This window comes from Heptranchias perlo, chromosome 24, assembly GCF_035084215.1.
Source record: "Heptranchias perlo isolate sHepPer1 chromosome 24, sHepPer1.hap1, whole genome shotgun sequence".
Lineage (NCBI taxonomy): Eukaryota > Metazoa > Chordata > Chondrichthyes > Hexanchiformes > Hexanchidae > Heptranchias > Heptranchias perlo.
The window spans coordinates 8517981-8590069 of record NC_090348.1 but is presented as its reverse complement, the minus strand read 5'-3'; the positions used below and the strand labels follow the sequence as shown (position 1 = coordinate 8590069).

General features: G+C 44.5%; 1 protein-coding gene across 2 annotated transcripts; it reads left to right on the top strand.

Moving 5' to 3' along the window:
* Positions 1-18125: 18125 nt before the first annotated feature.
* On the top strand, positions 18126-53392 carry cmasa (cytidine monophosphate N-acetylneuraminic acid synthetase a). 2 transcript variants are annotated; one of them, XR_010967050.1, is made up of 9 exons: positions 18126-18443; positions 27522-27664; positions 31195-31347; positions 35594-35724; positions 39523-39617; positions 42971-43121; positions 45616-45760; positions 49233-49532; positions 53025-53111. XR_010967050.1 is itself a non-coding variant. In XM_068004722.1 (8 exons), exons 1-8 carry the CDS (start codon positions 18286-18288, stop codon positions 53252-53254), a joined length of 1206 nt encoding a protein of 401 aa, XP_067860823.1. In that variant the 5' UTR covers positions 18138-18285; the 3' UTR covers positions 53255-53392. The 2 variants fall into 2 exon arrangements, 1 of the variants encoding a protein (XP_067860823.1); XM_068004722.1 differs by lacking the exon at positions 49233-49532 and having other exon boundaries at positions 18138-18443; positions 53025-53392.
* The last annotated feature ends 18697 nt before the right edge of the window (positions 53393-72089 follow it).

Here is a 72089-nt window from a genome sequence, read left to right as displayed (position 1 = left end):
CAAGGGCAGCAGGCACATGGGAACAACACCACCAGCACATTGCCCTCCAAGTCACACACCATCCCGACTTGGAAATATATCAATGTTCCTTTATTGTCGCTGGATCAAAATCCTGGAACTCCCTACCTAACAGCACTGTGGGAGAACCTTCACCACAGGGACTGCAGCAGTTCAAGAAGGCGGCTCACCACCACCTTCTCAAGGGCAAATAGGGATGGGCAATAAATGCTGGCCTTGCCAGTGACACCCATATCCCATGAATAAAAAAAAATATTCAGGGTCCTTTGGGGGCTGCACATGGAAAAACTAAGGATTTATTTACAGCAAATGAAGCCATTTGTGTATTTACTTATCCTAAACTCTGCTGCTTGTATCCTAACTCACCCCAAGTCCTGTTCACCCATCAACCCTGTGCTCGCTGACCTACATTGGCTCCCAGTCCAGCATTTTAAAATTCTCATTCTTGTGCTCAAATCCCTCCATGGCCTCACCCCTCCCTATTCCCTTCACCCCACCATTGGTGGCTGTGCCTTCAGCCATCTACGCCCTAAGCTCTGGAATTCCCTCCGTAAACCTCTCCGTCTCTTCACATCTCTCTCCTCCTTTAAGATGCTCCTTAAAAACCTGCCTCACCTTTCTTAATAGCTCCTTATGTGGCTCGGTGCCAAATTTTATTCAATAACGTTCCTTTGAAGTGCCTTGGGACATTTTACTATGTTAAAGGCGCTATTTAAATGTAAGTAATTGTTGTTGTTTACTCACCCACTGCCAGCTATCGTCTGTAGTAATAACAATCTCTGAAGCTGCTTTTTTAATGCTCTGTTTCTGTTACTTTCCTACTGTATTGTGCAAATGATTTACCAATTTGATATGATAGCAGATCTTTTACGACCAACTTATAAGATAGAACTTCAACACTTATTGAAAAAGTTAACTCATGAAGATGAAACTTCCCTGTTTGGACAAAGGTTCTTGCACCTCCACATAATGGTATATCAAAGTATCTTGAACGTAAACAGTGAAGAGCAGGCACTCTCTCCTTGGTGTCCTGGCCAATATTTATCCCTCAAACAACTCGTAAAAACAGATTATCTGGTCATTATCACATTGCTGTTTGTGGAATCTTGCTGTGCACAAAATTGGCTGACGCGTTTCCCTACACTTGAAAAGTACATCACTGGCTATAAAGTGCTTTGGGACGTCCTGAGGTCATCAAAAGTGCTATATCAATGCAAGTTCTTTCTTCTTTCTTACTATAAATACTACTTGCAAGTGAAATTGATGTAGTTATAAGGTGAGTCACGGAACTAAACTAATTGCTCTGGATGAAGAACTGGCCTGATCAGTTCTTTAAAATGCCAAAATGCATTGCCCGCCTTCATTCAGGTCAATAGATTTGCATTGAATGAAGCATCAGGATAACTTCAAGCACGCTCTTGGTAGCAGGGTTACATTAATAAATAACAAATAGCCAGTTCAAACTAAAAATGCATTACACAGAATTACACAGAATGTACAGCACAGAAACAGGCCATTCGACTCAGCACGTCCATGCCGGTGTTTATGCTCCACACGAGCCTCCTCCCACCCTTTTTCATCTAACCCCATCAAGATATCCTTTTATTCCTTTCTCCCTCGTGTGTTTATCTAGCGTCCGCTTAACATCTATGCTCAACTACTCCTTGTGGTAGCGGGTTCCACATTCTAACCACTCTGGGTAAAGACATTTCTCCTGAATTGGATTTATTAGTGACTATCTTATATTTATGGAATCGAGGGCAAATTATTGGCCTTTATATCTAGAGGACTAGAATACAAGGGAGTAGAAGTTATGCTACAGCTATACAAAGCCCTAGTTAGACCACACTTGGAGTACTGTGTTCAGCTCTGGGCACCGCACCTTAGGAAAGATATATTGGCCTTGGAGGGAATGCAGCGTAGATTTACTAGAATGATACCTGGACTCCAAGGGTTAAATTACGAGGCGAGATTACACAAGCTAGGGTTTCAGACCCTGGATTTCAGAAGATTAAGGAGTGATTTGATCAAAGTTTTCAAGATATTAAGGGGAACTGATAGGATAGATAAAGAGAAACTATTTCCGCTGGTTGAGGAGTCTAGAACTAGAGGACATAGCCTAAAAATTAGAGCCAGGATTTTCAGGAGTGAAATTAGGAAACACTTCTACACGCAAAGAGTGGTAGAAGTTTGGAACTTTCTTCCGCAAACAGCAGTTGATGCTAGCTCAATTGTTAATTTTAAATCTGAGATTGATAGATTCCTATGGCCCCAAGTTCTGGACTCTCCCGCAAGTGGAAACATCTTCTCTACATCTACCCTATCAAACCCTTTCATAATCTTAAAGACCCCAATCAGATCACACCTCACTCTTCTCTTTTCGAAAGAAAAGAGCCCCAGCCTGTTCAATCTTTCCTGATAGGTATAACCTCTCAGTTCTGGTATCATCCTAGTAAATCTTTTTTGCACCTTCTCCAGTGCCTCTATATCCTTTTTATAATATGGAGACCAGAACTGTTCTCAATATTCCAAGTGTGGTCGAACCAAGGTTCTATACAAGTTTAACATATCTTCCCTGCTTTTCAATTCTATCCCTCTAGAAATGGACCCCAATGCTTGGTTTGCTTTTTTTATGGCCCTATTAATCTGCATCGTTACATTTAGTGATTTGTGTATCTGTACCCCCAGATCCCTCTGCTCCTCTACCCCATTTAGACTCTTACCTTCTAAGGCGTATGTGACCTCCTTATTCTTCCTACTAAAATGTACCACCTCACGCTTATATATATTGAAATTCATTTGCCAATTACATGCCCATTCTGCAAGTTTATTAATGTCTTCCTGTATTTTGTCGCTGTCCTCCTCAGTATTAACAATACCCAATTTGGTGTCATCCGCAAATTTTGAAATTGTACTTCCGATTCCCGAGTCCAAATCGTTTATATAAATGGTGAACAACAGTGGTCCCAGCACAGATTCTAATGGAACACCAATTCCCACCTTCTGCCAGTCTAAGTAATTACCTTTAACCCGTACTCTCTGTTTTCTGTTTTGTAGTCAGCTTGCTATCTATTCTGCTACCCTGACTCTACATGCTCTGACCTTCTTCATGAGTATACTATGTGGTACCTTATCAAAAGCCTTTTGAAAATCCAAATATATTACATCTACTACATTACCCTTTCTGTTACTACTTTAAAGAATTAAATAAGGTTGGTCAAGCATGACTTTCCCTTTTGAAATCCATGCTGACTAATTTTCAGTTTCTAGATGTTTTTCTATTACATCTTTGAGTAAGGATTCCTTTATCTTTTATATCACTGACGTTAAGCTAATTGGTCTATAGTTCCCTGGACAGCTTCTATCTCCCTTTTTAAATATAGGAATCACTTTAGCTGTCTGCCAGTCCTCTGGCACTATTCCCTTTTCTACTAGCTCAATTGATAAATTTAAATGTGAGATAGATAGCTTTTTGGCAACCAAAAGTATTAAGGGATATGGGCCAAAGGCAGGTATATGGAACTAGATCACAGATCAGCCATGATCTTAACAAATGGCAGAGCAGGCACGAGGGGCTGAATGGCCTACTCCTGTTCCTATGTTCCTATGTTCCTAATGAATTTTTATATATATGTAATATTGCCTCTGCTATCTCTTCCCTAATTTCTTTTAATATGCACGGATGCAATCCATCCGGACCAGGGGTTTTATCCTCTCTAAGTTTGATTAGTTTATCAATTATCGCCCCCCTTTCTATCTTAAATGTCTTTATATTTTTTTAAATCTCTTTTTCTAATGTCATGCCCACCGTGTTAGTCTCCCTGGTAAATACTGAGGCAAAGTAATTATTTAATATTTCTGCCATTTCGCTGTCATTACGGGCCCGATATTAGGAGGGAGGCGTGTTGCCAGCGGGGGGTCGACTGGGCGCGTGGGTAACCCGCCCACTAAAATTGGTGGGTTCAGCACGCGATCGTAAGTAAATTGAAGCCCTTACCTTGGCTTCCTGGTTTCGCGCTGGAAAGCTGCGCAGTGGGCGGACTGCGCACCTGCATCATAGGCTGTCAGCTGGAGGAGCCCTATTTAAAGGGGCAGTCCTCCACTGACTGATGCTGCAGAAAGGAGCCAAAATTACAGCATGGATCAGCCCAGGGGGAAGGCTGCTCCCAGGTTTAATGATGCCTCACTCCAGGTCCTACTGGATGGGGTGAGGAGGAGGGGGAGGACAGAGATCTTCTCCCCGGCGGACGGGAGGAAGTGGCCTGCCTCTGCCACCAAGAAGGCCTGGCTCGAGGTGACAGAGGAGGTCACCAGCACCGCCAACATATCACGCACCTGCATACAGTGCAGGAGGCGCTTCAATGACCTAAGTCGGTCGGCCGAAGTGAGTACACTTACTCATTCCCCTGCACTCTGTCTGCCACATCACTGTCCCCACCCCACATCTCCTTCTGCACTGCAAACAATACTCTATCACATCACTCCTCACACCCACTCAAAGCTCATCCTCATCTTACCTGCACTTACTCACCTCGCCAGTACTCATCCCACCACTACCACTCAACCCAATCCTCATACAATCTCATGGCTCTATCTCATACTCACCCTCTCATGCATCTCTTTCACGGTCAGCCTCACCCCACCTACCACTACCTGTGCTGCAGCCACAGGGCATTCATCACGTATGTGCAGCTACGAATTATTGCCCCCAGTTCCCCCTTTTATGTTGGACACTGTCTACATTGCTGTACAGGCAGTTTAATCCATCTTTAATAGTTATTCCTTTTACTTTATTTTTAAGTCCTTTTATACTTCTGTTTTAGATCAGCCATGATCTTATTGAATGGCGAAGCAGGCTCGAGGGGCCGATTGGCCTACTCCTGCTCCTATTTCTTATGTTCTTATGTTCTTATGACTGTATTTGTTCTTTGACCATTTATGTTATCTTTATTCCTTACTCTGGTCTGACCTTTACACCCATCTCCTGTTTCTTTTATCTTTAGGCTTTTGTTATTGCCACCTGCTGTCAATAAAAAAAGATTTAAGTAATGATTCTGAGATCTGTATTAATAAAACTTTTGTTTTCCTGCCCAGCCCAAAGGCTTCCAGTGAACACTGTGTGGCCATGTTCCATTGTGATCCAGACACAAACCAAAAGATCCAAACCTGGACAAGCAGTCAGAAGCACCCTCCTCTGCAATCCTGCGCATCCTGGACCTGTGAAGGGAGGCCGTTAGCAGGCCCATGAGGAAGAGGTTCGCCCTGTCATCGGGTGATCAAAAATTCTAGGTGGGGGGACTGCTAAAGGAGCCCCTTTAGGTGACAGCCCTGTCTCAGTGGGTAACACTCTCACCTCTGAGTCAGAAGGTTGTGGGTTCAAGCCCCACTCCAGAGACTTAAGCACATAATCTAGTAAAACACTCCACTGCAGTACTGAGGGAGTGCTGCACTGCCGGAGGTGCCATCTTTCAGATGAGATGTTAAACCAAGGCCGCATTGGACCTCTCAGGTGGACGAAAAAAAATCCCATGGCACCAATTTAAAGAAGAGCAGGGGAGTTCTCCCCGGTGTCCTGGCCAATATTTATCTATCAACCAACAGATAATCTGATTATTATCTTGTTGCAGTTCGTGGGACTTTGCTTTGCGCAAATTGTCGGTCGAGTTTCTTACATTACAACAGTGACAACATTTCAGAAGTGCTTAATTGGCTGTGAGGAGCTTTGGGGTGTCCTGAGGTTGTGAAAGGCACTATATAAATGCAAGTTCTTTCTTTCTCTTTCATAAGTTTCTAACCTGTACTTTTGCCCCAGGAGTAGGCAGTGCCTTCATGTTCCAAGCAATCCAGTGAAGCCCAAAGCTTTGTGTTTTAAACAATAAGTTATGCTTGGCCACTTACCAATCCGCAAGAATCTCTCTCAAAACAGGTGATTCAAAAGTGATAGTTTGATCTGGAAGAGTATAACCTTGAAAAGTCCTGGGGCCGGGAGTGGGAGGGCAGTATCAGGACAGACTGGTTTGCAAGCAGAAGGGTCAGAATTTGTCAGGACCCAAATCCTCACATTTTCCGCCCCGCCAGAAATCCCGGCACTTTTAGGGGCCAGCCCATAATACACCCACCTGACGAACGTGGGGGCAGGCATATTATAAACAGAATGGAAGCGTCGTATAACCTGAACACCAGGGACGTCTTGTGAATATATATTCAAAGCAGAGGAAGGTACCGGTTGGCAAAGAGCCAGCACAGATACGATGGACCAAACGGCCTCCTTCAGTGCTACAAACATCTATGGTTTAACCACACGCAGGCACGCTGCAGTCTCATGATAAGGTGTTCCTAAACCATGAAAAGCTACGACTGACTCCAGTTTCTAAGGCTGTAGTGCCTCTGCTCCTCGGGCACCTCATTCCTAATGTAATAAGACAGAGGACAACAGCAGCAACTTCTTACATTATTAAAGGCGTAAAAAGTAAAACACTCCCAGGAGCTCCTACTTTTAAAATGGGGCATTGCACAAGGTGGGAATTCTACTGTCCACATTGTGAAGGTTGAGTGGCGTAGCAACTACCTACCAGAGTTGGTTCATAACTTCTGGGTTCAGTGCACTTGGAGAGTCAGATCACTGACTTCACTCCCAACATGTACTGCCATTTCCACTCAGGTGTGCATCTCAAACGTTTGATATGACCATAAAGGTGAATGTATAACAACAGCTGTTTTACTTTTCTATTTACTTAACAGGTGGGTTCAAGAAGCAGGATGTAACTTCTATCTGTTCTTGGTTGGCACAAGACTTGTGAATCTGACATTTCTCTTTACTTTCCCTATCCTGTTTTCTTCTGCGAAAGGGAATCGTAATCAAACTGAAGTGCAGAAATGCTCGCACCCCTTCCCAAAAAGAGCCTTTGTATGGGAGTTATTGTACTGCTAAAAGTTGTGTAATTGTTAATTAATGAAAATTTCCCTTCATCTTGTGTCTTTAGCATAAAAAACCCTCCATGGCACCTCAGAGAAGGTGTGCGAGAAAAAGACGTTGAGCCAGAAAAGGAGATTAGGAGATGAGATCAAAAGCTTGAAGATATGCATTTTGAAAAGTATTTACAGGAGGAAAGAGAGGAGGAGCGGTTTATGGAATAAATTCCAGAGAGTAGGGCCCAGGTGGCTAAAGGTTCTGCTGCCAATGGTGTGGTGATGGGAGGGGGAATGCACAAGAGGTTGACGTCAAAGGAGTGGAAAAAGCATTGCAGGATAGAGGACAAGAGGACTGCATGGAGATAGGGTGTGCCAAGGATTTAAATCTGAAGGATTGGGGCATGGGGAGCCAATGAACATCAGCGAGGACCAGGGTGATACATGAGTGGGGCTTGGTGTGATCTAGGATACAGGCAGTAGAGCTTTTGATGAGCTAAAGTTTACAGAGGGTGGTGGTTGGGAGGCTGGCTAGGAGAGCATTGTAGCAATCAGGTCCAGAGGTGAAGAAGGCAGGTATGAGCGCTTCAGGAGCAGATGGATTCAGGTAGGGGCAGAGGCAAGTGATGCTACAGAGGTGCAACTAGGCGGTCTTTGTGATGGAGACGATACGGGGTCAGAAGTTCAGCTTGAGGTCAAATGGGACAGTGAGGTCTGGTTCAGTCTGAGATAGTGGATGGGGTTAGGGAACGGTGTCAAAGTCAAAAGCTACTCCGTCAAGGGGGATAATTTTAATTTTTGGGAATAGTGTGAAACGGGCGTTATCGGATCAGCTGCCCGTTATATTCCCGCCCGGTTGGGTAAATCAGGAGCAGCATGTAATGGGTGGCTGATCCAAGAGCCCCAATATCCTGTAGTAGATCGAAACTCTTGTGCAACTCTTTGTCTCTTCTTCACCAGGTTTGTTGTCTCTTTACTGGGGAGGCAGGTATAAAAATCAAAGTCTGTGTGAGTACAAGGCTAGCGACATGTTTCACTTAAATTCCCTTTGCCAGTAAAGAACAGGGGGTTGATTTTGACTTTTGGGTGACTGGCGGTCCAAAATTGTAAAGAGATGGCCATGATTCTGAGGCACGGGCCTCATTAACATTGGGTCGGTGAGCTGTGGGGCGCCAAACGGGCGTCCCCATGCAGATTGCTAGATGGAGATGTCCCAATATCAGGCCGCCAGCAAGGGAAGTGGAGGGAGGGGGGTTGGCAATCACGGAGTTTGAGGATCCCAAGGCGGCAGCGGCCCAGATTATTTTCACAATAAACAATTCCAAACTTACCTTTGGCCGGGCCTCTTTGGCTCCATTGTCCGTGGAACTGGCGCAGGCTCCGACCAGTTCCGACGTAAAATGGCAACCCAGGACCCCCGAATTGCATATTAAAAGGGGCCTACTACCTGAAACAGGCAGGCGCTTCGGGCACCCAGCGATAGGCCCCTTTCAAAATGTCACTGGCTTCTTCATCAGTGTTAACAAGGCGGTAAGGCCACCGACTCGCCAGGTGATAGAAGTGAAAATTGACCCCGGGGTAAGAAAAAAAAAAGGCAAAAATCACACCTGCAAGTTATAAGTCAGTCAGGGATGGGTAGAATAAAAAAAGGCAGGTTTCTGAAGTTTGATTAAAATTTCCTTTTGCCTGTAAAATGTGGATTTTGAAACTGGGGCCCTTGATCCCCCCCCCCCCTTGTTGGGGGGGGTCTCCAAGGGAATCTCCGAGGTCATCAGATTTTGGTCTGTCCGTCAACATATTTCTCTGTTGTTCTGTACTTGTTGTTTAATGACCACATTATTTCTGTCCCTGTCAATATACATCTAGAGCTACTACATAAAAATAGTACATATCCGTCACACTTTCTCTGTCACACTTCTCTGCTGCGCGCAATCATAGACAAATGTAGTCTCAGTGATCTCTTATAAATAAAGCCAGTCATTTGGAATACAAACAGACCCCTCCAACAACCTCAACCACAGACATCTTAATAGCGCAGGAGTGTGAAGTCTGAAACCCAAAGCTCAAAAAAAGAGGTAAACCCAGAAAGGAATTTCATTCTGGTTCTGATTTGCAGCCTGAAGAACAATTGAATTGATTCCTCACCCTGCACAGTTCCCTCACCAAACATTTCAGGGGTGATTTTAACCCCCAAGAACGGGCGGTTTTGGGGGCGGGTGGGAGTTGAAATTAGTTGTTTCTTTGGGTCGCAACTGCAAAATTTTCAGACTTTGCATTCCCAGTGGAAAGCCTGTACTTTTCCGCGCTGACGTTAAACCCAGAAATAAAGCCGGGTTGCGGTCGCGACCCAAAAAGCAACTATTTTCAACACCCACCCGCCCCCAACCCACCCGTTCTTGGGGTTTAAAATCACCCCCTTCAACTCTGATTTGACCAAAAGTCCCTGTTTATTCAACAATAGTTACAGTGCAGTACTAAGGGAGGAATGAAATATTGTGGCCAGAGCCTCCATTAATTCCACCATTATTTCCCTAGGATGCATCCCGTCTGGACCGGGTGACTTTTCTACCTTGAGCACTGTGAAACTTTTTAGTACCTCCTCTTTATCTATTTTTATCCTATCCAATTTGTCTGCTCCTCCTCCTTTACCGTAACATTGGAATCATCCTCTTCTTTAGTGAAGACAGATGTAAAGTACTCATTTAGTACCTCAGCCATGCCCTCTGCCTCCACAAGAAGATTTCATTTATGGTCCTTAATCGGCCCCACCTTTCTTTTGACCATCCTTTTACTATTTATATGTTTATAAAAGACTTTTATGTTACCTGCAAATCTATTCTCATACATTAACTTTGCCCCTCTTAGTTCCTTTTTCAATTCTCCCCTGTACTCCCCTGTCTGTATTCAGCTTGATTCTCTACTGTATTATGAACCTGACATTTATCATAAGTCTCCTTTTTCTATTTCATTTTAATCTCAATTTCTTTGGTCATCCAGGGAGCTCTAGCTTTGGATACCCTTCCTTTCCCTCTCGTAGGAATGTGTCTAGTTTGTACCCAAACTATCTCCTCTTTGAAGGCCTCCCATTGCTCCCACTGTTTTACCTGCCAATCTGTTTTCAATCCACCTGGGCCTTCAACTCACTGAAATTAGCCCTCCTCCAGTTCACCATTTTCACCTTTGATTGCTCCTTGTTCTTTTCCATAACTACTCCAAACATAATGATATTGTGATCACTGTTTCCCAAATTCTCTCCCACTGAAACATGCTCCACTTCATTTCCCAGAAATAGACCCAGCACAGCTTCTTTCCTCATTAGGCTGAAAACATACTGACCAAGAAAGTTCTCTTGTACACATTTCAGGAATTCCTCCCCTTCTTTGTCCTGTTTTTCACCCACTCTATTTTTTTTTATTCGTTCATGGGATGTGGGTATCGCTGGCGAAGCCAGCATTTATTATCCATCCCTAATTGCCTTTGAGAAGGTGGTGGTGAGCCGCCTTCTTGAACCGCTGTAGTCTGTGTGGTGAAGGTTCTCCCACAGTGCTGTTAGGTAGGGAGTTCCAGGATTTTGACCCAGCGACGATGAAGGAACGGTGATATATTTCCAAGTCGGGATGGTGTGTGACTTGGAGGGGAACGTGCAGGTGGTGTTGTTCCCATGTGCCTGCTGCCCTTGTCCTTCTAGGTGGTAGAGGTCGCGGGTTTGGGAGGTGCTGTCGAAGAGGCCTTGACGAGTTGTTGCTGTGCATCCTGTGGATGGTACACACTGCAGCCACTGTGCGCCGGTGGTGAAGGGAGTGAATGTTTAGGGTGGTGGATGGGGTGCCAATCAAGCAGGCTGCTTTGTCTGGATGGTGTCGAGCTTCTTGAGTATTGTTGGAGCTGCACTCATCCAGGCAAGTGGAGAGTATTCCATCACACTCCTGACTTGTGCCTTGTAGATGGTGGAAAGGCTTTGGGGAGTCAGGATGTGAGTCACTTGCCGCAGAATACCCAGCCTCTGACCTGCTCTTGTAGTCACAGTATTTATATGGCTGGTCCAGTTTAGTTTCTGGTCAATGGTGACCCCCAGGATGTTGATGGTGGGGGATTCGGCGATGGTAATGCTGATGAATATCGAGGGGGGGGGTGGTTAGACTCTCTCTTGTTGGAGATGGTCATTGCCTGGCACTTGTCTGGCGGGAATGCTACTTGCCACTTATCAGCCCTTTGAATCCTCAAGCACATCTTCCCTTTCAAGGACTGTAACAGTATCTTTGATTAATACTGCTCCCCCTCTTTTTTCCCTTCCCAATTCTGCTGAATGCACTGTAGCCAGGAATATTAAGTGGCCATTCTTCCCCTTGTTTGAGCCAAGTCTCAGTTATTGCCACATACTATAATCCCATGTAGCAACTTGTGCCTGCAGCTCACCAACCTTATTCATCATGCTCTGTGTATTTACGCACATGCACTCCAAACCCACTTTAGTCTGCCTTGCTTTTCCTCCCTGTCTGATCCCTCCTATTTCTGAACTACTCTTTACTCTAATGCTGTTTGTCTCTCCCAGTTCTCTCTGCATCTTGTTTCTCCTCTCTGATGCTTCATTCTGGTTCTCTACCCCTTGCCAAATTAGTTTAAACCCTCCCCCACAGCACTCGTTAACCTCACTTTTACTATAGAGCATAACATCAAAGGTTTGTATAACAAAGTCTATAGTTCGGGAAAAGCAAGAATAGGAAGTGATGGTACGGTGTGGGGCCCCTCATCCTTGTCCAGCAATCTGTTCAAAGATCTAAGGGTCATAAAACACAAAATAGTGTTGAATCCAGCAGGATCTAGACAATAAAAGAAAATGGTATAAAAAGAGATACAACATCTCACTCAGTTGGAACTTTTTGACTACCTTCAAGACCAGGCAGCGTGAACAGGGTTGGATAAGCAATGCTCAAGATTACCTGCTAGAAGTTCCCTACACAGCTGCTTTTAGACGTAAGGCTAAATGTGTACTATTCTGTATGAAGTTTTAAGATGAATGTTTTGAAACAATAATAAATGAAGTTAAAAGCAAAATACTGGGGATGCTGGAAAACTGACATAAAAACAGAAAATGCTGGAGAAGCTCAGCAAGTGAGGCTGTCGAAAACTTAAACTTAATATTACCTATTATATACAATGCATTAACTCCCAAACACTTAATTCAGACAAGCAAGAATTTATTAAGAAACTTATACAAGTGGAAGTGTACCCCAAACAATGGTTGAGGCTACGTCTTCCCTGAGTTCAAGAAACAGCTCACGTTTATACAGTTCAGTACCGACGCCCACCTGTCATAGAATATGAGCGTACACATACATTCTTTATTGGCTCAGGTAGTTAGTCAATCAAGTAGTGAGCCTGCCCCCTCCGAACGTCCATAGCCCTTTTTTATCTTGGCACGTAGGCCTCGTAGGCCTGAGCATTTCCCTCCTCCCCACATTCCTGTCCTGGTTATCAGTGGGGCTGAAGTCAGTCTCAAAGCCACATGGCCTTTCAAGAAACTGTATTCTCATTATATTTTTGTAGTCAGCAATACCCTTATCTGCTAGGGGGGCCAGATGGTACTAAGCACCTGCTCAGCTAACTTAATTATCAACATACCAAGGCTTAAACGTAATTACACAATTGTGCTTTTCTGTGTGTGCTGTAGCTACCCCATTATGTGAGCTAACAAAGAGTTAATATGGTCAAATATCCCTTCATGCATTGCTACATTAATATGGTCAAGTATCTCTTCATGCATTTCTACATTAATATGGTCAAGTATCTCTTTATACATTTCCACATTCCCCCCTTTTGTCCTTTATAAAGGACAATATACTAGTAGAGCATTACCTTAGATAGCCGTTCAAATTCTTCCTGCACCTCGTCTCCTCCCGTCTCTACTTGTACCATTAAATTAGTGGGTGATATATTTGTACCCAAATTAGACATCATAGCACAGCAACATTTAAGTAAGTAATAAGCTATAAGAATTATAACAACGAATATGACTAACCCTTGAACTAGAGAAGTCCCAATAGAACCCAGCCATGTTTCATCAATACGCCTTAGTACTCTTATCTCTTCTCAGGAACAGACTCCTTCTAAACATTTCTCAAGTAAGCTGGGAATGTCCTTGGTCAGCTAAACCTATCCATGTTAGTTTGAAAAGGGCTAACATAGTCAAATATCCCATGGTGCTTTATATTTTGTTTCCAGCCTAACTAGACTGAATGGTACCTTTCAGACCATTTTATACCAGTGAATTGGGGCCCTCCCCTTTATATCCCTTAATCCAAATTTTATCCTTACAATATCCCCTTGGCTAAGCCCAAGATAGCCAACCTTTATCCGTCACCCATGGTTGCCCATAGGTATGCCCTGCTCAGTGTTGCCCTCTTGCAAGCACCTAGGCATCCCCTGAATTTTACATATGCAAGATGCTGTACCTCATCTTAACCAGGTTCCCTTCGTGTTGGCCACCAGTCCAGGTGGAAGAGAGGCAGAGCATCTGATAATCCTATCAAACTGATTGTCTCCCCTTTTACATGCACCTTACCCCAGCGGGTGCTGCTCCCGGTACCATTAAGATGTGTTCTTAGTTGAAATCACAGAGACAATGGGACATTCTCACCCAGGCTCTGTTTTACTACCTTTGCCAAACCCTTCATCCTCTGCTTACGACATTTATTACATGCCATGAAAATCAAGAAGCATATTACAACAAATTGCACTACGACTAATACATGTGAAATTAATCTAATCTAAGGATGGATCTGTATATTCAGTCCCCAATTCCAGAGGTCATCCCACCAAGTGGTGACTTTAATTTGGTCAATGTTATGCTTAATGTTTTTATCGTTCTGTTGCAGGTTATAATAAACCTTCTGGGAGAGCCATATCTCCATTCGCAATGCTTTCAAGTATTCAGGCAACGGGGGTATCAGATACCCAAATGTGTCCTGATATTCTTTTAAGTCCTTTTTGATATCCTCAGAAACTTGTACGGTGGTGAGGTTATGCCGGTGTATCTCTACCAGTTCCTCGGGTCCAATCCGAACCGGGACTTCAGGAATGGAGCAGAACTCTGGACTTAAAATATCACAAGTTAGATTGGCATATTTAAACGTTTTCAAATTAGTTGTAACACAGTATTCGCCCTCTCCGGCATATGCCACTTGAGTGGGTTTTAGATCCGCCCCTAGGGCCTCTATGGTACAGTTAATATCCTGATTGGTACCGGTATTGTTAAACCCACACTGTGCTTCTGGGCTGTGTCCAATACTGTGTGGACATACAGTGATAGCATGTCTAGTAACACATTCCTCTAATTTTGTTCCAGCCAAATTCCCTTTATTCTTTTTTTACAGCATATGGTAACATATTGTGATGGGATTTGTGCATTCCATCCTTCACTACCCCAATATTCTGTACTTGGTACACCTCTCGTCCCTGGGTTTCGGGTGCCATCACCAGTATTACTAGTACCAACCCTAGGAGCCCTCCTCCGTCAGGTTTACACTCCACTTGAGTGGGGTACACCCGCACCATTGCCCTGAATTGGCAAGGGGTGATGTTCTTGTTTGCTAACAGCCGCTTGGAGGTACCACCTCCATCATGCCCACAGGTCAGGTTCACCCTCAGTTTGTTGATTCGTTATTCATAAGGATACTTCCCCTGCCTGTATCTGGGCTAGGTTCTCTCGTGTCTGTTCCACAATCCAGTTACCATATGTACTGCAGATGTCATTAGCAGCCGCCTGCTAAGAGACGTTATATTCCTCTTTTATTAATTTATTAATGGTTTGGGCATGTGTTTCTAGCACTGTAGCTATCCTTTGCAAATGTATGGTCAGCATTTGATCCTCAGACAATTCCTTATCTGTATTTTCATTTATTTTTTTAATAGATCTTTAATGCGAGACCCTAAATCTCTGACCTTTTGATCTAATGTTGCCAAATCAATGGTGTTAACAACTGAGGCACCTGTATTAAAGGCAGTTGCTATATCATTTATCACAGACCTTTTACGTCTTCACATTTGTGGATTGCTTTACACTATATATTTTGCACACTATTTTTGAAATTTATTTTAATCATAGTGTTTTCTCCAATGTTTCTTATTGGCCAACTTGTTTGCTTGCAGCTCCTTTACTTTCTTTTCAGACTCTGCTTTAGCTTTGCAAACAGCCTTTTCCTTAATCTTATCTTTCAGACGACAATTGAAAGCCAATATGATCACTATCGCCGTCTTTTTTTTTTGTTTTTTTTCATCTATTCCCTCAGGGGAGGAGGGTTCAAGGATCCTCACCATGCACCCTGAAAAAAGAGGGTGTCTCCCTTCAAAATTCACAAAAAATCATTGTTTTTATCAAGAGACAATAAAACTGTTTAAACAGTACCTGCTCTTTCCACTTTCAGAATGCTGTGACTCCAAAGGTATCAGACCAACATCTTAAAAAACTAGTGCAGTCCAAATACTTAACTTCAGCAATACGGAAATAAGGGTTAGTTACTTCTTGCTTGTCAAAACCTTAAGGGGTGGGGGAGGAATCAATCACAATAGCACAAAATGCTTCGAAGAAGATCAAATTAATTTATAACCAGAGATCATCCTGCAACTGTAACTTGTAATTCTTTAAAGCTGCACTTTATCTTTTCTTTTACAATTAAACCTCATTTTGTCAATTATTTTATATAAATGCAAAGGTTGTTGCTTGGTGAATTGAAAACAGATGTCGGTGTCCTTGGAAGGGGTTAACTTTACTTTTTTGCAGAAACAAAACGACGGAGCCAGATATCAGATTCACGCAGCGTTCTCAGCATACGTCAACGTAGCTTTCACGTAAATTCTTTTTTAAAAAAAAAACATTCATACCGGGAAATAACATTTCCCATCGTACATTTTAGATTATAGTTAGTCTAGTATTTCCAGATTGTTGTGATCAACTTTTGTTTAGGTCCCCCTCAATTTCTAATTGCTTCGTAAGTTTTATAATTTGCTGTCCTCGCCATACACAACTAGAGCTTTCTAATTCTTTTTTTTTTCATACTTTTTGTGGGTATGATTGTAACCAACTCTCCGAGCTGTTCCAGCTTTCCGGCTTTTCCTATCAAGGTGATACCAGATAGCTTTTTTATCTGTCCCGTTTTTTTGGGTCATCAAGGTTGCTGTGGGAGTCGGTGGGCTTAGAATAGATATTGGTTGACAGCCTATCCCCAGAAATGGAGATAGAAAAGTAGAGGAAGGGAAGGGAAGAGTCGAAGATGGGCCATGTGAAGGCGAGGGAAGGGTGGAAATTGGAAGCAAAGTTGATGAAATTTTCCAGTTCGGGGCGAGAGCAGGACATGGCACCGATACAGTCATCAATGTACCGGAAAAAGAGGTGAGGGAGGGGACCTGAGTAGGACTGGAACAAGGAATGTTCCACGTATCCCACAAAAAGGCGGGCACAGCTGGGACCCATACGGGTTCCCATAGCGACACCTTTTATTTGAAGGAAGTGAGTGGAGTCAAAGGAGAAGTAATAAATGAAGTTAATTGTCAGACACATTACTGTCTCTAGCTTTATGAATTTGATAAAAGGATAAGGAAGGAGTTATCCAACATCACACCATCCAGACTTTTTTCACATCTCCAATATTTTTATAACCAGTAAACGAAAATGTCCAAAAAAAAAGGAAAACACACCATTTTGTTTTTAATGCCCCCTAGCTGCGAGGGTAGGTGGGTCGTTGCTGGTGTGGGTCAAAGAGAAACATTGGCTGTGAATCGGGAAAGGGGGCAGGGTGGTCAAATTGCGGACGGGAAACCCGGAAGTACGTGTTTCCCGGACGTCCTTATGATTTTGACATAAGGACGTCATTTTTTTGTCGGTTTGCCATCTGAACGAGTGACCTGATTGACAGGCTGGTCTCAGACGGACGGGCGAGCAGCCATGGAGAAGACGTGTTCAGGTAAGTCTTCAGGTAAGTCTTTGATTGTATGGATGGGAGAGGGGCATGCAGGGCATGAATGGACACAGGGGGCATGGATGGGCATGAGGACATGGGTTGGCACAGGGGCACTGGTGGGCATGAGGGTCACGGGAGGAGTCAGTCATGGGGAAGGGATTGGGGGTCAGTCACGGGGGGGGGATGTCGGGATCGGGGGTCATCGTGGGGATCCACAATCATTTGGAGGGGATCAGAGATCGGGGGGGGGTCCACGATTGTTGGGCGGTGGGGGGGGTAGTCGGTGATCAGGGGGAGTGGTACATAATCGTTGGGAGGGCGGGGATCGGAGATCGCGGGGGGGGGGGGGTCCGCGATCGTTGCGGGGGTTCCGCGGTCGTTGGGGGGGGGGGATCGGAGATGGGGGGGTCCACGATTATGGGGGGGGGGTGTCCACGATCGTTGTGGGGGGTCGGAGATCGCAGGGGGGGGGGGGGTCCGCGATCGTTGCGGGGGTTCCGCGGTCGTTGGGGGGGGGGGATCGGAGATGGGGGGGGTCCACGATTATGGGGGGGGGTGTCCACGATCGTTGTGGGGGGTCGGAGATCGCGGGGGGGGGGGTCCGCGATCGTTGTGGGGGTTCCGTGATCATTGGGGGGGGGGATCGGAGATGGGGGGGTCCACGATTATGGGGGGGGGGTCCGCGATCGTTGTTGGGGGGGGATCGGAGATGGGGGGTCCACTATTATGGGGGGGGGTCCGCGATCGTTGTTGGGGGGGGATCGGAGATGGGGGGTCCACTATTATGGGGGGGGGGGGGTCTGCGACCGTTGTTGGGGGGGGATCGGAGATGGGGGGTCGACAATTATGGGGGGGGGGTCCACGATCGTTGTGGGGGGTCGGAGATCGCGGGGGGGGGGGGGGGATCGGAGATGGGGGGGGTCCACGATTATGGGGGGGGGGGTCCGCGATCATTGTTGGGGGGGATCGGAGATGGGGGGGGTCCACGATTATGGGGGGGGGGGGGTCCGCGATCGTTGTTGGGGTGGGGGGGGGGGGTTCGCTGCAGGTAGCCTTGTTGGGCCTGGGGGAAGCACTCCTGCTCCTCCGGGCCCACCTGCATTCACCTGCAGTTTCCTCTCACGGACCCCCAGGGTTGAAATTGGAAACTCCGGGAAATCGGAGGCCCGGCGCCACCTCACCGGGTTTGAATCACCAGCCGCGCCTCCTGGGGGTGCGTGGGTCGCCTCTCCCTCGACCCGCCTCCGTCCGAAGCGGATGTGGGCGGGCAGGGGGCGGGAGTGAGTGAGTGAGTGAGAGGCCCAGGCCGAAGGTTGAGGTCCGGCCCCGCCAGTCGGTGGCGGTTCGCAGGCGGAGCAGTCGCTGTGTGGAATGCAGACTGCGATCAGGGGGAATATAAGCGATGAGCCAGCACTCAGGCCGGAGGCGGCACTTTGCGGCCCTGGTGCTGGCGAGGGGCGGCAGCAAGGGGATCCCGCTCAAGAACATCAAGCTGCTGGCCGGGATTCCGCTGATCGGCTGGGTGCTGCGGGCGGCTGTCGACACCGGGATGTTTGACAGGTAAAGGAGACGAAGCAAGGCCCGGGGGAGAGGGAGGGAGGGAGGGAGAGGGCGGAGGGGGGGTGAGAGAGAGGGAGGGAGAGAAGGAGAGGGAGAGAGAGAGAGAGAGAGGGTAGGAGGGGGGGGAGAGAGAGAGGGCGGAGGGGGGGTGAGAGAGAGAGGGTAGGAGGGGGGAGAGAGAGAGGAGGGAGAGAGAGGAGGGAGGGCAAGAGAGAGGGAGAGGAGGAGGAGGGGGAGGGAGGGATGGATGTGTGAAGAGGCTGAGCCAGGGTCCCTCCTGTCAGCATTCTGGTCTACACTTCCATCAACCCTGGCACCTTCCCAGACCAGTGCAGTAGTTGCAACACCTGCCTACCCTCCACCTCCCTACCCTCCACCTGCCTACCCTCCACCTCCCTACCCTCCACCTCCCTACCACAGTCAAGTGTGCCAAACACCCCTCCTGGGTGAGACTGCAATTTACTCATACCTCCTCCAACCTAGTTTACTGTATTCACGATGTGGTCTCCCTACATTGGGTGATCCACCTCACTTCAGTCCGCAAGTGCAACCCGGAGCTTTTTAAAAATTTGTTCATGGGCTGTGGGCGTCGCTGGCGAGGCCGGCATTTATTGCCCATCCCCAATTGCCCTTGAGAAGATGGTGGTGAGTCGCCTGCTGCAGTCTGTGTGGTGAAGGTTCTCCCACTGTGCTGTTAGGTAGGGAGTTCCAGGATTTTGACCCAGCGACGATGAAGGAACGGCGATATATTTCCAAGTCGGGATGGTGTGTGACTTGGAGGGGAACGTGCAGGTGGTGTTGCTCCCGTGTACCTGCTGCCCTTGTCCTTTTAGGTGGTAGAGGTCGCAGATTTGGGAGGTACTGTCGAAAAAGCCTTGGTGAGTTGCTGCAGTGCATCCTGTGGATGGTACACACTGCAGCTACAGTGCACCGGTGGTGAAGGGAGTGAATATTTAGGGTGGTGGATGGGGTGCCAATCAAGCGGGCTGCTTTATCCTGGATGGTGTCGAGCTTCTTGAATGTTGTTGGAGCTGCACTCATCCAGGCAAGTGGAGAGTATTCCATCACACTCCTGACTTGTGCCTTGTAGATGGTGGAAGAGCTTTCGGGAGTCAGGGGGTGTGTCACTCGCTGCAGAGTACCCAGGCTCTGATCTGCTCTTGTAGCCACAGTATTTGTGTGGCTGGTCCAGTTAAGTCTCTGGTCAATGGTGACCCCCAGGATGTTGATGGTCGGGGATTCAGCGATGGTAATGCTGTTGAATGTCAAGGGGAGGTGGTTGGACTTTCTTGTTCGAGATGGTCATCGCCTGGCACTTGTCTGGTGCGAATATTACTTGCCACTTATGAGCCCAAGCCTGGATGTTGTCCAGGTCTTGCTGCATGCGGGCACGGACTGCTTCATTATCTGAGGGGTTGCGAATGGAACTGAACACTGTGCAATCATCAGCAAACATCCCCATTTCTGACCTTATGATGGAGGGAAGGTCATTGATGCAGCAATGTCTTGGGGCTGAGATGATTGGCCTCCAACAACCACTACCATCTTCCTTTGTGCTAGGTATGACTCCAGCCGCTGGAGACTTTTCCCCCTGATTCCCATTGACTTCAGTTTTACCAGGTGCCACACTCTGTCAAATGCTGCCTTGATGTCAAGGGCAGTCACTCTCACCTAACCTCTGGAATTCTGCTCTTTTGTCCATGTTTGGACCAAGGCTGTAATGAGGTCTGGAGCCGAGTGGTCTTGGCGGAACCCAAACTGAGCATCGGTGAGCAGGTTATTGGTGAGTAAGTGCCGCTTGATAGTACTGTCGACGACACCTTCCATTACTTTGCTGATGATTGAGAATAGGCTGATGGGGCGGTAATTGGCCGGATTGGATTTGTCTTGCTTTTTGTGGTCAGGACATACCTGGGCAATTTTCCACATTGTCTGGTAGATACCAGTGTTGTAGCTGTACTGGAACAGTTTGGCTAGAGGCGCAGCTAGTTCTGGAGCACAAGTCTTCAGCACTACAGCTGGGATGTTGTCGGGGCCCATAGCCTTTGCTGTATCCAGTGCACTCAGCCGTTTCTTGATATCACGTGAAGTGAATCGAATTGGCTGAAGACTGGCTTGTGTGATGGTGGGGATATCGGGAGGAGGCCAAGATGGATCATCTACTCGGCACTTCTGGCTGAAGATGGTTGCAAACGCTTCAGCCTTGTCTTTTGCACTCACGTGCTGGACTCCGCCATCATTAAGGTTGGGGATGTTCATGGAGCCTCTTCCTCCCGTTAGTTGTTTAATTGTCCACTACCATTCATGACTGGATGTGGCAGGACTGCAGAGCTTTGATCTGATCCATTGGTTGTGAAATCGCTTAGCTCTGTCTATAGCATGTTACTTCCGCTGTTTAGCATGCATGTAGTGCTGAGTTGTAGCTTCAGGTTGGCACTTCATTTTTAGGTACGCCTGGTGCTGCTCCTGGCATGCTCTTCTACATTCCTCATTGAACCAGGGTTGATCCCTTGGCTTGTTGGTAATGGTAGAGTGAGGAATATGCCAGGCCATGAGGTTACAGATTGTGCTGGAATACAATTCTGCTGCTGCTGATGGCCCACAGCACCTCATGGATGCCCAGTTTTGAGCTGCTAGATCTGTTCTGAATCTATCCCATTTAGCACGCTGATAGTGCCACACAACAGGTTGGATGTCACTTCAGTCCTTCATCCCACTCCCACTGACCCCTCTGTCCTTCGCCTACTACACTGTTCCAGTGACACTCAAGGCAAACTCGAGGAACAGCACCTGATCTTTCTACTGGTCACTTTGTAATTCTCTGACCTTTACAATGGGCCATAGCTTGCTGTAGCAGGCAGCTAACTGCATCGGCCGTTAATTAGACTTGCCCTTACACGTTTAGGTTTTAAAATTTTCGGACTTTGCATTCCCAGTGGGAAGCCTGTACTTTTACGCGCCGACGTTAAAGCCGGGTTGTGGTCGCGACCCCAAAAAACAACTATTTTCAACTCCCACCCGCCCCCAACCTACCCGTTCTTGGGGTTTAAAATCACCCCCAGTGTGTTTTTAGCCCAACCAGGAAGGAAACAGTGCAGGATCTAGTTCTGGAGAATGAAGTGGGGGAGGTGGAGCATGTTTCAGTGGGGGAGCATTTGGAGAACAGTGATCGTGATATCATTAGTTTAGAATAGTTATGGAAAAGGACAAGGGATAATTACATTTGAAAATACTTAACTGAAGGAGAGCAAATTTCAGTGAGTTAGAAAGGCATCTTGCCCAGGTGGATTGGAATCAAAAATTGGTTGGCGAAACAGTAATTGAACAATGGGAAGCCTTCAAGGAGGAGATGGTTCGGGTACAGTGTAGACATGTTCCCACAAGGTGGAAAGGAAGGGCATCCAAAGCTAGAGCTCCCTAGATGATTAAGATAGAGATTAAAATGAAACAGAAAAAGGAGGCTCATGATAAATGTAAGGTTCCTAATACAGTAGAGAACCAAGCTGAATACAGAAAGTACAGAGGAAATCTAAAAAAGGAAATAAGAGCAGCAAAGAGACAGGCTGAGAATAGATCAGCTGCTAACATAAGAGGGAACCCAAAAATCTTTTAAATAGTGGAAGGGTGGGAATGATTCAGGACAAAAACAGGAGAGATTTTTATGGAGGCAGAGGGCATGGCTGAGGTACTAAATGAATACTTCACTTCAGTCTTCACCAGAGACGAGGATGCTGTCATTGTAGCAGTAAAGGAGGAGGTAGTAGCAATATTGAATAGGATAAAAATAGATAAAGAGGAGGTACTGAAAAGATTGGCATCACTCAAAAGTTTTTTTTAAAAAGTCACCCCGGTCCAGATGAGATACGTCCTAGGTTGCTGAGGGTGGAAATTGCGGAGGCTCTGGCCACAAACTTCCAATCCTCCTTAGTTAGGGAGACGGTGCCAGAGGACTGGAGGATTGCAAGTATTACACCCCTGTTCAAAAAAAGGGGAGAGGAATAAACTCGGCAATTACAGGCCAGTCAGTGGTGGAGAAACTTTTGGACACAATAATCCAGGACAAAAATCAGTTGGCACTTGGAAAAGTATGAGCTAATAAATGAAATTCAGCACGGATTTGTTAAAGGAAAATCGTGTTTCACTAACTTGATTGGGTTCTTTTATGAAGTAATGGAGAGGGTTGATGAGGGTTGTGCGATTGATGTGTATGTGGACTTGCAAAAGGCATTTGATAAAGTACCACATAATAGACGTGTTAGCAAAATCAAAGCCCATGGGATTAAAGGGACAGTGGCAATGTGGATACAAAATTGGCTGGGTAACAGAAAGCAGAGAGTAGTGGTGATTTTTTTTTTCAGACTGGAGGGAAGGATACTGTGGTGTTCCTCAGGGGTCAGTATTAGGACCACTACTCTTTTTGATATATATTAATGACCTGGACTTGGGTATAGAGGGTATAATTTCAAAGTTTGCAGATGACACGAAACTAGGAAATGTAGTAAACAATGTGGAGGATAGTAACAGACTTCAGGAGGACAGAGACAGACTGGTGAAATGGGCAGACACATGGCAGATGAAATTTAATGCAGAGAAGTGTGAAGTGATGCATTTTGGTAGGAAGATTGAGGAGAGGCAATATAAACTAAATGGTACAATTTTAAAGGGGGTGCAGGAACAGAGAGACCTGGGGGTGCTCATACACAAATCTCTAACGGTGGCAGGACAAATTGAGAAGATTGTTAAAAAGGCATATGGGATCCTGGACTTTATTAATAGAGGCATAGAGTTCAAAAGCAAGGAAATTATGCTAAACCTTTATAAAACACTGATTAAGCCTCAGCTGGAGTATTGTGTTCAATTTTGGGCATCACACTTTCAGAAGGATGTCAAGGCCTTAGAGAGGGTGCAGAGGAGATTTACTAGAATGGTACCAGGGATGAGGGACTTCAGTTATGTGGAGAGATTGGAAAAGCTGAGGTTGTTCTCCTTAGAACAGAGATGGTTAAGGGGAGATTTAATAGAGGTGTTCAAAATCCACGAAGGGTTTTGACAGAGTAAATAAGGAGAAACTGTTTCCAGTGGCAGGAGGGTCGGTAACCAGATTTAAGGTGATCGTCAAAAGAGCCAGAGGCGACATGAGGAAACATTTTTTTATGCAGCGAGTTGTTATGATCTGGAATGCACTGCCTGAAAGGGTGGTGGAAGCAGATTCAATAGTAACTTTCAAAAGGAAATTGGATAAATACTTGAAGGGGAGAAAATTACAGGGCTATAGGGAAAGAGCAAGGGAATAGGACTAATTGGATAGCTCTTTCAAAGAGCCGGTACTGGCCGCCTACTGTGCTGTACCATACTATGAATAAGACTCCACACTTCTAATATTTAATTTTTAGTGCCAGTGAGGTTGATTGGTAGTAATTAACAATTATCACGTCATTAAGAGGGTGTCTAGACTTGAAATGACAAGACTTAACTTTTTTTTGTTGCCAATACAAAAGAGAAGAGGTGAAAGACACACCCACTCCTTCTAGCAGTTGAACACCTCACGTAAAAATCTTTTTGGGAAGGGGTGCGAGCATTTCTGCACTTCAGTTTGATTACAGTTCCCTTTCGCGGTAGAAAACAGGATAGGGAAAGTACGGGAAATGTCAGATTCACAAGTCTTGTGCCAACCAGGAACAGATAGAAGTTACATCCTGCTTCTTCCCCCTGAAAGCACCTGTTAAGTAAATAGAAAAGTAAAACTGCTGTTATACATTCACCTTTATGGTCATATCAAACGTTTGAGATGGACACCTGAGTGGAAATGGCAGTACATGTTGGGAGTGAAGTCAGTGATCTGACTCTCCAAGTGCACTGAACCCAGAAGTTATGAACCAACTCTGGTAGGTAGTTGCTACGCCACTCAACCTTCACAATGTGGACAGTAGAATTCCCACCTTGTGCAACGCCCCATTTTAAAAGTAGGAGCTCCTGGGAGCGTTTTAGTTTTTACGTCTTTAATAATGTAAGAAGTTGCTGCTGTTGTCCTCTGTCTTATTACATTAGGAATGAGGTGCCTAGGGAGCAGAGGCACTACAGCCTTAGAAACTGGAGTCAGTTGTAGCTTTTTATAGTTTAGGTACACTTTATCAATGAGACTGCAGCGTGCCTGCATATGAATCTCCTCCAGCTCTACAACCCTCCGAGATCTCTGTCCTCCTCCAATTCTGGCCTCTTGCGCATCCCTGATTTTAATCGCTCCACCATTGGTGGCCCTGCATTCAACTGCCCAGACCCAAAGCTCTGGAACTCCCACTCTATACCTCTCTGTCTCTCTACCTCTCTCTTATCCTTTTAAAATGCTCCTATCTATTTGACCAACCTTTTGGTCATCTGTCCTAATATCTCCTTATGTGGCTCGGTGTCAAATTTTGTTTGATAACGTCCCTGTGAAGTGCCTTGGGACATTTTACTACATTAAAGGAGCTATATAAATGCAAGTTGTTGTTGATTGAACCATTGATGTTTACAGCACTGAAGGAGGCTGTTTGGTCTTCCATATCTGTGCTGGCTCTTCACCAACCTGTACCTTCCTCTGCTTCGAACAAGGCGTCTCTGGTGTCCAGGTTGTACGATGCTTAAAGTAAAGGCACTGCCTACTCTTGCATCATAAATACAGGTTAGAGGCTTGTAAAGAAAGACTTGCATTTATATAGTGTCTTTCACAACCTCGAGATGCCCCAAAGTGCTTTTCATCCAACAAAGTACTTTAGAAGTGTAGTCACTGTTGTAATGTAGGGAAATGTGGCAGCCAATTTGGACCCAGCAAGATCCCACAAACAGCAATGAGATGATGGCCAGATAATCTGTTTTAGTGATGTTGGTTGAGGGATAAATATTGGCCAGGACTCCCCTTCTATTCAAAATAATGCCATGGGATCTTTTACGTCCACCTGAGAAGTTAGATGGGGCCTCAGTTTAACGTCTCATCCGAAAGTCTCCACTTCTGACAGTGCAGCACTCCCTCAGTACTGCACTGGAGTGTCAGTCTAGATTATGCACTCAAATCCATGGAGAGGGGCTTGTACCCACGACCTTCTGACTCAGCGGCAAAAGTGCTACCACTGAGCTAAGGCTGACTTTTTTTTTATAACCAGTCAGTGTGGAGTTAAGTGTGCCCTCAAGCAGATTTCCAGGGATGCATGCATGCATGAATGAATGGTGGGTGAAGAGAGAATTGGGCCCTGATGTGATGCCCTCTATTATCATATGGCTCGCTGACAGTCACTGTTTTGGGCTTGTACATGGAGAATGGCCACCTGGGTATCATGGTAACAGAGGGCTACCGCCACTGGTGGAGAGGAAAGAGAAGTTTTTAAAAAAAAAACACGAGTGAAGAGAGAAGATTTCTTTATGCAGCGATTTGTTAGAATAGGGAATGGTTGAAGCAAAGACTATTGCGTCTTTTGAGGAAGAGTACATAAACATTTGAAATGGGAGGGTACTGGGATATGGGCAGCGAGCAGAGTAATGGGATTAGTTTTGGATTGCTCCAGCAAAGGGCTGGCGCAGGCATAATGGGCCAAATGGCGGCCTCCTGTGCTGTCAACTTCTATGTACCAGTGGGTAACACCGTAAATACAATTTTAAATTTCAGAAAATTAGGACCAAAGGGGGACTTCAAATATATCTCTTTCTACCAAAGAAGGACTTTGAAGCAAATAGTATAAATTGGTTTAAGAGATGAACAGATGTGTTACTGCAGTAAAAGAGGACTGAAGGTCATAAGGGATATTTTGCACTTCCAGTGGGGAAGCTATGCTCGAAGGGAGCATTAAAGGGGCCACAACTTTGTAGCCTCAGTTCTGTAACCCACGCTCCCTGTGGGTGCAGCTCCTTGCTGGGAGTGCAGGACCGTGATTAACCCTGTCATGAGATGATGGGCCTTTGGAGTTGAGGTCAATTTAAAAGGGGCAGGGTTATCAGGACCTATCTCTAGAAGCGGTGAGGAGCTCAGTATTACAACATCTCAAATACCCATTCTTGAAATTGACCTCGGCCATGCAACGTCGACTGCTTTTCCCATCGTGTGGCGTGGCACCTCCACCAGGTTAGACCTCCCACTGTAGAACCCACCATTGAAACCAACCGGGCAGGTTCTGCAATGGGCGGGCGATCCACTCCTTCAGGCAAAGTGGTGAAGTTGAAAATTCCGACCCCCTCCCCCATAGGCAAGAAGTGTTACAATGGAGCACATCCATAATATCAACCAGCAGCCAAAAGAGATTAGCTCTAGCGATTGGTTACTTGATCTGTTAATATCACATAAATTTGTCTTGTGATCATAATTGCACTCATAGCTGCTTCAATATTCAATGCAAATATTACTTTACAGCAGTGCTGTCCAATGGAAAATGCTGCCCAGCCACACACGTGGCTACGACAGCACCAATTTAGCCACATGCATCAATTTGAGTAGAAAACAATTTGAATATGCTCACACTTCATGTGTATATTTACTTAACAAACATCTACCACCATTCCTTAACCAAGGAAGTAAAGCATTCACAATGATCAAAAAAAAACACTCTCACACTTTGCTTTTTGTCTTACTGTTTTACCAACAAATGCACAGAGGTTAAAGTTCACATGAGATCACATGTCACAGTTTCACAATGTCTATTACTCTTTTATTTACTAATCTCACACGCAGTTAGCCGCACCTGTATTTCTAATTAGTCACACGTATTGGCTTTCCAGGCACTTTAATATTGGCACAAGATTGCAGAATGAAGTTTGGTGATTTAAGATGGAAGATGTGGTATAACTTTTCAGTCAAACTTATCTCGGTAGATTTCAGTCTTTAGGACACCCATTTCCATAAGTTATTAATCTTGGTTTCAATGCATCACTTTATAGTAAAATGAGAAAATAAGGTTTAACGTTCTGTATTGTATGAAAATGTGTACATCAAGAAGTTTTGTATGAGTACTAGAATTTCAAGTATGCTGTTTAAATATAACTGACATTGCAACATCTTGGTCCATAATGAGACTTTGCTTAGAAAACTCTGTCTTGTTTTTATTTGTCAAATAGTGTATGGGTGTCAACTGATCACGATGAGATTGAAATGGTGGCAAAAAAATATGGAGCTCAAGTGCACCGTAGAAGCCCAGAAGTGTCAAAGGATTCGTCAACTTCCTTGGACACCATTTTGGAATTTCTAAAATATCACCAAGGTACAATAGTTCACAAATACACCGGCTAACTATCACCAAGGTACAATAGTTCACAAATACACAGCCAGTCATTCAGCGTGTATAAAGTTAAAGGAGGTAGTGATTTCTCACTCTTCTTCGGAACTGAAGCCTAAGGGATGAGTAACATACAATTTGCAGCACAGAAACAGGCCATTCGGCCTAACTGGTCTATGCTGGTGTTTATGTTCCACACTTCATCTAACTCTAACCCTAACCCTATCAGCATAATCTTCTATTCCTTTCTCCCTCGTGTACTTATCTAGCTTCCCCTTAAATGCATCTGTGCTATTCGCCTCAGCTACTCCTTGTGGTAGCAGGTTCCACATTCTCATCACTCTCTGGGTAAACAAGTTTCTCCTGAATTCCCTATTGGATTTGTTAGTTACTATCATATATATATATCCCCTAGTTTTGGCCTCCCCCACAAGTGGAAACATCTTCTCTATGTCTACATCTTGGTATGATTGGGGAAAAAATAGAGAGGAATGGGGAGAGCCCCCGCAGTTACACCAGTCGCAGAAAATGACCTGCTAACGGCTTAATAGAAAATAGTAAAGTCTCGCCTATCTATCCACTATTAAGCAGTTTGCAGATATTTAACATATGAGCTACATCTGTGCGATTGGTTCTCTCCGCTTTCTTGCCCCCTTTTGACTCGCCTTACTGAAATGCCTGCTTATCTCTTGGGCTTCTGTTCTAATGAAGGGTGCACGCCTGAAATGTTGAGAGAGATATATATATATGATTTTGAAAAAAGTGTAATCTGTACCCTCATGCAAAAATGTTTGGCAAATACTAGGTAGCAAAAGAATCAGAAGACACTTGTGCCTTTTTTCCCACAGTAATGTCATGTGGAAGTGCCCGTTTGTCTCAATGCGATTAATGTCCTAATTTTTTGACATTGTAAATCAATGAAAATGCAGTCTGGCTCAGTGGTAGCACATTCACCTCTGAGTCAAAAGAACGTGTAACTCAGGATTTCAGCACATAATCTAGGCTGTCACTTCAGTGCAGTACTGAGGGAGAGCTGCACTGTCACAGAATGCCGCCTTTTGGATTTGACGTTAGGCCAAAGTCCCATCTGCCCTCTCAGGTGGACGTAAAAGATCCCACAATATTATTCAAAGAAGAGCAGGAGAGTTCTGCTGCCCTGGCCAATATTTATCTCTCAACCAACATCACCAAAACAGATTATCTGGTATAAATTCTGTAATAATTAGCATAGAGAATTCAAGAATCTCATGAAGAGCTCATTGTTGTGAGTTTGGACCAGATGCTATCTTTTTTTTAACAGTGCTTTTGTTAAAATGGAGCAACTTGGCCTTTCCTGATAGCTCAACTGATTAAGGCAGTAAGTTGAATGGATCTTGTTCAATTCCTGGCCTGTGGTGAATTAACTGATCTCACCTGAGATAGCAAGGAGAGAGCGCACCAGGGTTCCTGTCCCTGATCACTACCCTGTGACCTCCCAACTGGAAATGCACCTGTGTGGACATCACGTGAAGAATGGATCAGGCTAGATTGTGATACCTTCTGCAGCCAAGTGACCTGCCAACACTAGCCGTCTTAACATGCACTTTCAAGTCTTTTCCTCCAAGATGTAGGAAAGCAGCCAAAAGCTGACAAGTGCTCAATGCCTTCAGGTGTGAAAGAGCAATGTGGTAATTGTAATTTGAGGATGCGGTTACATAGTTAAAACAGCAAATACCCATCACATCAGTCAGCATCTGGCAAGAGAAAAGTTAGGTTAATGTTTGTAAATGAATACTCTTTGGGTAGGAGAGTTCTGAAGTGGCACACACAATAGTACCCCCTCCAAGGCCAGTATATCTTTCCTAAGTTGCGGTGCCCAAAACTGAACGCGGTATTCCAGATGGGATCTGACCAAGGCTCAGTACAACTGAAGCATCCCTTCGTATACCAGCCCCCTTGAGATGAAGACCAATGTTCCATTAGCCTTTTTAATTGCTTTTTGTACCTGTGCACTCGCTTTTCCTGATTTGGCTACATGGATACCTAAATCCCTTTGCTCCTCCACAGCTCCTAGTCACCATTAATTTGTCTTTCTCAGATAAGAACATAAGAAATAGGAGCAGTAGTGGTCCATACGGCCCCTCAAGCCTGCTCCACCATTCAATAAGATCATGGCTGATCTTCAACCTCAACTCCACTTTCCTGCCTGATCCCCATATCCCTTGATTCCCCTAGAGTCCAAAATTCTATCTATCTCAGCCTTGAACATATTCAATGACTCAGCACCAACAGCCCTCAGGGGAAGAGAATTCCAAAGATACACAACCCTCTGTGAAGAAATTCCTCCTCATCTCAGTCTTAAATGGCTGACCTCTTATCCTGAGACAATGCCCCCTAGTTCTAGACTCCACAGCCATGAGAAATAACCTCTCAGCATCTACCCTGTCAAGCCTCCTCAGAATCTTGTATGTTTCAATGAGATCACCTCTCATTCTTCTAAACTCCAGACAGTATAGACCCATTCTACTCAGTCTCTTCTCATAGGACAACCCTCATCCCAGGAATTAATCTAGTGAACCTTCGTTACACCACCTTCTAAGGCAAGTTTTTCCTTCCTTAGATAAGGAAACCAAAACTGTACACTGTACTCTGGGTAAGGTCTCATCAAAGCCCTGTACAACTGTAGTAAGACTTCCTTACTCTTGTACTCCAACCCCCTTACAATAAAGGCCAACATGCCATTTGCCTTCCTTATTGCTTGCTGTACCTGCGTGCTAACTTTTTGTGTTTCTTGTACAAGGAACTCCAAATCTCTCTGAACACCAACATTTAATAGTTTCTCACCATTAAAAAAAATATTCTGTTCTTCTATTCTTCCTACCAAAGTGAATAACCTCATATTTCCCCTCATTATACTCCACCTGCCACCTTCTTGCCCACTCACCTAACCTGTCTGTATCCCTTTGCAGACTCTTTGTGTCCTCCTCACAGCTTACTTTCTCACCTAGTTTTGTATCGTCGGCAAACTTGGATTCATTACACTCGGTCCCTTCATCCAAGTCATTAATATAGATTGTAAATAGCTGAGGCCCAAGCACTGATCCTTGCGGCACCCCACTAGTTACAGCCTGCCAACCTGAAAATGACCCATTTATCCCTACTCTCTGTTTTCTGTCCGTTTATCAATCCTCTATCCATGCTAATATGTTACCCCCAACCCCATGAGCTCTTATCTTGCGTAACAACCTTTTATGTGGCACCTTATCGAATGCAGAGTGGATGACCTCACAGTTCCCCCACATTGAATTATTTCTGCCACAGTTTTGCCCTTTCAATTAATCTGCCTGTCCGTTAGTAACTTCCTGCTCTGTATCACAGTTGGATGTATTATCCTTACACTGATTCTGTTTACCTGTAGCTGCAGTGTAATGTGACTAGCAAGCTTCCAGTGCTTGGATTAAATGACCTGCTTGTAATCCTCATTCTTTGATGCACTTTATAAACCATAACTGCTCTTGCATTCGTTTCCATGACAGAAATTGATGTGGTGGGTCTTATACAGTGCACATCTCCCTGTCTCCAACCACATCATCTGGAGGCTGTTGTGAAGATGTTTAAGGAAGATGGGTACGATTCTGTCTTTTCTGTTGTAAGACACCATCGCTTTCGCTGGAAGGAGGTGTCAAAAGGTAGACAATGTGTACAATTTAATATTAGTTTTTGAATAAAATATGCTTATTGTAACCTAGATTTTCCAATTTTTTTTATTGGTGGTCGTAACCCACTTAAAATAAATGGAATTGAAATAATTTAGATTGGAAAATCTAGGCTTGTTAGTTATAATTGGAGATGGAAGTTTCCTGATAACTGTCTGTTCTCAGAAGCAACCATTCATCTATATTCTCTGAAAGCGTACATTTTATGAAGCCATGGTATTGCACGGTGCTTGCAGGAGTCATGCACTAACACGTCCAGGTTACTTAGCATGACTGCGCTTACACTGGGAACATTGTGCGTCAGGAGGTTAGAATCATAGAATCATACAGCTCAGAAAGAGGCCATTTGGCCCATTCTCCCTGTGCCAGCTCTTTGAAAGAGCTATCCAATTAGTCCCACTCCCCCACTCTTTCCCCATAGCCCTGCAAATTTTTCCTTTTCAAGAATACAATATATTCCCTTTTGAAAGTTGCTACTGATTCTGCTTCCACCATCCTTTCAAGCCGTACATTCCAGATCATAACAACTTGTTGCATAAAAAAAAATTCTCCTCATTTCCCCCCTGGTTCTTTAGCCAATTATCTTAAATCTGTGTTTTCTGGTTACTGACCCTCCTGCCACTTTAAACAGTTTCTCCCTATCATCTCTATCAAAACCTTTCATGATTTTGAATGTCTCTTTTAAATCTCCCCTTAACCTTCTCTGCTCTAAGGAGAACAATCCCAGTTGAGGCAACTTGTTTGGTCGGCTTGAACTTCAGTGCTTTTGAAATAAAATAATAAACGTGCTGAAAATGAACTTGAGGAAATTTTAAATAGGTTCCTGGTCACAGCTTTTAAAGGGACTACAGGGTGGAGGCTCCTGAGGCCTTGGTCTGGTTGTGGGGATTCAGCAGAGGATTTGTTGAAAGGTTTTCCTCAGCTGCAGCCTGGGGAAACCTGTATTATTTAAAATAAATACTCGGTCTCCCTCACCACCATTGCATCCTCTGCTGTGATCGCACACCAACCCCCGCCCGCTATTGCTTTTATTGGTGGCATCCCTCAAAATTCTCCCACTCCTTATCATCGCCATTCTAATGCTGCTACACCCAAGGTCCATTTCCCACCAGTCCTGTAACCCCCACCCTAATCTCAGTGCTCCCATAGGCCCAGGACCTATCTCCTACTCTCCCTATGCCCCTGGGCTCTCTTTTCCCACAATTCCCCCTTCTCCCAAGTGCTGCCACTCCCAAGTGCTTCCCCATCCCACAAACCCACCCCCTGTTCTCCTAGGCCTGGTAACCCATCCTCGTGTTCACAATCCCCAGGACTGCCCTCTCTGTTACCAAACATTATAGGCCCCTCCTGACTTCTCGCCACTGCAACATGCATTCTAAAGGTGGACCATGTTCCCTGTGTTCCGAGCTTTTAATATAGATAAAACAAACATAGTGAAATGAGCTTTTAATAGTAATCAATTGTAGTTTCTGTGCAAAAATGCATATAAATCATAAAAATTGAGCTCAAAGTTACCATTAAATTCAACACCATTCTAACAAAAGGCAGCTTATTGTCAATATAAATGATTGATCCTAATAATGTATTGTACGTAATGTAGCATAAAATAACGTATCCTCATGAACAACACCATAGCATGTGTACGTTTTGCCATGTGTCAAGATCTTTTGACCACTCTTCCACAGAGATTTTAGGAAAAGGAGTTAAATGTGGCGTTTATAAAACACAATACACAATACCACCACTTAAAACATCCATATTTAAAATGGGCAGTCGCTTATATTGGCCAAAAAGCGTCAATTTCAAAGTTGCTTATTATAGTGTTTCAAGCCTTTCATTTGTCCAGAAACAGCTTTGTTCACTCATCAGATCGCACCTTGTTTACTGCACTGAAAGCAACACCAATCAGAAGTATCTGTAAATGGCACCTCTTTAAAGTGTCTCGCACTGAAGCAAGAGCAATCATAAGTAAATACATGATGTGGAGATGCCGGTGATGGACTGGGGTTGACAATTGTAAACAATTTTACAACACCAAGTTATAGTCCAGCAATTTTATTTTAAATTCACAAGCTTTCGGAGATTTCCTCCTTCCTGTAAGTAAATACAGTAAAGTAAGTGTGATCCACAGGTATCTAAACTAGTCGAGTACTGTCAAAGCGCTGCCCCGTTATACTGGCCATCGGGTATAGCAGGTAAATTGCGTTAGCACAAACACGCCCGCTACAAACGGCGGGGCCTGTGTATTCTCACAGTTTTAAAAAGAAGGCTCTGAGATAATAGGTAATTAAGAGCTAATGAGCATGGACTGTAAAAATAATAAGCAATTCGTTATCTTCTATCAGTAATTGATAAAACACCTTGTGTTGGCAAGTCTCTGGTCCTGGGGCTTGGCAGGTGATGTCTGACAGGCTTTCATTTTTTAGCTGTGGACAAAAGGAGATATTACACAGACATACGCAGTCAGTCGGATTTTTAAAACAGAAATTGGTGAGGCAGTCAAGCTCAGAAAAAGCCAAGACTAAGTGGTTAGAAATGCTGGAGAGCAGTTAGAAGTCACCTTGTTTAATTATTGTATGACGACCCACTGATGTGGGGAAGCGTAATGTCTTCTTTATTTTATATTATTATGCAAAGATAAATTGCACTGATTAATTTAAATGATTCCAATCATAACTGCTGTTCTGTTTGTTCACCTTTCTATCAAATAAAGTCGCTTATCGATTCATATGTGGCCTTATCTCACCAAGTGACTGTACCTCGGTCCGCCTTTGGAGAGACTGAAGAAACATGTGCAAAAGGTCACAAGGGGATATTATCGTTACACTCCTGGGTCACACTATCAAACGAGTAGATAAAGGACAGTGTGAGTCAACTCCCATAAAAGTAAGATGTTCAGGCTGCTTATGGGAGTGACTGACTCCACTAACCCCGAATTTATTTTTTTACATATCTTTATTTCGCATTTCTTAAAAAATTATAAGAAAAAGAAGGGATAAAAGCAACAGTAAGAGTGCAAAAAGTGATAAAACATAACAAATACTTCGAGAACAGACAAGGTTGTAGGAAGTAATAACAAAATACCCATTTAAAAATAAAGCAAGAGTGATATAAAATAAGAACCTATTAGATTGCCTTTATAGCAATGTACAGAGCATCAGCAACAAGAAGTATAATAAGTCATGATGTGGAGACTGGGGTTGACAATTGTAAAGAATCTTACAACACCAGGTTATAGTCCAACAATTTTATTTGAAAATCACAAGCTTTTGGAGATTATCCCCTTCGTCAGGTAAGCCACTTTTATTTTCCAATTTATTTCAAATAAAATTGAAATAAAATTCAATTTCAAATAAAATTGTTGGACTATAACCTGGTGTTGTAAGATTCTTTATAATAAGTCAAACAGTGTGAGAAAAACACCATCAGGGCATATGGACAGGTTACCCAAATAAGAGTTCTGTACTTGAATGCAGTTTGCATAAGATGAGTTAGATGCACAAATTCAGCTTAAAAGGTATGATGTAGTAGCCATTGCAGAACCTGGCACAAACTGAGCATGATTAGGAGCTAAATATTCCAGGCAGGGCAGGGAAATTGGGAACGGAGGAGTAGCCATACTGATAAAAGGCACCATTACAGTAGTAGAAAGAAAGGACTTCAGTAAGGGTGATCAGGCAGTGGAAACATTGGGTAGAACTAAAGAGCAGCAAAAGATGCCCAACTCTGGTGTGAGTTGTCTACGGACCTCCAGTAGGGATGTAGTTGTGGGGGGGGATGTATAAATACATAGATTAGGGACACATGTAGCAGAAACAATGTAGTTATAATGGGATTTATATTGTTCTTGCTTTCAATGCACCAAAATGAGGTGCGAATTGGTAAGTAGACACAGCTGTTTCTGCACAAAATAAATGGAGCACTTAAGGTGCTATAACCGGCAACTTTTGAAATTGACGATAATTAAAATGGTTAATGGTTTTTGATTTTTGACCAATATAAGCGACTGCCCATTTTAAACGGGGACGTTTGAAGTGGTGGGGACTGTACAAGGACAGACTTTTGCCAGTTCTCGTTAAGATAAGGTTCAGTAATCTGACGTGAGGATGGACTTCAAAATGTTTCAACTCAAAGCAATGGTAATTCTTTTTTCCCCTAAATGTGTAAATCCAAAATTGATTGAATTCTACTGTCTCTTTTCATTTTCATTTGACAATAGGGGAGGTAACGGAGCCTTTAAATCTGAATCCAGCTAAAAGGCCCCGAAGGCAAGATTGGAGTGGAGAACTCTATGAGAATGGATCATTCTATTTTGCCACCAAGACGCTAATTGAGAGTGGACTCCTCCAGGTAACTGGCTGACATGAATGTAACATGATTTTGGGTGGAATCCAGTTACCATATAAATTAAACATAATAGGAATAGGGGAGATTTTCCTGTGCCCCTGTCCAGGGGAATTGGTGTTCACAGGCGCAGGGCAGATGTAAAAGGGACGGCGACCTGATAAGTCAGGTCCCTGCCCCAGTTGCACTGCCCCAGGGGTTTCTAGGGCTCCCTCTTGTGACGCAGCTGAACTTGCACCTGTGATAGGTGCAGGCCCGATGTCGCCATTGTAAGGATGTGGGAAGGGGTATTCCCAGACTCTTGCCTCACTTTCCTTGAGATCGTTTGAGGCAGGTGTGCCCATGAAAACCTGGTGCTGTGGCTTCCCCTGGACCCCCACTGACTGAAGGATGTGCAGAGGTCCAATCACTGAAGATCATCCAGGCAGGCATGAGATTTTATCAGAAGAATCCCCTCCCCCAGCAGGATTTGAGACACTTGGGGGTCCTCTTTGCTGCTGATCTCCTTTGTGGTATTATAGATGATGATTACTCGTGTGGAGCGAGCCATCTTTATCCAATCCAATGGTTTTAAAGAGAAATTGGGTTTTCTTTGCAGATGACCAAGTAAGGGTTTGGTATCCCACCATTAGTGGAATCACTGATGTTGCTAACTTACAAAAAGGGAAGCATTCTTGGTCTTTTTCCACTGTTTCCGCCACCCATTTTTCCAGTGTAGCTCCGCTGTGACTATCCAAGTCAAGGACAAGATGCTTTCTGAGCAGATAGTGTCAATTCTGGAGGTGCAAAGCACCATGAGTTCCTTGCATCTGGTGTCAAGAGGTGAGGAGGTAAGAGGTGGTTAGCAGTGACAAAGAAGTTCTCCTCCAGGGTGATTTTGGAGTATTGGGCACTGAAACTGAATGCAGTAATGAAAACCACCTTTTCTATAAAAAGGCACCGTGGGAAGCTTGTCTACATTAAAGATGCTATATAAATGCAAGTTGTTGTTAATTGTTGGTCATGACAGAAGGAGCTGAGATCCTCAATATTGTGGATGAGAAGCTGAAGGCTTTTGGTCTTGCATGATAGAGCTGCATTAGTATTCAAACTGCTGGCACACCGTGTCTTGGAATGCTGGGGAAGGTAAGTATGCTTTGTCTGGAATTTCACCTGTTTCAACACCTCAGTGACTACAGCCACAGGATTACAACACCTGCTGACAAAACCCCCATCCTTACCTTTTTAATATGTTAAAATTCACCATCAAGTTCACATTTAGATCAGAGCTGTATGACTGGAAGTCAAAGTATTCTAAGCAGATTTTTAAGAAGGAAAAGGGTGTGTATTTCTGTGGGGGGTTTTCTGCTCATCCATCTTAACTTCAGGGGGAAGAGCCGCAGACATCCCAGAAAGACGGTGTAAATACTGCTAACGTTAAGGCAGGCAAGTGAGTGAACCCCGCGGAAATGCCATCCTCAAGTCATCAAGGCTACTTTGACAGCACCTCCCAAACCTGCGCCCTCCACCACCTAGAAGGACAAATGTAAACAATTTTACAACACCAAGTTATAGTCCAGCAATTTTATTTTAAATTGTTGGACTATAACTTGGTGTTGTAAAATTGTTTACAATTGTCAACCCCAGTCCATCACCGGCATCTCCACATCATAGAAGGACAAAGGCAGCAGGTGCACGGGAACACCATCAGCTCCAAGTTCCCCTCCAAGCCACACCCCATCCCAACTTGAACATATATCACCGTTCCTTCATCATCACTGGATCAAAATCCCGGAACTCCCTCCCTAACAGCACTGTGGGAGCAGCTTCACTACACGGACTGCAACGATTCAGGAAGGAGGCTCACCACCACCTTCTTAAGGCCAATTAAGGATGGGCAGTAAAATGCTGGCCTTGCCAGCGATGCCCACATTCTGAGAATGAATGCATTTTTTAAAAACTTAGGTTAAATCTGGGCTAGCACAGTCTTTAAGCTTACTTGCAAATGCAACAGGACAAAAGTTGTATATCAGACAGCTATTGACCATCCTGTCTGAGGAAATGGGTTCTGATCACATGCAGCTCCTTTTTCATACAGAACGACGCTGGCAGTCACGTAGTAGAATCTGAAACCACCTTTTCAAACTGAGGTAATCTGAATGAGCTGCTGGCAGAAAATGATGGCCTGTAGAAGGATCCTTGATATACCTGGTTTACATAGATGCTCTTTTTGAAGAAGGAAGAGTTGAGCCTGTAACTTGAAGAGAACGACAAAAATACATTCGGGTGCCAGTGAGTCAACTTTCAGTCAGTGAAGAAAGTGATTGAATAGTGTATGTCATTCCCACCCCTGTCTGAATTCCTGAAAGAAACTGAGTGTGGCTTTCCTCAAAACTCAATCGGTACAGCGCGGCATCTTAATGTTCTGTAATAGTTCCCTTACTTGAATTCCCAGAAATTTCTGTGCGTTCACTGCCCCTTTTGCCCTAATGGTAACTGAGAATTCGTGGATTTGATCAACACTGTTATTAACAGCATTTTGAAAGCCATGGTGCAGGAAGTGGAAAAAGTGGAACAATTTTCAATCACCGTTGATAGAGGAAGCCCAGAGATTGCAAGGAGATGTTGGTTCATTTTGTGACTGCCTACTTGCGTGAGCAAGGCTTCTCTCAGCTGACCCTAATTAAACAAAACAGCAAAACCTTGAAAGAGACTCACGTTGGCGCTCCCGCTGGGGTGGGAGGAACATGATTCCAAAACCGATGAACAGCTGGTAAACTTATACCTCCATGAATACACACCGACAGAGACTGTTTTCAATTCTGGATCTTTGCAAAATTGGTGAATAACGAAATTGTTGCTGAAAGCAGATTGAGAAAGAAAGAACTTGCATTTATATAGCGACTTTCGTGACCTCAGGACATCCCAAAGCACTTTACAGCCAATTAAGTACTTTTTGAAGTGGTGTCACTGTTGTAATGTAATTTAGGAAATGTGGCAGCCAAATTGCCCACAGCAAGGTCCCACAAACAGCAATGTGGTAATGGCCAGATAATCTGTTTGTGATGTTGGTTGAGGGATATATATTGGCCTGGACACCGGAGAGAACACCCCAGTTCTTCTTTGAAATAGTGCCATGGGATCTTTTACGTCCACCTGAGAGGGCAGATGGGGACCTCCGTTTAACTTCTCACCCGAAAGATTAACTGGTCATTCATCTCTTTGTGGGACCTTGATGTGCTCAAATTGGCTGCTGCATTTTCCTATATAACAACAGCTGCTATACTTCAAAAGTAAATTGTTGGCTGTGAAGTACTTTAAGATGTCCTCAATACACGGAGCAGTATATAAATCCAAGTTCTTTCTTTCCTCTTTCTATAGCAACAACTTGCATTAATGTAGCACCTTTAAAGTTTAATAAAATGATTCCGGGCACTTCACAAGTGGAAGTAGATGGGGTTTACGGAGGGAATTGCGGAGAGTGGCGCTAAAGGCAGCTGAAGATTCTGCCCTCAATGGTGGGGCAAAGGGAGGGAGGGGAATGTATGGAAGGCCAGAGTCAGAGGACTGAAGCATGTAGAGAGGGATGGATATAAGGCTGGCGGAAGTTGCAGAAATAGGATGTGGCAATAAGAGATTTTCTACTTTCCACTAACCAAGCAAAGCATTGATGGTCTTTTGTCATTTAAGGTAATGTGCTCCTTATTGTTTGCTATGAAGAAGTCAGGAGTTCTGTGTGGCACATTGATGATTTATAATTGTGAGAGTTATTATAAGTGACCCGCATTGTGAACATTTATCATCATGGCCTGTTTTCTTACCTAGGGCGGTAAAATGGCCTACTTTGAGATGGAACCAGAATACAATGTGGACATAGATTTAGACATCGACTGGCCCATTGCAGAACAAAGAGTAATCAGGTAAAATGCCCATTCATAGAAAAAGCAGCTGAAATGTTATACATTCAATTAACTGCAATATACAAATATTTTTGAGTGACTGTAACTGAAGAGTTTCATTTACGTGATGACCTGGTACCAGATATCTGTGGTGTTGATATTTGGGCATTAATTTTCCAACAAGAATTCTTTCTCATTCATTCAGCTTCCATATATGAATCAGAATTTTTCCATTCTGTGGGGAGGGGGTGCGGAGGCAAAGGAGGAGGGTGGCGGGGGGGTTGGGTGCGGTTTGAAGGGGCAGGAAAGAAATCACCTGGTATGGGTGTCACCATAAGAAAATATTGGAAATGGTTCAGTAATCTATCCTGCAGCATTGCCGTTTAAAGGCCTCGTTCTGAGATGCACCTTCATACGTATCCCTCAACCCGCGTCACTAAATCCGATTATCTGGTCATTTATCTAATTTCTGTTTGTGGGATCTTGCTGAGCACAAATTGGCTGCATTTCCCTACATTACAACAATGACTACACTTCAAAAATACTTCATTGCCTGTGAATGGCATGTCTTGAGGTTGTGAAAGGTGCTATATAAATGCAAGTTCTATGTTTGTTTCTTTTTCTTTTCCTCCATTCATCAGCATCAAGCTTGTCCCTGCTCTCTCTCAACAGAAAATATTTGGCCATTTTGCTATATCTGTTTCAGAATCTTATGTTCTAATTCAATGTTTTTTCTAAATTGCTGTGCATTTTAATTCATTTCCAGAATGTTTGAGTATTGGACATTACATTGAAATATTGAGGGGGGGAGAAAAGACCGCAAAGAATGATCCAACCTTTAGTCCCCTCTCTTTGTAGCTGCTGATTTCTACCAATGCTCAGACTCCAACCCACAGAGTGTCACGGAATCTGCTGGACAGGGTTCGTAGGGAAAATGCTGGAAAGGAATCCTGGAAATTCAATTTGTTTCAAGACAGGATTGAAGGACAGTAAGGAGCACTTAGTTGTGCCTCTTGATAGAAGCACTGACTGAGGTTCACTCTGCAATTGTTCAAACAGCTAGACAGGAGGCATTGATTGTTCCAGGGACCCCTTGTTCAAGCCTTTCACTTCCAGATTCCACTATTTCAACATCCTCCTCCTCCTCCATTAACTCCAACTTAATCAAACCTCTGCTACTTGTGTCCCATCTTGCACCGAATCTTATTCAAACATCACCCTTGTCCTTGGTGATTTTCATTGGCTTCCCATCCCCTGCCCAGGGAAAAAGGAGAAATTATGCATTCTTGTCTTTGAATCCCTCTGTGTCCTTGCTCTACCCTACCTCTACAAGCTCCTCTAGCCCTATAATTCCCCCCGAATGCTCCATTCCTCTGATTCTATACTTCTGTTCATCATCTCTCTCTATCCCCACCCCCCTCCCCTCTCATTTCATCCCACTATTGGTGGCAGAGCCCTCAGCTGCCCTGGTCCTACTCTCTCTGAAATTCCCTCCCTGGACCTTGTCTCACTTTCCTCCACCTTCAACTATCTTCTCAAAAGCCACAGTCTAACCCAGAAATGGAGCTGCTTGTAGATTTTCAGACTTTTTTCACTGCTTTCTATCCTTCTGCGGTGGGTATCACCGTTGGGAAGCAGCATATGATTGCCTGTTTTACAAACTAGTGGGTTCTAAAGTGTGACTTAAAACAATGGAGAAAATGTGCTATTACCAACTGAAAATGTATGCCAACTCAGACATTATCATAGAATCGTAGAAAGTTTACGGCACAGAAGGAGGCCATTCGGCGTATCGTGTCACCGCTGGCTGAAAATGAGCCACCCGGCCTAATCCCACTTTCCAGCAGTTGGTCCGTAGCCTTGTAGGTCACGGCACTTCAGGTGCACATCCAGGGACTTTTTAAATGAGTTGGGGGTTTCTGCCTCGACCACCCTTTCAGGCAGTGAGTTCCAGACTCCTGCCACCCCTGGGTGAAAACATTTTCCTCAGGTCCCCTCTAATCCTTCTACCAATCACTTTAAATCTATGCCCCTTGGTTATTGACCTCTCTGCTAAGGGAAATAGGTCCTTCCTATCCACTCTATCTAGACCCCTCATAATTTTGTACACCTCAATTAAATCTCCCCTCAGCCTCCTTTGTTCCAAAGAAAACAACCCCAGCCGATCCAATCTTTCCTCATAGCTAAAATTCTCCAGTCCTGGCAACATCCTCGTAAATCTCCTCTGCACCCTCTCTCGTGCAATTACATCCTTCCTGTAATGTGACCAGAACTGTACACAGTACTCAAGCTGTGGCCTTCCCAGTGTTTAATACAGTTCTAGCATAACCTCCCTGCTCTTATATTCTATGCCTTGGCTAATAAAAGAAAGTATTCCATATGCCTTCTTAACCACCTTATCTACCTGTCCTGCTACCTTCAGGGATCTGTAGACATGCACTCCAAGTTGACATGTTTCAGTATCCTCGCATTTATTGTGTACTCCCTTGTCTTGTTTGCCCTCCCCAAATGCATTACCTCACACTTCTCCGGATTGAATTCCATTTGCCACTTTTCTGCCAACCTGACCAGTCCATTGATATCTCCCTGCAATCTATAGCTTTCCTCCTCACAATCAACCACACGGTCAATTTTTGTATTATCTGCAAACTTCTTAATCATGCCCCCTACATTTAAGTCTAAATCATTAATATATATCACAAAAAGCAAGGGACCTAGTACTGAGCCATGCGGAACCCCACTGGAAACAGCCTTCCAGTCACAAAAACACCCGTCGACCATTACCCTTTGCTTCCTGCCACTGAGCCAATTTTGGATCCAACTTGCTACTCTCCATTGGATCCCATGGGCTTGTACTTTTTTGACCAGTCTGCCATGTGGGACGTTGTCAGAAGCCTTGCTAAAATTCATATAGACTACATCAAATGCACTACCCTCATCGACCCACCTTGTTACCTCCTCAAAAAATTCATCTGTATAGCATTAGGCAGGTAGATTATCAGCCCCATTGCTACACAACAACAACTTGCCTTTTATATAGCACCTTTAACGTCGTAAAACGTCCCAAGGCTCCTTTACAGGGGCGTTATCAGAAAAAGATTGACACCGAGCCAAAGAAGGCGACATTAGGGCAGGTGACCAAACGCTTGGTCAAAGAGGTAGATTTTAAGACAAGTCTTAAAGGAGGAGAGAGGGGTGGAGAGGTTGGTCTTATAGCTCCTTATTGTTGAGTAAGGATCTGACTTGCTTCTTAAGTGAGGTTATATCAAAGAATGACGGTCTCTCCTGACGGTAACTACTTTACCGTTTCTCCTTTGTCTATACAGATTGTTATCAGGCAGCTGACCGTTTTTTTTTCCCTCTTTCCCGGGTAGCCATGGTCACTTTGGCAAAATCGAGGAAGTACGGTTGTTTGTTTGTAACGTGGGTGGACAGCGCAAGAATGAAAGCACTAAGATGAAATTCAACTGGCCTCACATCCAGGATACTGCAGTAATGAAAATGCTAAAGGACAAAAAAGTTCAGGTGAGAATACTGTTGTAACTTTTTATTTTGTTAACTTACATTTTTTTAAATTAATTACAGTCCAACACTTAACATTATTTTGAGTTTGTACCGCAAAGAGTTCTCGCCACAATTACCATACAGGATTAACTTGCATTAGAACCTTCAGAGGACTGAAAGACCTTTTACAGCTAACAAAATACAGATGCATTTTGTCCTATAACCCTGTGCAGAAAAATTTCTGGGAGCTTCTAATTCTGCTGTAAAATAGTCATTATCATAGAATCTTACAGCACGGAAAGAGGCCATTCAGCCCATCGTGCTTGTGCCGGCTCTTTGAGGAAGCTATCCAATTGGTCCCACTCCCCTGCTCTTTCCCCATTTGTTAGGGAAGGTTATAGAACCCATTAAAAATAAGTCAAGAGGAGGAACATAGTGGATTTAATAAGGTTTTTTTTTAGAAATGGTAATGGTGAAAATAATGGCTCTGGATGCTGGCGGTCAATTGAAATTTTGAGATCGATAGAATTTTGCTAGGTAAGGGTATCAAGGGATATGGATCAAAGGCGGGTAAATGGAGTTGATGATCTAATTGAATGGGGGAGCAGGCTCGTGGGACTGAATGGCCTACTCCTGTTCCTATCGTTCTGAGTCATTTGTCAGTAGGACAAGAGTAAGCAAATTGTGGGGTTGGGATCATTTACATGGGCATCAGACATATTTATCTAGTAAGCGTTTACTGCGATTAGGGGTTAATTGTTAACCCTGGGCATGCTAACCTGTCACAGCTGTGATTAGAGATGCAGGTTACTGTTCATTTAGGATTCGTTCTGCTAATGGAACCTCTAGAGCATATACGAACGGCACAATAATTATTGCGGGGGAGGGGAACCCAAAACATGCCATTGTGATCTTCAGATTGTCTCTCTTAGACCAGTAGTAAAAATGTAGTTTTGGTAGAAGTCTGCTGTGCAGTGAATCCCAACCAAACGGGACAAGTTGCTAACAGTAAACCTGTGATGCCTGTATCAGTGCCGTGCACAAACTGTCTGCTGAAACTTAGTCAGAAGTAGCTGGACCAACAAGTCTTTGCCACCTTGTGGGCTTGTATTACAGGCCTGCAACTGGATAAATAACAGTTTGTATTATAGATATCTAAATGGTGCATTGAGTAACGTGAGTGTGCTTGTTTAAGAAATCTAATGTTTAATTATTCCATTTGCAACTTTTGGCACATGAGTTTTATTGATGAGAAAATTACAGATTTTGTTAACCAGCAATGTTGTTTTCTTACCAATTGGGATTCCCATCTGCAGGAATCCCTGTGTTACATTCAACAAAAGAATGAATGTAGTTGAACCTGTCATTTATTTGTAAAGTCAGATATCATTTTTTCCTGTTTGCACGTGAAAGCTCTTCAATCACAAGCTGACCTATAATTTTAGTTTAACAGAGCTCTCTACACTTCTTCAACACTTAATTAATTAATTAAGGATGTTAATCAACAATTGTAAACTATTTATTAGCCGGAGATTATCCCCTTCGTCAGGTGAATGACGAAGGGGATAATCTCCGAAAGCTTGTGATTTTGAAATAAAATTGTTGGACTATAACCTGGTGTTGTAAGATTCCTTACATTTGTCCACCCCAGTCCATCACCGGCATCTCCACATCATATTTATTAGCCAGCCTAGATTGTTTCTGTTGATATGATCAAGAAGAATTTGAAAAGTTCCCAGGAGATTCCAGTGCTTAATCGGCATGTGGCTTTAATGAAATGCAGCTGTCTATAAACAGCTAGTTGACCACAAGCAGAAAGCATTTATTCACTTAGTTCAGTAGTACATATGGGCCTATAAGATAGAAGTATTTAAAATTGTGAAAGGATGGGATAGGATAGACAAAAGTGGACTGTTTCTAGTAGTTGAGGGGTCTAGAATGAGGGGCCATTGATACAAAATTAAATGCAAGAGATTTAGAACAGAGGACAGGAGAAAATTCATTTCACGGAGTTCTGAGTCTGTGGAGTTTGCTACCAGGGTTAGCTGCTGAGGCAGAAACAAAGTCAACATTCGAGATTAGATTGGAAAAGGGGATAAAAGGATACTGGAACAGGGCGGGTAAATGTAATTACAATTATTTGCTTGTGTGGAGGGTAAATGCCGACATGGACTGATTGAGCCGAATGACCTGCTCCCATGTTGTAACTTGTGTATACAACCTAAGGATTATTGCAGTCTATTTCCACCCCCCCCCCAATCACCTGTCGCCCTCATCAGACCTGTGACTCTGGGCCTCAATTCAGAGCCCATCAGCTTTGTGTTGTGCCTGGAGTTAGGAATCAGAGGTGAGAATGATGAGCAAGTGTTTTAAAAAGTAATGTTATAGTAATCAAATTAAGTATGAGAGTGAACCTTTAGCAGTTCACTGTTCAGAATTGCAACCCTTGCCAAACTGTTGGCGAGTACCTAGTTTAATTTATTTAAAATCATACTGTTTGCTCTGTGCATTCCAGGTGAAATTCATCTCAGAAAGTGATTTGCCTGCACACTCGGTTTCATCAAATAATGAAGTGGAGGGAAATGTACAGAACAAACTGGATACAGTGCAAGCCTGGAGGAAGAAGATGGGCATCACTTGGAAAAAGGTGGCTTACTTGGGTGAGTGTTTCCATCGTAAGAATTCTACAACCAGTAGAAATGGCTGGTGTGTTAATCAGTCTCGATTAGTTGTATTAAAGTCCTCGGAGGTTAATTCTTGCCCTCTTAATCTCTGAGCGATGAAAATGCAAGCAATGGTTATTTTTTAATCATAATTGCCATGCAAGAGTACAAGACTCGACTATAGTCCAGGTGTCATTAAGATGCTTAATGAAAATAACATAAAATTTAGCTTTCAAAAGATGGTGAACCATTCCAAACAATGGATTCAGATCAATAATCATTAACAATTAGTAAGTTGATTTGAAATCATTCCTGTTTGAAATGAGTGCAGTTTTGTTACAAAACTAAAGAAGTTAAAGTATCTTCAGTTTCAAGTCTTCGCACTAGGGTCTGGAAATTTGTGGGGACCCTGCTCCACTGGTGTAAGGGCAGGAGAGCGGAACTCCTGCCCGCCTTTTCCCAAGGCCAGAGTCCCTGCCCAAAACTCCAGGCACAGGGTCATTTGTATAGCCACAAGGCAGGCTGCCTGATGTCTGCAAGGGTGTATCAGCGACGGCTGCCCCGGCAATGGCTGATCTGTCCTTCCAAGGTGGAGCAGAGCCTTCTGGAAGCCCAAATGAGCCCAAAAAAAGTTTTTTTTTTAATTCTTCGGCTCCCATTGGAATGACCCCAACTAGAGAAGGCAATTGAGACCCTCGTGGGTCGATTACCTTAGTCTAGTAAAGAATTGGACTCTTCCAAAGGGATTTAGCCATGTCTCCACTGGCATGAGCTCCGTCGCAACCTTTCAAGGTGTCATGGCAGGAATATCCAGGGAAGCTCAGGAATTCTCCCCACCCCGACAGGCCCCCTTGACCTAGGGAGGGCAAGGAGAACAACTGCCCACCACCCCCTCAGGGTAACTGCTACTTACGCACAATCCAACCCCAGAAATCAGAATGCATGAGTGATACTCGATCCATCAACACACCTTGTAAGTACAACGTGTTAAATTGGTCAACCCTCGAAACGGGCGCTAGGATCGCGGTGCGCGATTAACCCGCGCCCGATCATTGCGATGTCGGCAGCACGCAATGCTGCTTGGTGATTTCAGTGATTTCTGCGTGCGGCCAGCGCTACCTGTGCCGTTGAGTGGCTGCTCACCAGCAGGGAGCCCAGATATCTGGAGTGGCTAGCAGCACTTAAAGGCAGCCTGCAACTCTTAAAGGGAAGGTGCACTGTGGCTGCTGGAAGTGGTGGGAGTCAAATGTGAAGTGAATCTGTGCTGCAATATAGAGAAGTGTGGTGATGATGGGAACTCTGGAATTTTTTTATGAGCAACAACATGGCTGCTCAAAGTTTGCGGGACTCTTATATTTTGAAAATATAAATGTAAACAATCTTACAACACCAAGTTATAGTCCAACAATTTTATTTGAAAATCACAAGCTTTCGGAGGCTTTCTCCTTCGTCAGGTGAATGTCAGGCAATCCTTGAACGTTTCGCATTTATATTCAGAGAACAATACCTGGTGATTACAGATAATCTTTCCAACTGCCTGTTGTCAAGGCAATCAAGGTGTTCAGACAGAGAGGTGTTACCTACAGGACCACCGAATATACAAACGGCCAGAAAACAAAACAGAGAGAGAGAGGGAGAAACATCCGAAAGGAAGAGAAAGACAGAAAATGACCCGTTGAATTAAAAACAGATAACTTTTATTCGCTGGTGGGGTTACGTGTAGCGTGACATGAACCCAAGATCCCGGTTGAGGCCATCCTCATGGGTGCGAAACTTAGCTATCAATTTCTGCTCGGCGATTTTGCGTTGTCGTGTGTCTCGAAGGCCGCCTTGGAGTACGCTTACCCGAAGATCGGTGGCTGAATGTCCTTGACTGCTGAAGTGTTCCCCGACTGGGAGGGAACCCTCCTGTTTGGCGATTGTTGCGCGGTGTCCGTTCATCCGTTGTCGCAGTGTCTGCATGGTCTCGCCAATGTACCATGCTCTGGGGCATCCTTTCCTGCAACGTATGAGGTAGACAACGTTGGCCGAGTCACAGGAGTATGAACCATGTACCTGGTGGGTGGTGTCCTCTCGTGTGATGGTGGTATCTGTGTCGATGATCTGGCATGTCTTGCAGAGGTTGCCGTGGCAGGGTTGTGTGGTGTCGTGGACGCTGTTCTCCTGAAAGCTGGGTAATTTGCTGCGAACGATGGTCTGTTTGAGGTTGGGTGGCTGTTTGAAGGCGAGTTGTGGAGGTGTGGGGATGGCCTTGGCGAGGTGTTCGCCGTCATCGATGACATGTTGAAGGCTGCGGAGAACATGGCGTAGTTTCTCCGCTCCGGGGAAGTACTGGACGACGAAGGGTACTCTGTTGGTTGCGTCCCATGTTAGTCTTCTGAGGAGGTCTATGCGATTTTTCGCTGTGGCCCGTCAGAACTGTCGATCGACGAGTCGAGCGTCATATCCCATTCTTACTCTCCTTCAAATAGCCACCCAACCTCAAACAGACCATCATTCGCAGCAAATTACCCAGCTTTCAGGAGAACAGCGTCCACGACACCACACAACCCTGCCACGGCAACCTCTGCAAGACATGCCAGATCATCGACACAGATACCACCATCACACGAGAGGACACCACCCACCAGGTACATGGTTCATACTCCTGTGACTCGGCCAACGTTGTCTACCTCATACGTTGCAGGAAATGATGCCCCGGAGCATGGTACATTGGCGAGACCATGCAGACACTGCGACAACGGATGAACGGACACCGCACAACAATCGCCAGACAGGAGGGTTCCCTCCCAGTCGGGGAACACTTCAGCAGTCAAGGACATTCAGCCACCGATCTTCGGGTAAGCGTACTCCAAGGCAGCCTTCGAGACACACGACAGCGCAAAATCGTCGAGCAGAAATTGATAGCCAAGTTCCGCACCCATGAGGACGGCCTCAACCGGGATCTTGGGTTCATGTCACGCTACACGTAACCCCACCAGCGAATAAAAGTTATCTGTTTTTAATTCAACGGGTCATTTTCTGTCTTTCTCTTCCTTTCGGATGTTTCTCCCTCTCTCTCTCTGTTTTGTTTTCTGGCCGTTTGTATATTCGGTGGTCCTGTAGGTAACACCTCTCTGTCTGAACACCTTGATTGCCTTGACAACAGGCAGTTGGAAAGATTATCTGTAATCACCAGGTATTGTTCTCTGAATATAAATGCGAAACGTTCAAGGATTGCCTGACATTCACCTGACGAAGGAGAAAGCCTCCGAAAGCTTGTGATTTTCAAATAAAATTGTTGGACTATAACTTGGTGTTGTAAGATTGTTTACATTTGCCAACCCCAGTCCATCACCGGCATCTCCACATCTTGAAAATATAAGATATGGGTCTAAACAGAGGTCTGAAATTGCACACGTAAAACACAGATGCAGGTCCCGTCTTTATGTTTAAAAACTGTTGATTTATTTTAAAATATTGAACAAAGGTTGCTCACATCTATATCCTACATCCTCCAATCTGCACGCCAAATCCCACCAATCTGCCGATCTGAGTTTGGTACCAGGCCTGCGAGAGAGCGTGCACCAAGGTTCTCTGATGATGTACTAGAGGCCTTGGTGCAAGAGGTGAACAGAAGGAGGGGCATCCTATATCCGCAGGGGGGCAAGAGGCCCTCCAGACATATGCTCCCGAGGCAGTTGTTGACGAGGTCAATGCCAGGCGCATAGCACCACGAACATGGATGCAGTGCAGGAAGAAGCGCAATGATTTGAAACAAGTGGTCAAGGTGAGTGAGGTCAACTGTCAACTGGCATATCCTACCAACTGCACCACTAGCCGCATCCACTGCTCGACGCACTATACCCGCCCATCACCCACCTACCAACAAACTCTTTCAATCAGTACTGGACTCTGCCAATCAGATGCTTCATCTCGCTCTCACACATTACTACTGTTGCTAGCCGCACACCCACAACTCACAGATCGCACTCAATGACCGCTATTCAACCATGACGGCCACATCACCCAAACATCTTGCAGGACACTCACCGACACACTTACCACTTTCTTGCAGGTAAAGGTGGCGCATAACAGGAGGTAGCAAGTGGCAGTGGCTCCATGAAACATAAACCCGCTGTCCCCTCTCAGGATGACAGCATTCCTGCCACTCCGCCAGTGCCCTTGTGTCAGCTAGCCAGCTCACTCCCTGTAGAGTATTGAAACTTTATTATAGGAACAGGAGCAGGCCATTTAGCCCCTCGAGCCTGATCTGCTATTCAGTTAGATCATAGCTGATCTGTGACCTAACTTCATATACCCGCCTTAGCTCCATATCCCTTAATACCTTTGGTTAACAAAAATCTATCAATCTCAGATTTTAAATTAACAATTGAGCTAGCATCAACTGCAGTTTGCGGAAGAGTTTTTCAAACTTCTACCACCCTTTTGCGTGTAGAAGTGTTTCTAAATTCACTCCTGACTCTAATTTTTGGGCTATGTCCCATGGTCCTAGTATTCAAATATAGACCTCCAAACACAGGTACAAATGCATCAGCAGCCAGAAGCAATAATCCAGCAACTAACCTGTAACTCCTGCATGATCCCTTTAAATAGCGCTGGTGGGTGGGGGTGGGGGTCCTCCATGCTGTTTAAGACCTGTTCAGCTGTGCGAGGTTAAGACCGTGCGTTGGCTGGAACGTGGAATTCCAATATAGCAGCGGTCCCTTTAAATCAGCATTGCATACTGATCTACATCATCATCTCCCTACTTTACATGATGCTGGCATTTGTTAGGTGCATGTGCGCAAACCACCTTTACCAAGATGGCTCCCTGCACATGTCACGCCGGAAGTGCGCGCGTGCATCTCGGACGCCATTTTCAGGGATTGGGAGTTTTGTAGGTGCTACGCGGCCCAATTTAGCCTCCTATCTGTTTTACACAGAAACATCTGCCGTGGCAGTTTCTTTGAATGGAGAAATCAGTGTGTAATATGTACCTTTGCAAGTAGTTTCTTGAATAGTCTGAATATTGAGTAGGTGTTGGCGCTGTGTTTTTGTCTTATGTTGATCCAAGTACTGCCTAAGAAGGTGAGATGTAGAATTTTAAGGGGGGCATTATTGAGATGGCGCACAGGGCAGCTTGGATCCATGTTCTCATTCAGCCCCCAGCCATTTCACTATATTGTAATCTCTAAGTTTTGTCTTGCAGCAGGCAACTTTTCAAGTTTACACTTTTAAAGGAAATACAAGATTAAAATGTCTATGTAAACTTATATCATGACCCAAAGGATTGTTGGACTTTATTGGATTATGCTTTATGACTCAAATTTTAGTGCATTAAACGATATGTTTATTGGAGAAGCAGAGTTTGATGTAGTATCTGTCTGTGAACAATAGCTCCTTGGCTTAGCAAATTGCCTTTTTTATAAAGCAGCAGTTTACAGATTATGCACTTGTAATGAGATTTTATCTCAACTTCAGAAGTATGAAGTTGATTAGCTCACACATTTTAAGCTTTTCAGAAATTGTTTTAAAGTACTCAGAAACCTTGAACTGTTCTCTAACATGCCTGTGTTTTTTTTATTAACCAACATGAACCTACCATAATTGCTCTCTCAAAAAAAGAACCCAGCATCACTATTGAACTTTGTGACTGCAAAACCTTCTCAAAGTGTCAGCATGCAAGTTTTCATCCTGAAACTCGGGTTGCTCATGGGGCTATTGGTTATTGCTTAGGCACAGCGAATGCAGGGAAATCATGTGTGGAGCAACAGGTGTGCTGGAGGGAGTCCACCTGATCCATTAACTTAAATAGACAACAACAACTTGCATTTATATAACATCTTTAATGTAGTAAAACGTCCCAAGGCGCTTCACAGGAGTGTAATCAGACAAAATTTAACACCGATCCACATAAGAAAATAAAGAAAGTTAACATGCCGGTATAGCAAGCAATTAGGAAGGTTAGCCTTAATTGCAGGGGGTGTTGGAGTATAAGATTAAGGAGGTCTTGCTGCAATTATATAGGGCTCTGGTGAGACCACACATGGAGTACTGTGTACAGTTTTGGTCTCCTTATCTAAGGAAGGATATACTTGCCTTAGAGGGGGTGCAACAAATGTTCACTAGATTGATTCCTGGGATGAGAGGGTTGTCCTATGAGGTTAGATTGAGTAGAATGGGCTTATACTCTTTCTGGAGTTTAGAAGAATGAAGTGATCTCATTGAAATGTATAAAATTCTCAGAGGGCATGACGGTAGATGCTGAGAGGCTGTTTCCCCTGGCTGTAGAATCTAGAACTAGGGATCATCGTCTCAAGATAAGGGGTTGGCCATTTAGGACTGAGATGGGGAAAAATTTCTTCACTGAGGGTTGTGAATCTTTGGAATTCTCTACCTCACAGAGCTGTGGATGCTCAGTCATTGAGTATATTCAAGACTGAATCTGAGACTCAAAACTGCGATCGATGGATATTTGGACACTAAGGGAATCAAGGGATACGAGGATAGGGTGGGAAAGTGGAGTTGAAGTAGGGTCTATCAGAAATGATCTTATTGAATGGCGGAGTAGGCTTGAGGGTCCATATGGCCACTTCTGCTCCTATTTCTTATGTTAATAGGACAGGTGACCAAAAGCTTGATTAAAGAGGTAGGTTTTAAGGAGCATCTTAAAGAAGGGGAGAGAGAGAGACAGAGGCAGAGATGTTTAGGGAGGGTATTCCGGTGCGTACGGCCTAGGCAGCTGAAGGCACAGCCGCCAATGGTGAGGCGATGGAAATCGGGGATGTACAAGAGGCCAGAGTTGGTGGAGCACAGAGATTTCGGAGGGGCTGGAGGAGGTTGGAGATGGGGAGGGCTGAGGCCCTGGAGGGATTTGAACATGAGGATGAGACATCGAGGCGTCGCCGGACACAGCTGTAAGAATGCTGCCTGATTTTCTGTCCATTTAAATGAATGGATCGGGTGGGCTCCCTCTATCTGGTGGCCCAACAGCTCCAGATGCATGACATAGGCAAACCTGCCCCCAGATGTTATACTGGCATGCAATCATATCTGATTAAAGTGTAGATACAATTGTTTTTAATAATTTTGATAGAAAACTTTGCATTTATGATTATCTTAATTTACAGCACACTTTATTTAAAAGACACAATTACAATTTGTAAACAAGGCTCACTTGTACAATAAAATGCAAAATAGATGCTAACATTTCAAAGGTTTAAAGTCTTTGCTATTCACAATCAAGTTTTTTTTAAAAATCTCTTTCCTCCCAAAAAAGGAAATGACGAGTCTGATGTCATATGTGTGCAGAAAGCTGGAGTAGGAGGTGCTCCTCAGGATGCACCATCCAGTGTTCTGGAAGTGGCGAAGTACATCTGTAAGCACGATGCTGGAGATAGAACTGGAGATAGAACTGTAGAGGAATTTGCCGAACATGTGCTGTTGCTGCTAAAAAAATTTGAATCTGAAGACCCTCAGCTAAAGACTAGAAAGCGAAAGCGAAAGTGAAGGTCTCTTTAAATAATAATTAATTGAAACCTATATTTATATGCATCTTGCATTTCAACCATCAATCTTTCATGTGTATGATTATGGACTTGATGAAATGTTTTAAATTTATGTGACTAATAAAATAATTTAAGATTTTTTCATTTCACCATACATGCAAAAAAATGTAGAAAAAGACATGGATGTAGCACCTTACTACATCTCTCTCAATCTTTTCTTGAACCAAAACAGCCATTTTGCACAAAATAACATCGCACAAACACTAGTGTAAGGAATGAGTAGTTCTTATGTTTTTTTTGGTGGTGGCTGAGAGTTTGGGTCAAGACAGGAGGAGAGCTTCCTGCTCTTAGAATAGTGCTATGTGACCTTTTAACATCCACCTAAGGACATTGCAGCACTGGACTATCAGCCTAGATTATAGTGCCCAATTCCTAGAGTGGATGTTGAACGCACGGCCTTCTAAGTCGAGGTGAGAGTGCTACCTACTGAGCCAAGCCAACACTTGCTGAAATGCCTTTGCCACTGAGTGACAATATCGGCTTCTGTCCATATATTCCTAATTCCCACTTGTATTGCTGTGCTAACATTGAAATACCCATCTATGTTTATAAAAAAAAATCAACCCACTTTGCTACAGTTCGGGCTTTCTCCCAATTCTCCTTATTTATGCTCACAGCGAATTGTAGTTTCTGTAAGCAGACGCCCTTCCATCCCCCAACCATCTGAACCTTGGGCATGCAAGAGCTATAGAGTAGTGATAATGGGGGACTTTAACTATTCTAATATTGACTGGGATAGTAATAGTGTAAAGGGCAAAGAGGGGGAGGAATTTCTGGAGTGTGTTCAGGTAGATTAGTTAGGGAAAAGGACGAGGAGCAATCTAGAGTAAAAATACTTAATTGGAGGAGGGCCAATTTCAGTGGGTTGAGAACAGATCTGACCCGGGTAAATTAGAATCAAAGATTGGCAGGCAAAACTATAATCGAACAATGGGCGGCCTTTAAAGAGGAGATAGTTTGGGTACAGTCTAGGTTTGTTCCCATGAGGGAAAGGTAGGGCAACCAAAGCCAGAGCTCCCTGGATGATAGAGAGTAATATGAAGCAGAAAAAGGAGGCATATGACAGATGTCAGGTTGATAATACAAGTGAGAACCAGGCTGAGTATGGAAAGTTCAGAGAAGTGCAAAAGGAAATAAGAGGGGCAAAGAGAGAGTATGAGAACAGAGTGGCAGCTAACATAAAAAGGGAATCCAAAAGTCTTCTATAGGCAAATAAATAGTAAACGAATAGTTAAGAGGAGGGGTGGGGCCGATTAGGCACCAAAAAGGAGATCTACGCATGGAGGCAGAGAGCATAGCTCAGATACTAAATGAGTATTTTGCATCTGTCTTTACCAAGGAAGAAGATGCTGCCAAAGTCACAGTAAAAGAGGAGGTCCTTGAGATCCTGGATGGGCTAAAAATTGAAAAGAGGAGGTACTAGAAAGACTAGCTGTACTTAAAGTAGATATGTCACCCGGTCCAATGGGATGCTTCCTAGGTTACTGAGGGAAGTAAGAGTGGAAATTGCAGTAGTACTGGCCATAATCTTTCAATCCTCCTTAGATACAGGGGTGGTACCAGAGGCCTGGAGAATTGCAAATGTTACACCCTTGTTCAAAAAAGGGTGTAAGGTTAAACTCGGCAACTATAGGCCAGTCAGTTTAACCTCTGTGGTGGGGAAGCTTTTAGAAACGATAATCTGGGACAAAATTAATAGTCATATGGACAAGTATGGATTAATAAAGGGAAGCCAGCACAGATTTGTTAAAGGCAAATCGTGTTTAAATTGGACACATGGCCAATGAAATTGAATGCAGAGAAGTGGGAAGTGATACATTTTGGCAGGAAGAATGAGGAGAGGCAATATAAACTAAATGGTACAATTCTAAAGGGGGTGCAGGAATAGAGAGACCTGGGGGTATATGTGCACAAATCATTGAAGGCGGCAGGACAGGTTGAGAAAGCGGTTAAAAAGGCATACAGGATTCTGGGCTTTATAAATAGAGGCATAGAGTACAAAAGCAAGGAAGTTATGTTGAACCTTTATAAAACACTGGTTCGGCCACAACTGGAGTATTGTGTCCAATTCTGGGCACCGCACTTTAGGAAGGATGTGAAGGTCTTAGAGAGGGTGCAGAAAAGATTTACTAGAATGATTCCAGGGATGAGGGACTTCAGTTATATGGATAGACTGGAAAGGCAGGGGTTGTTCTCTGGAGCAGAGAAGGTTGAGAGGAGATCTGATAGAAGTGTTCAAAATCGTGAAGGGTTTAGATAAAGTAAATAAAGAGAAACTGTTCCCATTGACAGAAGGGTTGAGAACCAGAGGACACAGATTTAAGGTGATTGGGAAAAGAACCAAAGGCGACATGAGGAGAAACTTTTATGCAGCGAGTAGTTATGATCTGGAATGCGCTGCCTGAAAGGGTGGTGGAAGTAGATTCAACCGTGGCTTTCAAAAAGGAATTGGATAAATACTTGAAGGGAATAAATTTGCAGGGCTACAGGGAAAGGGGGAAATAGGACTAACTGGATTGTTTTTACAAAGAGCTGGTGTGGGCTGAATGGCCTCCTGTGCTATAACCGTTCTATGATTCTAAGCCATGAGCAACAGGAGCATATCTCAGGCTATGTGCCGCTGGAACCTGCACGGGTTGCCCACGTCTCTGCAATAGACAGAAAAGCACCAAGTTACCAGACCGCATTGTTCAGGCTAAAACTTAAGTTGGATTTATGACCAAAAAAATCCGATATATATAAAAGTAAAAGCAAATGGCATGAAACCAACGGTCACTCAAACAACAGGGATTTAAATCGGTCCACACAAAATCTTACGCCCCAATTTTAACTCAGAGTGGGAATGTGGCAGGCGACGGCCGAGGCAGGCAACAAACCACCCTGACTTCGGCAGCCTGAGGCCAGGAGATATTAGCTCCCAGGCCTCATCTGAAACTGGCAGCTGGCCGGTGGGTGGGAGCATAATGTCAAGCAGCAGGAGGTCGAAGGAACGGTCCCTGGCACTCGGCTAAGTTGCAGGGTTTCAGGAGGGCTCTGCGATCGGTGGGGGGAGATAGCCCTGCGCAGGAGAGGCCTCAACTTTCCTTGTGGGGCCAGGGGAAAACTCCCCGCTTGGGTCCATGGTTAAAATAGCAGTCGGGCCCCGATGACATCAGCGGAGCCCGATCTACATATTTACAGGAGGATCCCGTTGCTTTCTGGCGGCTGTCCTCGCCCGCTCAGAGGAGCAGGTTAAGCTCATAGCCTGTGGGAAGAGAGCGGAACGTTGCTGGGTGAGTCCGGCGGGTGACTAACTGCCCGCTGGTCTCAGTTTCTGCCAGACAGGCGGGATTAAATATGCCCCTTTACTCTTAAATGAAAGGCAAAACTAGTTCATCTGTTTTGGCTGGTGATTGACAACTTTGGACAACACTGAAGTGTTTCTTGCACAATCTGGTAAACTGCAAGGCGTGTGAAAGTGGGAACAGTGATGTGACTGCCTTCCCCGCAGAGCCCAGTGCTTCCTTTGACACAAGCCGAAACTGAGCTAATGAAATAGACTCTCGGCTGGCCCTCTGACCACAGAGCTGTTAATCAAGCCAGCTCAAAGGATACCTTTCACACTTGGCATGTTTCTTTGAAGTAGCTCCCAGTTCTTTCTCAACAGGCTAATAATTATAAGGCTGCATATAGTGACACATGTAAACAATTTTACAACACCAAGTTATAGTCCAGCAATTTTATTTTAAATTCACAAGCTTTCGGAGGCTTCCTCCTTCGTCAGGTAAATGTTTAGGAGCTCCTTGAAGCCTACGCATTTATACATATAGTGACACAAGAAGTTCCTGCCAGAATGGAGATGATTGGGTAATTCCCCCGTCAATCATGCCTGTTGTAAGTAACTGAGATTGATTTTACGCACAGAATTTGTATTATGTAACTATCCTCCACTCGCTGCATTCTGTTGGACAAAGAATCCTGCTGTACTTGGGAGCTTCTGCTGTAGTTTCAGTCATGAGTTCGGAGACTCTGCTATAGTTCATGAGTTTGCTGTAGAGACTGCTATAGTAACAGACTCTTTGCTGAGTAAATAGACTGCTGTAGTTTATGAGTAAAAAAAAACCACAAGTCCAACCCTGGCTGCAACTCCTTGGCTGACACTGGTGTGAATATTCACTCTATAATTATAATTTAATTATTTCTATCAATTGAATGGCTGTGGATAGCAACCCCACTGCTGTCTGGAGAAAGGTTTATTAGGTCTGGCCTGGAGTAACGCCTTTTCAAAGTTCCATCTGTCATGATTCACCTTTGATGATGGTGGCAACAAGCCAGTGAGGTTTCTCTTCCCAGTAGTAAACATGCAGATGCATCCATCCACAAACCTGAGGTCCTAACCGGATAATTTAGACCTGGATCGGTTTAGATTACAGGCCGGAACATAAACAGGGCTGGGTTGCCTTCTGTTGAAACTAATTGCTATTTCCAGACAGCAGCACAGTGTATTGCTTAAACCCAATATCAAGTCCTGAGATTTCCATTCAAATGTAGCAACAGAGTTCCATTTTAAATTTACAATACTTGGCCTGGCTTAACATGCACACACAAAGACAGAGATGTTATAATAAGAAGCGAGCTGGAGCACGGCCTCCATCAGTCCCACCATTAAAGTTTAGAACGAGGGTAGGTTTAATAAAAATATTATACTGGATTGTAGGAGCTGGATCTCCTGCTTCATCGGTCACCTGGCTTGAAGACGTCACACAGTTCCTTCTCTGCCATTGATAGCTTGAGGTACTGGTACTTCTCACTGCAACTGGTGTTCCCTCTGGTTAAGAAAGAGGAAGAAATTATATTGTTATGTAACAACAACTTGCATTCTTATAGCTCCTTTGACATAGTAAAACGTCTCAAGGCACTTCATGGCAGCGTCATCAGACAAAATTTGACACCAAGCTACATAATGAGATATTAGGACAGGTGACCAAAAGCTTGGTCAAAGAGATAGGTTTTAGGGAGCGCCTTAACTGGCATTTATATAGTGCCTTTAACGTACTAAAACATCCAAAGGTGCTCCAAAGGAGCGTTATCAAACAAAATTTCCCACCAAGCCACATAAGGTGGTATTAGGACGGATGAAAAAGGTAGGTTTTCAGGAACATTTTAAAGGAGGAGAGTGAGGGAGAGAGGCGGAGAGGTTTAGGAAGAGAATTCCAGAGCTTAGGGCCTAAGCAGCTGAAGGAAAAGCCGCCAATGGTGGAGTGATGAAAATCAGGGATGCGCAGGAGGCTAGAATTGGAGGAGCGCAAATATCTTGGAGAGTTGTAGAGCTGGTGGAGGTTATAGACATAGGGAGGGGTGAGGCCACGGAGGGATTTGAAAACACGGATGAGAAGTTTAAAATCGAGGCGTTCCCGGACTGGGAGCCAATGTAGGTCAGCAAGCACAAGGTTGATGGGTGAACAGGACTTGGTGTGAGTTAGAATATGAGCAGAAGAGTTTAGGATGAGCTCACATTTATGGAGGGTGGAAGATGGGAGGCTGGCCAGGATAGCATTGGAATAGTCGAGTCTGGAGGTAACAAAGACGTGGATGAGGGTTTCAGCAGCAGATGAGCTGAGGCAGGGGCGGAGATGGGCGATGTTACGGAGGTGGAAGTAGGCGGTTTTGGTGATGGAGTGGATATGTGGTCGGAAGCTCATCTCAGGGTCAAATAGGACGCCGAGGTTGCGAACGGTCTGGTTCAGCCTCAGACAGTGGCCAGGGAGAGGGATGGAGTCGGTGGCAAGGGAACAGAGTTTGCAGCAGGGACCAAAGACAATGACTTTGGTCTTTCCAATATTTAGTTGGAGGACATTTTTCCTCATCCAATATGCATGTCAGATAAGCAATGTGACAAATGAGAGAGGAGCTCATGGACTTCTTAGTCACTAAGATTGAGACCATCTATTCAGCTACCTCTGCCGCTTCCCTCCCTCCCCCTAGGCCACCAAGCCAAACTTCCCCTACGGTTCCCTCCTAGCCTTGAACTCACATCTTTCTCCAGTTTCTCTCCTAACTCCCCTCATACCCTCATCTGTCCTTGCGAACTATCATTCCATCTTTAATCTCCCTTTCCTCTCAAGTCCTTGAAGGTGTTGTCGCCTCCCAAATCTGTGCTCATCTTACCTGCAACTCCATGTTTGAATCCCTCCAATCAGGTTTCCGCCCCCGCTGCAGTACTGAAATGACCCTCATCAAAGTCACTTGCAGCTTGAACTTGTAGATAGGGCTAAAATGCACTCACTATTAGAGCCAGGAAAACTTAAAACAGTGGAAGAGAGGAGATTGGGGAAGAAAGGGCAAAGGGTGGCCAAAGATAAAGGAGGCGAGCGAGGTAGAGATGCAGAGAGGTTTAGGGAGGGAATTCCGGAGGTTAGAGCCGAGACAGCTGTTATACAGTTAACCTCAGTTCTTATTTAGGCCATTACATGAAGTGCCTCATGTAGGATCTCATGGCAAGTGAATATCTGAGACTCTTCCATCTCGAAGATCAAATATCGACATTCGCTGCCGAGTGGGCATTACAGTGGCAACGTCAGCCTGGGCTGCTGGAAGCAGGTTATACGGTTCTGAAATCTCAGAAAGGAAACACGAAGTGGAGGAGAGTGTTTTTCTCCTCAAAAAGTGGACCTGTGCAGGCAGGGTCTTTACATTAAGAATATTTAACATTTCATAAAGGGAATGAAACTATTATTCAAAAATTGCTAGCCCGAATCACTGATGTTTGCTTGCAAACTATGCTATCAGCAATCTCCACAAAATGAGAGCAAAGGAAATGTGTTGGTGCAAAAATCAAAAGCACGAGGGCAGAGAAAGAGATTGAGAGGGGGAATTGTTCATTAATGCCTCAGTGGTGGACAAGTGGATTAACTTCACAAGCTGAAGAACATACAAAAATGGACAGGAAAAGGTCCATCGAGCCTGTACTGTGCCAGCATGATGTAATCTCCCCACATCATCACCCCTATTCACCCTCCCTCCCCACGCAGTCACACAATCTCCTGGAAGAGGCAAAAAAAGAAAGTTAGGCCAATTTAGGAAAAAACCCTAGGAAATTCCTCTCCAAAGCCCAAAAGTGATCAAGCAAGCTCCAGAAGATGCCAGCGACTGGGATATACAACCCCCAATGGCCCACCTGCCTTTTATAGGTAGAGATGTTTGCTGCTACTAGGAAGTCGCCCCCCACCCCCCACAACTCTCGTCTATGAATGCTTGCGGCAAATCTACAGGAGCCGCCAACTTATTCCAGAGGTTGAAGGCTCCCTTGAGATTAGCAAGCGTAAACACAAAAACATGACCCCAAATGGATCAACCAGACAATCAGAAGTCAAACAAAAAAGAAAAATGAGCTTTACAAAGAGAGTAGAAGGTGAGGGGAAGAGGGATTGGGAAGAAAACAGGAATCCCCAGAAACATGTCAATGGAACGAAAGGGGAACCAGAAGTGCCTGTGGACAGTAAGAGCAGTAAAGAAGTGGGACTCTCAAAGAATGGCTTTTGGCGGTGAAACAGAGGATGAGCAGAGAATAATTGATAGACACGTTGAATACTGCCTTGAAATATTCACTGAGAGAAGATTATAGTGGCATACCCTGCATTAACAGAATTAATCCACACAGATAGACACCATGCATCTCTGGGATAGGATGCAATGGTATCTATCCCAGGGGACTAAGTGAGACTAGGAATGAAATTCGTGAAGTTCTGATAATCATCATGAGGGAGTTGTTGAGAGATGGGAGGCGCTGTTAGATTGGAAACTGTGATGTGGAGATGCCGGTGATGGACTGGGGTTGACAATTGTAAACAATTTTACAACACCAAGTTATAGTCCAACAAATCTATTTTAAATTCCACAAGCTTTCGGAGGCTTCCTCCTTCCTCAGGTGAACGGTGTGGAAATGAAATTTTCGAATCCTTCGCATTTGAAAATCACAGAACAATGCCTGGTGATTACTGCCCGTTGCCAAGGCAATCACAGTGAGCAGACAGAAAGGTGTCACCTAAAAGGCCACCGAATATACAAACCCCCCAAAAAAAAAGAGAGAGAGGGAGAAGGAAGACAGTCAATGACCCGTTGTATTAAAAACAGATAACATTTGTTCGCTGGTGGGGTTACGTGTAGTGTGACATGAACCCAAGATCCCGGTTGAGGCCGTCCTCATGGGTGCGGAACTTGGCTATCACGAAGGAGGAAGCCTCCGAAAGCTTGTGAATTTAAAATAAAATTGCTGGACTATAACTTGGTGTTGTAAAATTGTTTACAATTGTCAACCCCAGTCCATCACCGGCATCTCCACATCTTAACATATCAAGTCATTATGGAGCAAAGTGAACAAAAGGCTGAACTATATTGCTAGGTTGGTTGAGTATAAGTCAGAAGATGCCATATTATAACTACAATACCCCATTCAGACTGCAACTTGAGTACTGCGTTCATTTTTGGTCACCAAGACACAGTGAAGCATTCAAACCACGGAGCTAGTATAAACAGCCACAAGGCTGACCCTTGACATCAAAGGATTGGGTTACAGCAAAAGACGGAAGAAACTGAGGCTCTATAGTTTCGACGAGACGTGACTGAAAGGGGATCTTTTAGAAGCCTTCACCATGTTAAACAGTATAGATCACCAACTATCCAGAGGGTCTGGGCTGTGGCGGGGGTGGGTGGACTATAGCTCCACCCACTCTGGGGAGAGGAAAGTTGGGTATAGAAGTCAAGAACCAGAAGGTTATGGGAGAGTGGGGGTAGAGAATAAAGAGGGGAAAAGGCAAAGTATTGTTTATTGAATAAAGTTGATAACCTTTTTATCCAGTGCTGTACATGGGGCTTCACAACCAACGGCCAGACAGGCAGCCCGGCATTTCATACCCACAATAAAAACAGAAAATGCTGGAGAAGCTCAGCAAGTCAGGCACATCTGTGGAGAAAGAAACAGAGTTAACGTTTCAGGTCGAAGATCTTTCATCTCAGTTCTGATGAAAGGTCTTCGACCTGAAACATTAACTCTGTTTCTTTCTCCACAGCTGCAGCCTGACCTGCTGATTATTTCCAGCATTTTCGGTTTTTATTTCAGGTTTCAGTATTTTGTTTTTCGTTTCATACCCACAAGTTGGGTCTTGCCAGGTGACCTTTTGACTCACAAAGAGGAAGCGGGTAGAAAATCATCTTCTCATCAGCATTCAGGAGTCAAGAATTTAATAAAAATATTTAAGCTGTTGTGGTTTAGCACATATAATAGTGACAGTTCATTAATCAAACATTGTAACATGTGAGGAACAGCACCTCATCTTTCAATTAGGCACTTTACAGCCTTCCGGCCTCAACATTGAGTTCAACAACTCCAGATCATAACCACTGATCTCATTTTCTCGGACAGGTGCTGGTAATGGTTCTGCTGTAACTTTTACCTCCTCTGGACCCGTCTTTTGTTTCTTAACCTGTCCCATTAACATCATCCTTAACTATCATCCCTTTTATCATTTAATCACTCCAGCCCTCCACCCTGTCACAGACCTACCCCTTTATTCTCCTTTATTCTTTCCTTCCCCCCCCACCCCTTTTTTCATAGAATCATAGAAAGTTACGGCACAGAAGGAGGCCACTCGACCCATTGTGTCCGTGCCAGCCGAAAGAGAGCTATCCAGCTTAATCCCACTTTCCAGGACTTGGTCCGTAGCCTTGTAGGTCACGGCACTTCAGGTGCACATCCAAGTATTTTTTAAATGAGTTGAGGGTTTCTGCCTCTACCATCCTTTCAGGCAGTGATTTCCAGACCCCCACCACCCTCTGGGTGAAAACATTTTTCCTCAGTTCCCCTCTACTCCTTCTACCAATCACTTTAAATCTATGCCCCCTGGTCATTGACCCCTCTGCTAAGGGAAATAGGTCCTCCCTATCCACTCTATCTAGTCCCGACATAATTTTGTACATCTCAATTAAATCTCCCCTCATCCTCCTTTGTTCCAAAGAAAACAACCCCAGCCTATCCAATCTTTTCTCATCGCTAAAATTCTCCAGCCCTGGCAACATCGTCGTAAATCTCCTCTGTACCCTCTCTAGTGCAATCACATCTTTCCTGTAATGTAGTGACCAGAACTATACGCAGTACTCAAGCTGTGGCCTAACCAATGTTTTATACAGTTCTAGCATAACCTTCCTGCTCTTATATTCTATTCTTCGGCTAATAAAGGAAAGTATCCCGTATGTCTTTTTAACCACCTTATCTACCTGTCCTGCTACCTTCAGGGATTTGCGGACACGGACTCCAAGGTCCCTCACTTCCTCTACACCTCTCAGTATCCTCCCATTTATTGTGTACTCCCTTACCTTATTTGCCCTCCCCAAATGCATTACCTCACACTTCCCTGGATTGAATTCCATTTGCCACTTTTCTGACCACCTGACCATTGATATCTTCCTGCAGTCTACAGCAGTCCCCTTGCTCTGCACTTGCTTATAAACTGTTAAATCTCTAACTTGTATCAGTTCTGACGAAAGGTCATCGACCTGAAATGTTAACTTTGTTTCCCTACACAGATGCTGCCTGACCTGAGCGTTTCCAGCATTTTCTGTTTTTATTATTGTAACATGTAAGGCATGTGTTGCACAAAATTGTGATACATCTGGTACAAGGTATCTAGAGCGCGGGTTGAGAGAGATAAATAGACCGCACTGATAGCTTGACACCAATCCTAATTGCTTGGAATGAAATATGATCTGTCATTATGGGAGTGGCTTCACTGCAAAGTTGCGCCTTTTAGAGATATTTATTCCCTCTTCATTTTACAGTAAATCTGGTGATTGATATGCCGGGGAGGGAACATAAATCATACCAATGAGGGGGATTTGGAACCTAACCCAAGGCAGAATATGTAAACCCATTGAATGAGGAACTTGCAATTCTAGGAGGGGAGATTAAATCATTGACTAGAGTTAGGGGTGATGGGTATCCGAACAGGAAGCCCTGCTGGGAGACAAGCCCAATTTTGATGTGAGGAACCGGACACACCTACCAGTATGAAACCCCGATTCAAAACCGTCATTAGAAATTACCATTGCATAGTTCCTGTTCTGTTGGATATAATTATAGAAAAGAATCAGAAGTTTAACAGCAAAAGAGTTGCTGAGTGACCGGCTGAATCAGAGGCCAGGAAATAAGAGCAGGGAAGGGCGATACTGAAATAATTTCGACCTTTCTTAAAATCCGGACAGGGGAATGTTGCCAGCGGCTGACGGTTTGCCAAGGAGGAATTAAGGTGTGGGTCGAATTCGCCAAATTGTTTAAACAAGCATTCTTAAGCCACGGCAGGAATGACCTTATTCTTGAGGGAATCCTAGCTCGAAAGCAATGACCTGAGGAACCACTGCCCACATTCATATGTGGAGATGCCGGTGATGGACTGGGGTTGACAATTGTAAACAATTTTACAACACCAAGTTATAGTCCAGCAATTTTATTTTAAATTCACAAGCTCTGTGGTTGCATCGTCCGAAGCTGTCGGCAACCCCTGCGGACCCCTATCAAATCTCAGTACATCCGAGGAGGTTTAGCACGAAATAAGAAATTGCACCAGAGTCTGTAGATTTGATAACCTTCCCACACTGGTATTATTGGCACACAAACTGCACAATGGACTTGGGATACAAGTGGTTCTGGCAAGGGGCCAGCAGTTGAAATATTCTGGGGGTGTGGTGCCAACTTCACAATCCAAACCTGCCACATTGCAGTACAGCTTTTCAGGAACATTTTGCTAATTATAGCCAGGGAAGCTATTAACTGCAAACAGCATTGATTAACTTTAATGGGAGAAAGAACTTACTTTTATTTAGCACCTTTCGTATCCTCAGGATGTTCCAAACTGCTTCCTTGCCAATGAGTTACTTTTCAAGTGGAGTCACTTATAGAATCATAGGAGGAAAAATTGGATAGGGGCCGGTTTTGGGCATGACGTGCTATTACCCCGGGCCCAATGACCCCTGTGCAGGCAGGACCCAAGTTTCGGCCCGCCCGAGCACTCACCTGCAATCAGCCTTCCATTCCAGCCTTGCATGTGGAATTAATGCAATTCGCATTTTCCACCACCAGGGGAAGCTCAATCTCTTAAAGGGAGGATGTTTCTTAGAAATCTCTTAAAGGTAGCCGGTACCTGTTATTTGCTGAAAATAACAGTCTACTGTCTGCACGGAGTCTGAATGGAGATCAGACATTGCACACGTAAAACACAGATGCAGGTCCCATCCCTATGTTTACACAGCGATGAGTTATGTTAAAACATTGAATAAAGGTTGTGCACTACTAAATCCCACATCCTCCAATCTGCACGCCAGACCTCACCAATCTGCCGATCTGAGTTGGTACCAGGTCTGCGAGAGTGCATGCACCAAGGTTCTCTGCTGATGCACTAGAGACCTTGGTACAAGAGGTGGACAGAAGGAGGGACATCCTATATCCGCGGTGGGGGGGGCAGGGGGGGGGGAGGCAAGAGGCCCTCCAGACATATATACAAAAGGCAGTGGGAGGCAGTGGGGGACGAAGTCAATGCCAGGCCCACAGCATCATGAACATGGATGCAGTGCAGGGAGAAGTTCAATGCTTTGACATGAGTGGTCAAGGTGAGTGAGGTCAACTGTCAAGTGGTGTCTCCTACCAACTACACCACGCACTAGACCCCCCATCCCCCACATACCAATGAACTCTTTCCATCAGTACTCAACTCTTCCAATCAGATGATTCCTCTCACCCTTACACATTACCGCTGTTTCAAGCCGCCCACCCACAACTCACAGGACACACACACTGGCAGCTATTTAACCATGACAGGCACATCACTCAGACACACGTCCCGCTTTCTTGCAGGAGAAGGTGTCCCATATCAAGAGGCAGCAAGTGACAGTGGCATTTAGCCCCTCGAGCCTGTTCCACCATTCAATGAGATCATGGTGGACCTGTGATCTAACTCCATATACCCGTCTTAGCCCCATATCCCTTAATACCCTTGGTTCACAGAAATATATCAATCTCAGATTTAACATTCACAAGTGAGCTAGCATCAACTGCCGCCTGCAGAAGAGCGTTCCAAACATCTCCCATCCTTTGCATGTAGAAGCATTTCCTAACTTCACTCCTGCACATCCTGGCTCTAAATGTTAGGCTTTGTCCCCGTGTCCTAGTATTCAAGTGTAGGAGACCTCCAAAAACAGTTACAAATGTCTCGGCAGCCAGAAGCAATAATCCAGCCACTAACCTATAAATCCTGCATGGTCCCTTTAAATAGCGCCTGTGGGGGCTCCTCCAGGCACTCTAAGACATGTTCAGATGGTCGGGGTTAAGACTGTGCGTTGAGTTGAGCGTTAAGTCCCAAAATGGTGTCTATCACTTTAAATCAGCGTTGCACACTGATTGAAGCCATTTTCTCCCTACTTCACATGATTCTAGCGTTCGTTATCTGCGCCTGCGCTAACTCCTATACCAAGATGGCGTCTGATGCACGTCACGCTGGAAACGTGTGCCTTGGATGTCAGAGAGGCTGTGTAGCGCCGAAACAACGGGCGCTACATGGCCCAATTTAGCACCCATAGAATATTACAGCACTGAAATAAGCCATTCAGCCCATTGTGCCTGTGCTGGCTCTTTGAAAGAGTGGAAACAGTTTCTCCCTATCTACTCTATCACAACCCTTCCTAATTTTGAACACCTCTATCATGTAAAGCAATAGCTTTTATAATAAGGGGTTTTTAAATGTAGATTTTGGGTTTCTAAATGTATCAGAAATTTAATTTGAGTTACTGCTTTTATTCAGTCATCTATCCAGCATTTAGTGTTTTTCTAACAGAGACTCAGTATTTTTCCACAACTAGCAGACACACCGGCCCCATTCCGCATAGTGTGTGGAAGGCATCCCATGTCTTCTAGCATGTGCTAATATTGGAGATTAGCCAGGACAATGGAAAAGCAGAAACTAGTAGACAGGCCGGCTGCAAACCACATCAAGCACCTGGGGTGTGTTTAAGGCACTTTATGTTCCTTTGAAATGCCTGGCAGGGAACATCGGGTTAAATTGATTAGCAGTTAGACAAACAGGATGGCCGATATCCGTTGAAGGGAGGTGAAATTGGGGAGGCGCTAACCACGACAGTTTTGATGGCTCAGGGGTCGGGTTTCTAAAAGGGGTGTCTATGAACCCAGAACAAACCCACACCTAGTTGCAGAGAAGGGTGTGTGGAGAAGGTAGACAGCTCAGCGAGAAGGAAACAGGCATGATCCGAGGCAGTGACAAAGTTACGATCTCTACCAGAGGACGGTGGGGTAATATGATTCCTTGTTCGTTGGCAGTTACCGCTTAAATACTTGCATATGTTTATCCTTGCTTTTGTTCAAATAAAAGATCATTACTATCACCAATTGATGTCAGGTCGAAATAGTCTTACAATTAAATCTCCCGTAACCTCTGCTCTAAAGAGAACAACCCCAGCTTCTCCAGTCTCTCCACATAACTGAAGTCCCTCATCCCTGGTACCATCCTAGTAAATTTCTGCACCCTCTCCAAGGCCTTGACATCCTTCCTATAGTGTGGTGCCCAGAATTGGACACAATACTGCGGCTGAGGCCTAACTAGTGATCTATAATGATTTAGCATGACTTATGTAGGCAAATACAGCAGCTAACTTGTGTAAAGCAAGGAGCCACAAGCAGTACTGAGATGAAAGACCAGTTAATCTGGTTTTGGTAGTGTTTGTTGAAGGATGAAAGTCAGCCAGGACACTAGGAAAACTTCCTGCCCTTTGAAAAATGTCTGAACGCTTTGATTGCCTTGACAACGGGCAGTTGGAAAGATTATCTGTAATCACCAGGTATTGTTCTCTGACTATAAATGCGGTAACCTTCCATGGAATCCCACACTCGCTCACCTGACGAAGGAGAAAGCCTCCGAAAGCTTGTGATTTTCAAATAAAACAGTTGGACTATAACCTGGTGTTGTAAGATTCCTTACCTTTGAAAAATGCAAAGGGATCTTTCACACTCGCCTGAAGAGGCAATGGGCCTCGGTTTAACATCTCATCTGAAAGGCGGCACCTTCAACAACGTGGCATTCCCTCAATGCTGCACTGAAGTGTCAGATTTTGTGGTCAAATTTATAGTGGGGCTTGAACCACAACCTTTTGATTCAGAAGTGAGAGTGCTCCCACTGAGCTATTCGAACACTAATGGAATTTGGTAATCCTTCGTGATCTGATTGGAAATCCTAGATGTTTGCCTCAATTTTCCCCAGACCATAAAACTGACTGAGACACCCCTCCCTGGCAGACCCTGCTACACCCAGTCTAACTTATATGTGACTCCAGTCCCACACCAACTTGGCTGACTCTGAACTGCCCTCCGAAGTGGCCTAGTTAGCCACTCAGTTATATCAAACTGCTACAAAGAAACAATGGTTCAAGAAGAAGGCCCACCACCACCTTCTCAAGGGCAATTAGGGATGGGCAATAAATGCCGGCCTTGCTAGTGATGCTCATGTCCCGAGAAGGAAAGAAGGAATAAAATAAAAGAATGAAGGAGGAAGCAGGAAATGTGGGGATGGCTTTGATTTTGAAGATAAGAGTCCATGGGCCTGAAATTGCTCTCCTAGCTGGGCTCCAGCTACCACAAGTTACAATTTATTCAGAATACTGCATCTCATGCGCTCATCTGCACAATGTGCTGCCCTCCCAACTCTGTAGGAACAATACAGAAATACAAATCATATTTGATCATGTCGTTGTTACATGTACTGTCACTAATCTGTGGAGGATCTGAGATACTGGCTCAGACCTCCTGCTCTCATTAAATATTTCTGCACTTGCCTGGTTGACACTCTAAACTTGCACATGAGCATCCATCTATTTGTTCTCTGAATGTATTGAAGACCAGACTATAACACTGTGACCTAGATTGACCTCTTTTGGTGTAGTTTATGCCATAATAGCTACTGGTTGGTTTGAGATAAACCGCAATGGAAGTGGATTAAATGCACCCAATTTTCCAAGATCAGCTCATCTACATAGTTACAGGAGCAAATTGAAATGGTTGTAGGGAGCCCACTAAGTGCTGGGATTGGAAAATTGTGTGTAAGTGCAATTTAAAGGGATGGGAGGGGGTGGTGCAATTAAAGGGGTGTGTCAAGTCTGAAAGCCACAAAAGGCATCTCAACTGTTAACAGCCTTTGTTAAGGCTGAAGGAGCAGGGGACAAGAAGTGACAGGTAGAAATGAACAGAACGGAAACTCAAGGTGCATTGCATGAATGTGTAGGCAAGTGACAGGGCAGCCTGATACCTCACCTTTGTCTGACGGCTGCTCAAATGAAGCTGGTGCTTCATTAGATGATTCCATGGCACCATCCCGACATGTCAGCCTTGCAGCATGCCTGCAAGGAGATGGAGTCCAAGTGTCAGCTAACAGATGACTATTATTGTCACTGCATGTGCTAACTCTAGACGACAGCATTCCTTTGGCACCTGACTCTGCTAACCCAGCTCCTGAGGAGATAATTCGCCAAACTCATTGCCAGGCAGGTGTGCCACACCCTGAAGCAACAGTTGGTGGCCTCTTGGCACGTGCATCAGCCAGCCTAGAGGGCCATTGAAAGAGTGACATACTATGATTGGAGCAGTTCCAGGGAAATATCCTACATAGGAAGATAGGAACAGGCCATTTAGCCCCTCGAGCCTGTTCCGCCATTCAATGAGATTATGGCTGATCTGTGACTTAACTCCATATGCCCGCCTTAGCCCCATATCCCTTAATACCTTTGGTTAACGGTAAGTCAGGCATTTGCATATATGAAATGGCAGGCAGGAAAAGACCAGCTGGTCCATCAAGCCTGCCCCACACTCGTGATGATCCATGGAGCATCCTGACTAGACACTAGACACTTGCTATCCCCTCAAAAGCCGTGTAATCTCCTGGGAGAGGCAAAAAAAATAGAAATAAAAACCCAGGGCCATTAAGGGTACAAAAAATTCTGGAAAATTTCTCTCCGACTCCCTCAGGCGATCGAAACCAGGCCAGGAGATCACATCAACCATGCATACGTTAACTGTTAGTCCACTTACAGTTTATATACTGCGATCTCTGCCCCCCAGTCAAGAACCGGTCCAATTCCCTGTTGTAGGAGAATCAGCACCCACCACACCAGCAGGTAAAGCATTCCTGATGCTCACTACACTAAGTGATGCCATCAAGTCTGCTGTCCCGGCCTCCTTTGGGAAGAGGAGCCTCCGCTGTTTATGTCCCTATTCAGGTTTGGGTGTGTGGGTACCAACAGGTGGGCAAAGACTATCCATCGTGCACCCCGACCTGCCTGCTACCCCTCTGTAGGTCGTCTCCTAAACACGTCAGATTTGGTGATTCCAATTGGGAAACTCATTGGTGCCAGTAGTGGGAAGGAGGGGGGAAAATAAATAATTTACGTCAATTAGCACAAAGGTTCATGAGAGCCTAACTGCTGGGAATACAATAGGGAAAAAAACAAAATAAAGAAAAATGGCGGACTGTGGTAAGTTCTATGACATCGTGTACCTAGACTTCTGATAAAGTTCCACACAAAAGGCAATGAGTTAAATTAAAAGCTGTAGGGATTCAAGGTAAACCCTGGGAATTGATGGAAAAATTGGCTGAAGGGTAGATGATAATGAGCACTGGTCAGAGGAGATGTACTGAGTGAGATGCCCCAGGGCCCTCTATTGTTTCTAACTTACCTCAATCACTTGGACACAGAAACTCAACACAAATTGCAACAATTTGCAGGAGATACCAAACTAGATGGGGCAGTGGAACTGGAAGAGGCAGCTCAGAAATTACAGAATGAGTTGGACAAAATATGAATATGGTCAATAATGAAATGTAATACAGACAAATGCAAAGTACTGCACATAGGAAGGAAAAATAAGCAAGATGTACTTCACAAATGGTGTCAAAATAGCTAAGGATGAAGCGAAAAGAAAGCTAAGAGTCTTCTTGGCCTGGAATGTGTGGCAATGGTGATATTGGCAACGAACAGCATAAGTTAGATCATTATGCTCCTCGATTGTCCAATTGTGAATTCGCACCACGACTTGCTGGAAAAGTGTTTAGAATACCCGGCAGCGGGGATAGCGCTGGATCGGGAGCAGCGCGGCCAGTGTCTGACTCACATCAAAGGCAGCGGGGCCTCGACACAGAACGAACGACAGGGGCACGTTTAGCAGGAATCAAACATGGGGATGGGATGCAGTGTGTACGGACAGAATGCACAGGTTGGGTTTAATTTGATTGACGAGCTTGTAATGAAACCATTGCATAAATATATAAATCGCGTTAAGGGAGGGGACCCGCATGCAAAGGGTTATCTCACAACTGTGAGCGATCCCCTGCCATATTTCATTACCGGTTGCTATCCCTGCATTGCACACGAGCTCATTAAACATTATTATAAACATAATGTCAGTCAGGGGGCAAATGCCTGGCTGTCAAAGCATTTATTTTTTAATTAATTGAGGTTTAAGATGTTCCTAGAACAAGTCGGTAAAGAAGTTTCCCTCCAGCAACCTGCTGAGCGATTGACCATGTTACTAATTCTGAGGCGACCAGCACTATCCTGTCAATGTCTAAGTGGCTGTGGTGATTACGTTAATTGACCATGCTCCATCTCGCCATTGATTTTAATGGGAGTGGAACTTCGATAACTAGCTGCTCAACTTTTCCAGGGTGGGGGTCCCTGTGGAGCAGCGCAAAAGT

What these genes read in the sequence shown, in the direction of transcription:
- cmasa (XM_068004722.1), top strand. Translation starts at nt 18,286, where the DNA reads ATGAGCCAGCACTCAGGCCGGAGGCGGCACTTTGCGGCCCTGGTGCTG. An exon ending in ATTTCTAAAATATCACCAAG is followed by an intron (nt 27,665 to 31,194) that starts GTACAATAGTTC and finishes TTTCCATGACAG; the next exon opens with AAATTGATGTGGTGGGTCTT. An exon ending in CTGGAAGGAGGTGTCAAAAG is followed by an intron (nt 31,348 to 35,593) that starts GTAGACAATGTG and finishes ATTTGACAATAG; the next exon opens with GGGAGGTAACGGAGCCTTTA.